The sequence below is a fragment of the Chenopodium quinoa genome, unplaced genomic scaffold (assembly GCF_001683475.1).
Source record: "Chenopodium quinoa cultivar QQ74 unplaced genomic scaffold, ASM168347v1, whole genome shotgun sequence".
NCBI classification, from domain to species: domain Eukaryota; kingdom Viridiplantae; phylum Streptophyta; class Magnoliopsida; order Caryophyllales; family Amaranthaceae; genus Chenopodium; species Chenopodium quinoa.
The window spans coordinates 2,083,980-2,154,448 of NW_018743669.1; the positions used below are offsets into that span (position 1 = coordinate 2,083,980).

Here is a 70,469-nt window from a genome sequence, read left to right on the forward strand (position 1 = left end):
GTCGCTGACTCGTGACCCTTAAATTAAAATTTAGCTTTATATATTAGTTATTTTTATATGATAATGATTACTGTTGTTGTTGTGATCTACAACCTCATGTACGTGATAAAGAGCAAAAGAGGGCGAATTGTTCCCACTTTTGACCCTAAGGCAAAAAAGCTAAAGTAATTAAGAAATCTTGGGCGACTTAAGGCAATTAAAAGTAAAGTTGAAATTTTTATTTCCACTTGGGATGCAAATTCGGAGCTTCCATTAGAGCTTGACCATTTCTTAAAGTTTGACTGTCGAAAAAGTGTAAGTAATATTTTAGTCTTTTGTTACATTTGAATTTAATTGTTCATAATCTTCATTTTCTAATTATGTCTTTTTATTATTAGGAGAAAACTCCCGGTCTTTCTTATGCATTGGATGCCCAACCATCCAGATATTTGGATTCTAAAGGAATGTATAATTTCCGTAATTAAACTTAAGGAGTATTTGAAAGCAAAAAGAATCTGTCAAACTTAAGGAGTAGAGTTCGTGATGCTTGATTATATAGGCCATCGAAAGCCTTGTTTTTCTAGGGCAGCAACGTATTCGAGGATCATGATGAGCTTAGTAAGGATGATGGTGAGCACTTTGGTGACTAGATGTTTTCTTTGTGTATTTTTTAAAAAAGTATTTTTCAAGTGATTTATCGTGGGAAAGTTTGATTTCAATGGAAAGTAAATTTGATCGAGAATAAAGGGATCTTTAATTTTAATTTTAGTTTCTCAACAGTTTGATGCTTAATTATTTCTCTAATTTTTGCACGTCCTAGTGTGTAGCTTGTAAAATTAGTGCATGGGTTTGTTTTTCGGAAGTTAGTTTCACTCTAGACTACCTATATATGTACCTAATCTTTGGGCTATTTTATAAGTGGTAGTTGATTCAAGCTCATAATTGATTAATTATATTGTATGAAGTATGTCAGATAGATACAAGTATTATTAAATGAGACATGTATCATGACCTATAATAACTTATTAAGGTATTATTGTTGGAAATAGTAATGCAATCGGATGACTCGCGTCCGATCGGGCGGCTCTAGCCCGATCGGGCGAAGGTGGTCAAGGAAAAAAAGGGAAACTCTCGCGCCCGATCGGGCGGCTTCGCCCGACCGGGCGACGGACAAGAGTTTTTCTACGAGATCTCTCGCGCTCGATCGGGCGGGCTTCGCCCGACCGGGCGGCGGACTCAAGGTTTTGACGAGCCCGATCGGGCGGCTTCGCCCGATGGCTCACCCGAAATGGGGATTTCAGATCGCCCGACCGGGCGCGAAGCTACGTCTAGAAAAATCTGATCTCGTGCCCGATCGGGCGGCAGCTCGCCCGATCGAGCCCGCCTTTTTTCCTAGGTCGGTTTGATTACGTGTTTCCTATTTCCAGGACTCATATAAATACGAGTCATACCTTTTTCATGATATTTTTCACTTTCTAGCAAAAAACACAAACCTACCTTTTGAGATCTGAACAGTTCTTGAGCAATTCCACTCTTCGAGTTCGGGTGCACGGATTACGGAGAGAGTTGCGTTAAACTTGGGGGGCGTGCGTCACTAGGAAACTTGTACCGATGGTGGCGTATTTCGCTTCTAAGGCAGTGGATTATTGTTCCACGGCGCGACTGTGAGTTTGGGATCTTCAATCTAGGAAAGTTCTAATCTTTTGTTTGTTATTGATTTCAACAGTTATTTTACCAACAATTTAGAAGCGAAATATTTTGATTTATTCTGTTGATATCATGACTAGCAATTCTCAAACTCGTCTATACCTAGATTTGTCTAAGTTTGAGTCTCTTGATGGAATTAATTATAAGAGATGGTCACAAAGGATGTTAATTGCTTTTGAACAAGTAGAAATTGATTATGTTTTGTTTAGGGATGCTCCAAAACCTATTGAGCAAACCAATACCATGATTGAAATTCCTAGTACTCCTGTTCCTGGGAATAAAGAACCTAGCTCTAATCAGATGACCACTACTGTTGTTGCTAATGAATCTGAAATCAAGAAATTTGATCGTGATAATAAATTTGTTAGAGGTCATCTTTTGAACAGCATGAAAAACAACATATTTGATTTGTATGTTAATATGAAATCTGCTAAGGAGATGTGGGAGTCCTTAGAGAAGAAATATGGTGTTGATGATGCTGGGAAAAAGAAGTGTGTGACTGGAAATTGGTTGAATTTTAAATTGGTTGATATTAAGCCTATCATGGACCAAGTCCATGTGTATGAAAATTATGTTGCTGAAATCCTTGCTCAGGGTATGAAGATGTGTGAAATCCTTCAGGCTAATGTCTTGATTGAAAAATTGCCTGATTCCTGGCCTGATTATAGAAATCACCTCAAGCATAAAAAGAGGGATCTAACCCTAGAAGAACTTGTGAGCCACATGAAGATTGAGGAAGCCAATAGGCTTAAGGATGTTTCCTCTAAGCCTAAAAATGTGTTAGCAATCAAGGCTAACCTTGTTGAATCTGGTGCTGACTCTGACAAGAAAGCAAGTGATAATCGTGCCAAGAAGGGAAATCTCCAAGCTAAGGGCAAGATTGGGAAGAAAGTCACTGGCAAGTGTTGGTCATGTGGTGGAGTGGGGCACTTTGCTTCACAATGCAAAAACAAGAAGAAGAAAAATATGAAATCTAGTGGAGGAAACAAGGATCATGCTCATCTGGTTAAGAATGAGGATGAAGATGTCATTGCTGCAGTTGTCTCTGAAGTCAATCTGATTGAGAACAACAGTGAATGGATTGTGGACACTGGTGCATCTAAACACTTCTGTGCTAACAAGGACCTGTTTGCCAGGATGGAAGATGCAAAGGAAGGTGAACAAGTCTACATGGGAAATTCAAGCAGCTCTGAGGTACTTGGAAAGGGCAAAGTGGTTCTGAAGCTGACTTCAGGGAAAACCTTGGCTCTTCACAATGTGTTGTATGTTCCTTCTCTTCGTAGAAATTTAATTTCTGGTTCTTTGTTGAACAAAGTAGGAGTTAAGTTAGTTTTTGATGCTAATAAACTTGTGTTAACCCGTAATGGGGAGTATGTTGGAAATGGTTACCTTAGTGGGGGCCTATTTGTTCTTGAAATTGTAATTGTCCCTTCAATGAATAAGATTTCTACTTCTGCTTATATTGTTGAGTCCTTTGAATTATGGCATAGTAGATTGGGTCATGTTGGTGCAACAAAATTGAAACAAATGAAAAGTTTAAATTTGCTCCCAAATATGTCATTAGATGAATTTGAAAAGTGTGAAGTGTGTGCGGAGTCTAAATTCGTGAAGAAACCCTATAAATCTGTCACGAAGAGAGAGACCACACCACTCGAGCTAATTCATTCAGATTTAGCAGACTTTAAGAACTTGGAAAGTACAGGCGGGAAACGCTACTATATCACCTTCGTTGATGATTGCTCTAGATATAGCAGGGTATATCTTCTGAGGACGAAGGATGAAGCCGAGTCCAAGTTCCTTGTGTATAAGGCAGAGGTAGAAAATCAGTTGGAGCGGAAAATAAAAAGAGTTCGCTCAGACAGGGGTGGAGAGTATGGCTCCGATTTCCTCAAGGACTTATGTGAAAGTGAGGGAATAATTCATGAAGTTTCGGCCCCGTATACTCCGCAACAAAATGGTGTGGCAGAGAGGAAAAATAGGACCTTGAAGGAAATGATGAATGCAATGCTCCTAAGTTCCGGGCTGCCAGATAATTTGTGGGGTGAAGCGGTACTATCAGCTAATTATGTACAAAACAGAGTAACTCACAAGAAGTTAGACAAGACTCCATATGAAATATGGAAGGGTTATGCTCCAAACTTGAATCACATGAAAGTATGGGGGTGTCTAGCTAAGGTGGGCTATCCATCGTTCAAGCGCTCAACTAAAGGTTCTAGGACCTATGATACAGTATTCATTGGCTACGCTGAGAATAGTGCCGCATACAGGTTTATGAGTCTGGAAGATCGCTCTATATTTGAATCTCGTGATGCAGAGTTCTTCGAACAGGTATTTCCTTTGAAGGAAAATTTAGTTACTGACGATGTTTCTTCAGTTCCTTCATCTGCAGGGCCAGAAGTTGCTTCCCCTAGGGTTGAAAGTGAGATTCAACCTAGGAGAAGTAAAAGGCAAAGAGTGGAGACAAGCTTTGGACCTGATTTCCTAACAGCCTTTATAGCAGAATGCGGAAATCTAGGTGAGTTCGAAGATGATCTAGATGAGATCATGCTGTGTCTTCAGGTTGTGGATGAAGATCCGAAATCGTTTAAAGAAGCTATGAGTTCAGTTGATGCAACCTTCTGGAAGGAAGCTGTAAACAGTGAGCTTGACTCAATCATGTCAAATGGTACCTGGGAGCTTGTGGATCTGCCCAAAGGGAGTAGAGATATTGGGTGCAAGTGGATTTTCAAGAGAAAGATGAGAACCGACGGCACCGTGGAGAGGTTCAAAGCTAGATTGGTGATAAGAGGATTCACTCAAAAATTTGGCCTTGATTATTTTTACACTTATTCTCCGGTGACTAAAATTGCCACTATTCGTGTTTTGTTTGCCTTAGCCTCATCTTACAATTTGATTGTGCATCAGATGGATGTTAAGACATCTTTTCTGAATGGCGATTTGGAGGAGGAGATCTACATGGAGCAACCTCCGGGTTTTGTAGTTCCTGGGATGGAGAATAAGGTGTGCAGACTAAAGAAATCCTTATATGGCTTGAAATAAGCTCCAAAGCAATGGTATGAAAAATTTCATAAAACTATTCTTAGTTTTGGTTTTGTTGTCAATGGTAGTGATGCATGTGTGTACTCTAAGATGTATGATACGCAATGTGTGATATTATGCCTGTATGTTGACGATATGCTCCTGTTTAGCACAAACATGTGTGTCATAAATGAAACTAAGAAATATTTAAATTCAAAGTTCGAGATGAAGGATTTGGGAGAGGTAGATGTGATCCTTGGTGTTAAAGTTACTAAAACCAAGAAGGGATATTTTCTGTCTCAGTCTCATTATGTGGAGAAAATTCTGAAGAACTTTAATTGTTTTGATTTGCCTCCTTTGAGAACTCCTTTTGATCCTTCTGGAGCTTTGGTGAAAAAATGTGGGGGACGGTGTGTCTCAAACTGAATATGCTAAGGTGCTTGGTAGTCTGATGTTTTTAATAAATTGCACTCGCCCTGATATTTCCTTTGCAGTTAGTAGACTTAGTCGCTATACTCATTGTCCTAGTGAGAAACATTGGGTTGCTTTGAGGCGTGTACTCAGATATCTATGTTGAACCATGTCTTGGGGATTGAATTTTGTTGGTCATCCCTTGGTTCTTGAAGGGTATTATGATGCAAATTGGGTAACGGATAGTGATGAAACAAGCTCTACAAGTGGCTATGTGTTTACCCTTAGTGGGGGTGCAGTTTCATGGAAGTCTGGTAAGAAGACGTGTATAGATAGATCAACTATGGAAGCTGAGTTCATCGCATTGGATCTGGCTACACAAGAGACAGATTGGATGAGAAATTTGCTTGTTGATATTCCTCTGTGGGGGAAGCCGTCACCACCTGTTTCTATGCATTGTGATTCACAAGCCGCTATATGTGTTGCTAAAAATAGTGTTTACAACGGCAAGAAAAGGCACATAAGAGTCAGACACGAGTCTGTGAGGCAGTTTATTGTGAATGGGGTTATTTCGTTGGACTATGCTCGAACAGAGAAAAACCTGGCAGACCCTTTTACTAAGGGTTTAAGTCGTAGACTAGTGGTGGAGTCATCAACTGGTATGGGTTTAGGACCTTTGTTGTAATGACTTGAAATGGTAGCTATTCTAGCTATGTGATATGATACATTGGTTATAATAAATTCAAGAACCTGTTTTGGTTATTTTGTTTCATTGAAATGAATCATGTGGATTTGTTGTATGTGTATCATGTATTTGAATCAATTACTCTATAAGAGTTGTAAGTTGATTCCGTTAGGATGATTTTATCTCTTAATGTCATTAGTCCAGTTGTTTTCTAAGCAGGGATAGATGGAGGTGCTTATATAGTTAAGACCTTTGTCCCGGTGGCTCTTAAAACAGGATAGATAATGACACCGAAAGTTGAAGGGTTGAACTTATGTTCTTAATGTTCTAGTTCCACTGCATGGATTTCTTAGGTTTGCAAGGTGCTTAAACACGTTTAAGCCTGCAGGGAAAGACCTTTGAATTTGCTGGGAACGTGTGTGAATAACACATAGGACGAACACCTACGTGAGTACGAGAGGTGGCCTCTCTCAAGGGAAGACTGGAGTATTGTTTTCCTGAAGTACTCATGAGAGCCCAAGTGTTGGCCAAGATTGGCGGAGTTGCTTAAGCTCTAAAGTCAAGGTATGTGTATTCAAGGTCCCTTCCTCGCTCCTAGGAGTTCAAATCTTAGGATACTCACTAGGGAAGTGTTGAAAACCTTGTGCACTAATGTGTTAGTTCAAACCTTTGGATACTAGCATTTAAGTACTAAGACTTTCATTTACTGTTCAGATTTCATGTTGAAGATCCGCTCGCATTAGTGGGGGATTGTTGGAAATAGTAATGCAATCGGATGACTCGCGCCCGATCGGGCGGCTCTCGCCCGATCGGGCGAAGGTGGTCAAGGAAAAAACGGGAACTCTCGCGCCCGATCGGGCGGCTTCGCCCGACCGGGCGACGGACAAGAGTTTTTCTACGAGATCTCTCGCGCCCGATCGGGCGAGCTTCGCCCGACCGGGCGGCGGACTCAAGGTTTTGACGAGCCCGATCGGGCGGCTTCGCCCGATGGCTCGCCCGAAATGGGGATTTCAGATCGCCCGATCGGGCGCGAAGCTACGTCTGGAAAAATCTGATCTCGCGCCCGATCGGGCGGCAGCTCGCCCGATCGGGCCCGCCTTTTTTCCTAGGTCGGTTTGATTACGTGTTTCCTATTTCCAGGACTCATATAAATACGAGTCATACCTTTTTCATGATATTTTTCACTTTCTAGCAAAAAACACAAACCTACCTTTTGAGATCTGAACAGTTCTTGAGCAATTCCACTCTTCGAGTTCGGGTGCACGGATTACGGAGAGAGTTGCGTTAAACTTGGGGGGCGTGCGTCACTAGGAAACTTGTACCGGTGGTGGCGTATTTCGCTTCTAAGGCAGTGGATTATTGTTCCACGGCGCGACTGTGAGTTTGGGATCTTCAATCCAGGAAAGTTCTAATCTTTTGTTTGTTATTGATTTCAACAATTATTTTACCAACAATTATTACAATTGATAATCAAGGTCTTGTCATTAATGCATGAGATGATAATCATGATATATATTATTGACCGTGTTTACCTTGATATTAACCAATCTAAATAGTTGGTTTAATTTGAAATGAAGCGATGCTATAGTGCTTTAATGATTTGAATTAGTTGTATGCCTATGATGTATGGTACAACAGATTCTTAATCAAAGATATACGGATATACCCTAGACCGATTATTGCTTTCAACAATACTAACTCAAGATTGAGGATCGGAACAACTTATCCATATGTGATTAACTTGGAAAATCAGTGTTTGCTTGCCCTGCTTAATTAAGCTATATGTGGTAGGTGTGGCTTTGCCACGGTTTGTACCCCCTAGTTTCTTTTTTCGTTTGTTTTCCCCTTTTCCGGGACCTAGCCCCTCGTTTGCACAGAAAAAAAAAAAAAAAGGCATATGCAGGTTACTTTATGCAAAAAAATTAATTAATTTACGCTAGCTAGTTATCTCCCCTTTCATTAATAGAGGATAAATGGCCGAATTTATTTTAAAGGTGATATTTAAAAACGGGTGGTTAGATCAAAAAGTGATGTTTTTAGGGGCGATAAAATACTTCGTACCCTGTTTAAATTTATTTACAGTGCTTTAAATGGAAATAGGACAGCAATAGTAGAGTACACAATCTCGAGCTGACCCCCATTCATCCTCAAGATAAACAAGATTGTTTATCATAGGGGCATATTGTAAATAAAGTGAACAGTGGTTGTTCCACATAGGTTGCGTAGTCATTCAACAATATGAGTAATAGGACACGTGGCCAATCAACGCCGTTAAGCCGTTAGTGAAGCTCCGTTAATTTAACTAATTGCCGTCAGCTTTGATTTTTTTTAATCAAAAGAACCATTTTCCTATTGGCGAGGAAATTCACACAAGCTCTGACATTAATATCGGGAAATCAACTAACTTTGCTATTGTAATCCAATTAATGCATAATTTAAATTAAACACAACATTAAGAACGGCAATTCGAATTACAACACATACTTTGCTATTAATTTGCAACTAATTGAACACATTTCAGAATTTCAATGCGATTAAGGAGCGGGAAAAAGAAGTGAACTACTGTCTACTGACTTTGCGGTTGACACAGAAATGGACCGAAGGTACCAGATGTAGCTACTGTGCGGATGGAGAATTGATTGATAAGAGAAAATCGAATTATTGAACCGCTGCAGCATTCAGAATTAGTTGAAACAAACCCCAGATCCAGTTCAAAAATTGGTTGTGTTGGTTTATGTAATGGTATTTTTGTTTTATGTAATGGTAATAATACTTTCAATTATGTTCTGTGGAACTTGAAGCTTAACAAAACCCTGACTATTGGTTTTCCTCAATTTGTAAATTTAAAATGTGGTTTTACACATTTGGTTTCGGGATACCTCAGCAAATGGTGATTTTAAGTTTGGTTGGGTTATCTACTACACCAATGAATCCATTGAAGTTAGATTAGGTAATGCTTATGTGTATTCCCTCAATTTGGGTTATTGGAGGGAAGTTGTTAGTGCTTCCCTTTGCTTTGGCACTAGAAGTTGTTCAATTTATCTTGATGGAGTGCATGTGAATGGTGTTATTCATTGGAATGGGATTCGTCTTCCTGGAGCCATAGACTTTGACCCGGAATTGTTCCATTGGATGAAGCTGATTACTGTTCCAAAGAATGGTAGGGAGTGTCTTGGGTATATACATGATAATCAGTCGCCATTCGGTTATCAATCTATGGGTCGTGGAGGAGGATGGGGTAGCCGAGTCTTGGAGAATGATTCTTTCTCTGAATCGAGATGATGGCTTTGAAAAATTGATTCATGTTAGAGCCAATGGTGCAATTGTAGTGGAACTAGAGGATGAATGTGCCTGCGCATTGCTTAGCTAATTTGTCTCAAATTTACTAATTAGTTTTTACACCAGCTGATTGAGCTGAATACCTTCTCTTGCCAATGCAGCAACACAACATTTTCTATCTCATCACAAGTTTGGAAACAAAGCCTTTTAAGTGACAATATCATATAGAAAAGGAGCTACCAGCAACTTTTGTTATCTTGGCTCCATGATTGCTGGAAACATGTAAGAATATCTAGTTATTTTGGAAACAACCTAATGTTTTAATCTTAATACTAATCAGATGAATGGTTTTATAGATGTCATGTACGTTCATATGCAATGGTTGATGATCTAGTTAACTACTACTTATATATATATATATATATTAGTCTGGCTTTTCTACTGTATTCTTCATTTCAGTCACCACTAATCCAAGTAATCCGACCTGAATGAATCTCAGTAACTTGCTCAAACCCAACAAGCCTATAATATTTCAGAATACATATTCTCTGCAGTTTCTGTGAATTTGTAGTTGTAACTCTAGCAGATCTTGTGTAATGTAATCATATATAGTTGTAACTCTAGCAGATCTTGTGTCATTTATAGTTTATACTACCCATATTTCTAGCAAATGTAGCTGGAGCAGCAACAAGAGCTACAACATTATTCTTCCTTTCTAGACATGATTTAGCAGCCAAAGCGCGGCCTTAACTTCATAGCCAGGCCATCTCCTTTTGAACATGTACAGTCTTTGTATATGTCGTCCATCCCCTCATCCCTGGAGCCAAGAACTATTATGACGATTGAGATTTTCTATGAATCCTTATATACAGTAGCATTGAAGCACAGTGATCTTCTACAAGTATTGAAGAAAACTCTTTGTTCTCACTAGTCAAGTGTTTCCTAATTGACCCTGTTTTATTCAGTTGAAGGAGTAAAGTACTTCAGAGCCTAAGTTGGGCCTAGTAAAATAGTGATAATGACATTTTACTAAAAAAAAAAAAAAAGACCTTTGGTACCAAGTAAAGGATCAGATAGTACATGTAACTTGTAAGAGTAATGATTCTAATGAATCTAGAACAATTTTGTAGGTTGCCATCAATAATTTAATATTACTCCATTATCCAAGTTTTTTCATGTGAATGAATGGTGGTTAATGTTGTTTCCCTTGGCCTTTTGAGCTTACTTAAGACATTTTACTAGGTACCACATTATGAAGGTAATACTTTGTACGACATTATTAGATTGATTAGGCTAATGTTAAAACTGAATAACTGATCATTTATAATTGAAGGTTTTACATAGGGATAAAAAACTAAGATACTGCATATGAATTTTGTTCATTTTGTGAAAATAAATAAATCATTTGAAATACTTTTGTATACTTGAAAATTTTTATGAACACCGTATATGTGGTACAGAGAATAAAATTATGTATAAATTATATTGATGGAGTTACAATGTAGAATTTATATACTGCACAAAGATGTCAATAAATCGATTGTATCTTACAACCGGGTATCATATACAAGACACAAAGTAATTATATTTAATATTTACTCACTTGCATGAATTTTTGCTCATTTGCACACTATTAACATTATTTTTTTCCAAATACGGAGTAAGCAATATTTTTTCCAATTCATTTGTACAACATGAGCAATTTATTACCAACCAAAAATCATAGGAATTTTAAATTTTCTTATTGCCAACCAAACAAGTTTAGAAAATTCATAGGAATATCAATAGGGAAATAACTTTCCACAAAACGCAATTTCTTACTAGAATTTAATCTCCATGTCAATCAAACGAGTTCAAAAAATACATTTCGATTTTTTCAATTAAAATTGTCCTACCATCTTACATAATTGGTCTTACTAAGACAGTGCTACGCAAATATTTATGGTAATTGAAACAGGGTGATTTCAATCAATTAAAATTGTCATACCGTCTTACAAAAATTGGTCTTATTAAGACAACGCTACACAAATATTTATGGTAATTGAAACAGGATAATTCCAATCAATTAAAATTATCATACCGTCCTATAAAATTGATCTTACTAAGATGGTACACAAATGTTTACGGGAATTGAAACGGGGTAATTCTAATACGGAGTAACTAGTGAGGGTTAAAAAGGAAAAGGTTAAAAAAAAATGGAAAGAGCAAGTAGGGGGCAAAAGGACAAGAAAGGAAAGTTATGATATCATCAATTTATCGTCTTTACTTCCTCCCTCCATTCCAATCTCTCTCATTTATTTTCTCCCTCCACCTTCCTCTTTCCTTTCTTCCTTCCAACTCTAAAACAAATCTTCCCTTTTTTTCCCAGAAAACCCAAACCAACCCCTCTTCTTTTTCTCTCTCTTCTTCATCTTTCACTCTCCTACTTCCACCAATCTTCAATTAACAAACAATCAAACAAACCCCACAAAAAAAAAATCGTAAATTGGTTCATCAATTTCCCCAATCTTCAATCAATTGAATTGAAGATTGATTGTCAAATTCACCAATGTTTTAATCAAATTAAATCCCCTTTTTCTCAAACCAAAAAACACCCAATAATTAGAAATGATCCGAATGTTGCAATCTCACTACATTTTGATCTTCTCTCTAATCTTATCTCTTCCAATGTTCTACTTCTTTGCTCCTCATTTTCTCTCTCCTCACCCTCGCCAACTCCCAATTCCTCGCCCAGATGAACTGGAAGATCTTTCCCTCTTCAATCGTGCAATTTCATCTTCATTCTCTTCGCCATCTTCGTCTTCAACTTTTTCGTTTTCCAGATTAGGGTCTCACAACCCAACTTTGAAGATCGCTTTCCTGTTCCTAACACACACTGATCTCTTCTTCTCTCCTTTGTGGGATCGTTTCTTCAATACTAGTTCACCTAAACTGTTCAACATCTATGTTCATGCTGACCCAGATTCTCATCTCAAAGACCCAGGTGGGTTTTTCGATGCTAGATTTATACCAAGTAAGCACACTGAACGATCTTCTGCTACTTTGATTTCTGCTGCTAAAAGATTAATGGCAACTGCTATATTAGATGATCCTTTGAATTTCTATTTTGCGTTGGTTTCTCAATCCTGTATACCTTTACATTCGTTTGATTATGTGTATAAGACCCTTTTAGGTGGGGGGAGTAAGGGGAATGCTTTTGGATTTCGACATGTTCGTCATAAGAGCTTTATTGAGATTCTAGACAATGAGACTATTCTTCCCTCGAGGTATGTTGCTCGAGGGAAGAATGTGATGATGCCTGAGGTACCTTTCGATCAATTTCGGGTCGGGTCACAGTTTTTTGTGTTGACTAAGAAGCATGCTTTGATGGTTTTGAAGGATAGGAAATTGTGGAGGAAGTTTAGGCTTCCTTGTTATAAGACTGAATCATGTTACCCTGAAGAGCATTATTTCCCTACATTGTTGAATATGAAAGATCCTAATGGTTGTACTCAATATACTCTTACAAGGGTTAATTGGACTGATAGTGTTAATGGACATCCTCATATGTACCGTCCGCCTGAGGTGTCGCCCGAGTTGATCTATACTCTTCGGCAGTCTAATTATACTCATGATTACTTGTTCGCGAGGAAGTTCTCACCCGATTGCTTGAAGCCTTTGATGGAGATGGCTGATACTGTTATCTTCAATGACTGAGCAATTTTGTTTGTGATGTCTGGTGAGTGAGCAATTTCTTTGCTTTTCTATACTTTCTAAGTTCTTTCATCTTGTCTATGATTTGATTTGATATAATTTACTTTGTGCCTTTCATCAAAATGAGATTTTTTGGACTTACATCATAATGTAGGATACTTATTAGTTTTTTTTTTTTTAGTATGAGTACAACTTAAGTACTCCAGATTTAAATGTGTATTGCTTATCAACAAAAACTAAAAACCAATGTGTCCTGTTTAGGATTAGGTTTCTGCTAATTGTGATTCTGCATCAGGAGATTTTATCTTCTAGATTTATGTCACTGGCTGGCGTGCTGTTCTAGTGTAGTTTGATGTTGAGTAGCTGTAAAATGTGAACATTTTGAGGAAGGCTTTAGGTCAGGGTCACTGCTTGTGTAGTTAGTGTTTAGAACCTTGGATATAAGGTTCTTTGCAAGTGAACTTGAAGGATTGTCTTGTGGAAGTACGGGATCTCTGCAGGGCTGCTTTAAATTTATGGCAACTTCTTTGGAAAATACTCGATAGCTCCACAGTAACCATGATAAAATGATATAATTAGAGCATTTGGAAATTCTTTTATAATGTCGGTGACCATAGAATTTGCATCTGCACAAATTTCAGCTAATTGCATTAGGTTGTATAGGCTGCTTGCTGTTGATTGTCGTCTTTCAGCGATTACCTATTGTAGTTTTTAGTCATAATTGACTACAAATTTAATACAACTGTAGAAAGAAAATTAAATGGAGCATGGTGGTCCATCAGATGTGAATTAGACGTGGCTTAATTGTTTTCCTCGCAAACTAACTGATAAATGACTAGTTCATTCCCCTTTCTTACCTGAGCTATCGTTCCTGGCCCCACTTTTTTCCGCTTTCACTATTATCTTCCCATAGGCGGCCCTCCTAGAGTTTTTGTACCTATTCTCAGCTTAAACTCACATGCTAAGTCTTTGGGTGTTAATTTTGATCAGTGTTGCTTTGAGGCAGTAGTTTCTTTTTTACTCGCATAGTAATTAGCAAATGATAATGTTTTGAGGAGTTCATCATTGAACTTCTTTGCATTAGATTGTGATTGTACAGGTTTCTTGTCATCTTTCAATTATTAGTCAAAATAGGGCTTTCTCACAAATGATGACAAATTAGCATAGCTGTAGAGAGAAAGTAGAGGGGGAACATAGTGGTCCATTAGATTGCTAACAAGACATGGATTTCCTGCTTTCCTGCAAGCTGACAGATATCTCATCTATTCATTTCTCTTTTCATTTGTGTGTAATATCGTTAGGAATAATGCTGACAATTTTCATGAACTTGCAATCCAATCCCTGAGTATGAAATTATGAAGAAAATCACATACTTGGAGTGAAATTGCATGACCACTTACCATATACATTGGAATAGAATTTTATCAGAAAATTACACTAACTCAATATCGTTATCACATCACTATACATCACAGCCATTATTTAATTAGTTTAATACATTACATGCTCTTGATCTTAAACCATTTGGTGTTCGTGTTTATCTGAGTTGCTCTGATTATGTTTTGGCCAATTCTTTTCAGGTCTTAAATTTTGTTTTCTTGAATGGGGAGAGGATCTGTTGTAGCAACACCTCTGATGCTTTCCCTTGAGCCATCAGTAATTATCTTGAAGCTGCTCAACTGGAAAATCAACTGCCAACAGCAAAATTACCCTGCTGGTATGTTGGTTCAGAAATGTCTTGAATTATACAATACCACGGCAATAAGAGCTAGCTTGACGCTCTTTGTTGTTAGAAGTGCTAGTTTTTTTCTGTACATAAATGGTAAAGAATGTGTTTGTACCATATCATATCAAGTAGCATGAATATTCGACGGGGGCGGGGCTATCGACCTTTGTTGATATGTAGTGGAATTCGCAAGTCCCTTGCTCTTAGCCTGTCTGCTCAATGTAGGCGTAGAGAGAACTCAAAATTCCGTATGGCTTTTTATAAGATATGCTCAATCAGTGTTAGAATGATGCCTCAAGGCCTCAATAGTAAGCTTCGTTTTGGTTTCTTTTTCTTTCTGTTCAATGTTCTCTTCTTTTGACCCCTATTTTTCTGGTCATTTCAACACTTTTGACTAATATCTGAGAATCTCATGTTGAATGATATAGCTTATTTTATTACAAGTTGATATTTTTTTGTAAGATGTTGAATGAAATCTCTTTTTTAAGTCAGCATTAGTTTCACCAAATATAGCTATCAGTCGACTAATTTATTAAATTCAAACATACCCTACATTTGGATGTTTGCTTTTTGTCAATTATTATTGTTGTTTTTGTATCTATCATCCTTAACTTATACAGAATAATCCGTAGTAGTTGATGTGAAAATTTAATATAATGATATAATGATGCTTAACATCACTTTTATACATCCCAAAATTGTGTTAGAATAATGTTTCCAGCCTTCCAGGTTTCTTTTAACTTTTATCATGTGTTTAGAATGTTTAGCTCTTGATTGTGAAGCACTTTAATCATACTAAATATGATGTGGTTTTGTTTTCTTAAAGTAATTGTAAATTGATTACACTCGCTTTCAAATTAGGGATGTTTATCGCTTTCGAAAGTCTTATCTCAGATGACAAATTATTAGTAGATTGATTCTTAGTAAAAGTTATTTTCTTAACATTTCTCTATATGTATTTGATGTTGAAAAGCAAAAACATCTTTTATGGAGTAGCATATAGGGCAAAGGTACTCGTAGTATGCTTAATAATACCTCCGTTACAGGTTATGTGCAACGATTAGACATTTTTCCTCTCTGCTTTATGTCAAATCGTTGCACATAGCCTGTAACGGAGATAGTAATATAAATAAAAACTCAATATAATAAGTTTTGAATTTCCCACACTAGACATATAAGAAGTACTTGGAGATCTATATATATCTTTCAAGTAAAATGTTGAAAAATTGGTCCATAACATTTCTAACTTGTAGATCTATAGTACTACATGTGAACCTAAATTAAAAGATGTTACACAAGGACGGAAAGTGGGGCTAACGACTATAATGAGGTTGACATATTTTTTGGTACTATAGTTTGGTGAGTTGATGACAACTGATGATAACAATAAGCCAACTACCCAATCTTTTAATTAATCATATAATTAACTAATATTTGTTTGAATTATTATCACTAATCAATCAAATATTGCGCTTTTATAGAGAACACCAATGCAAACAACCTCCTTTTAAATCATTTTCATACTATGAGAGAATATAGGGCCAACTGCCCCTAAGGTATTTGTTTTATCATGTTTCATCTTTGATTAGTTCATGCATGAAGTATTTCATTATCTCTTTTATTTGCTATTAATTATAACTTGGTTCAAATATGCTGCGTCATCTATATATTTGACTCTTGATCTATACTAATTACTAAGTAGTACTCCATCATCAATTTATTTTTTGAATTGGGAACTCGCGAAATTGATATAAAATGATAATTTTTGATCACCTACTTTTCCTTACGGTTTATTCTTCTACACCGTAGTTTCTTAAAAGAAAATGTCAAGGCTAATAAGTAGGAATTAGATTTACACCCTCTTCTTATTGATTAGTCTTCACTCGTTAAAATTCTACATGATTCATTTTATTACTATTACATAGAAGAGTTTAATGTGAAATCTTGTAACATATGATGTGTACACTCTGTATATTATCACTACTTATGCAGTAACCATAATACTACGAATGTATAATTTTCAAAGGTTTGAAACTATGATAATCTAAATTCTAGTGGGTGCTTGGACTTTCACATTAGCAGCATATATTCAATTCATTCACCAAAGTTAAGCAGCAAAGCATTTTGGGATATGACATCAATAATTTTTCTTTTCACAAGAATCAAATTGAAGCCCATTTGGAAATATACAAAGAGCATGGGCCTACTGGCCTATTGAGATTTCAGCCTTTGGTCTATGTCATCACTAAACTGCTTAAAAACATTGCCCCTTTGCCTTACTTTGACAATTGGTCAACAGCGATATTACACGGTACTTCATCCGTTTCAGAATAATTTGACATAATTTTATCTTTTTCTTTTTTCAAGTACTCACTTTGACTACAGTTTTTTTACTACGTGTCAGAAACAAATGCTAATATATCCATCGTAAAATGTTGCCAAATAGATGTTAATATAAAATTTCATACTCGTAAGTTTTAATACTTAATTATACAGTATTTATGGTCAAACTATGTTTGCAAGTTTGGAATATTCATTGATTTACATCAAGCAAGATATTCAATCCCTTCAATTAAAAATTTTCCAAGTTCTTTTCTTTTAACATAGTCAACACATACAAGAATATGCCATTGAGAAATTGGACTTTGTGAAGGAGTCCTTGCGAAAGAGAAAACGAAAACCAAAGACTCGTATCAATGGATTGAACACTTAGTTAATATCAAGTGTCTTCAATTGATGGTGAAAGCAAGTCTTGCATTTCAAGCCGCGGTCAATAATGTTCTTCATCATCAACATTTGTACATTGTAGGTGAAGATACCAGGGATTGTAAAGAATAATGAATCGTCGAGTAAATATCAGCTAAAAACTAATCAGGAAAGTCTTCATTGTGGTCTGCAAAGGAATTGCAAGAGTCATTTATGAAGATACATTGGTGATGTTGAAGTAGACAGTTTTCTGTTGGTAACTATTCATAGCATAATCAACTTGGAAGTGGCCAAATGGTGATTTGAAGCGTAAGCCATATCCTATCCCAACTCCGCTTCCTGGTTTGCCTTGTCGCAAGGCTGGATTTCCTGTCATATCCCAACCAAAAAAGTTGTAACTTAATTCCCAGCTAAGTCTAAATTTGCAGAGAAAAGTAATGCAGCTTCAAACAAAATCTTCGAATATATCTACATCAGAGAGATCAGAAAGCAAGCTCTGAAAAAGTATAGGTGAAATGCTTCAAAATAGATGGAACATACCAGGAACAAGCCGACCAGAACCCAGATCAGATCCGTAATCTAAGAAAATTGCACCTTCTAACATTTTGCTCTGGAGATAAGAGAAAGGAAAAATTCTAAGGGCTACATAGAACATGCCAACAAATCAAAACATAAATAAAATTGTCAGAACATGCAATTACTCCGAGATAGAGAGGAGACCTGGGGGGACAGTTTGAAGCAAATATAGTAACAAGTCAATAATCTATCATACATCTTGTTGCCACCAATTAAAAGTCCATGTAACATTGTATTAGGGAGGCTCATTCAATGACGGCTCATATAATCAAGCTAATTGGATGTTACCTTTTTTTTTAAAACTCATAATTGGATGTTACTTAGGAGTACTAGCTGATCTAGGATGATCCTAAACGTCATTAACCTACATGAAAACAGACAACAATTACAATATTCTGGAACTGTGGCTGTGTGTGGCACACATAAGGTCCAACCAAAGTACGAGAATGAAACATTAAGCCTAAGCAGAAGAGGGGAAAAAGGGTCAAATGACAAGAAGAAATTATCCAGGTGACACAGTTAATTGCAAAACTGCCAGGGAGTCAGCAACATGGTTTATAAAATAGCTACAGAAACACCTCATACGTAAATTTGCTAAGTGTGAAAGCAAATACTTACCAACGGGAACGTTAAATCACTGTTGGCAACCAAACATGATCTTCCAGTTCCAACAGCACCTTCACCATACCCTCTAACACTACCAAGACCACCAATAGCAAATGCTTGGTAAGGAGCCATATCCCCCACAATGGAACCTCCAGTAATACTGTTGAGAATTTCATGTAATTAAAGATGAGAAAATAATACCTACAACAAGCATCTATACATGCATTCGTGTTTCAGAAATGAACGCGGACTAAAACTCTAACAAACATGGGTGCAGAGATTATATTGTCCAATGTGATAATGATTCTGATGATTCAAATTGTGGAAAGGAGAATTACAATGTAACTGCAATTGAGTACAGACTAGTCTAGCTCAAACTTTATCAGAATTCAGGAAATAATCCTACGTCAGACTGTCAGAGCAAATATCGGAATCACAATGATGTTAAAGATGTGTATTATGCGAAGAAGCTTAACACCAGCTTGAATGAAATGTTCTAGATTTAGAGGGAGAAGACACTAATCAGTAATAGAGGGATTGTTAGAGCTCGGGCACTAATTGATAGCGCCAGTGTAGGACAAGAAAAATGAACAGGGGATAACTGCAACAAAAAAAGGAACAGGATCTAACTATTATTTTTATATTACAATTACCAAAAGGAATTAAATTTATCCAAGATTGCAAATATGTGAATTTTAAGCTGACTTCAATTCTTTACAGTCAAATAAGTTGATCAATCTCTAAAATCTATATTATTAAATTGCATCATTGAACTATGTCATCAAAATTCTTTTTTCAACCTCCAAACATAAATTACAACTCCATTAGTTCCTATCTCTCGGTGCTCACCTTGTCAATAAAATAGAAGGCCCAAGTTTGATACCCTTAGTGCCAACAAACTTGAATCGGTTAAAAACAAGCCATTTGGACAAAACTGGAACTCCTTGTTCTATCTGCAAGCTGAACTGAAATAAAAAAAAAAAAAAAAAAAAAAAAAAAAAAAAAAAACAAGAACAATTAAGTAATATGCAGCAGAAACTCATATCTCATTTCCTTAACACTTTGTTTGGATTGAAGGAAATAGAGGGAAAGGAAGGGAAGATAAATTGAGGGATATATAATTTCTCATTTGGATAGCAAATGAGGAAGGAAGAGAATTGGAGGGGAAAGAAATGGAGGGATAGAATTGCAAGAAATTGATCTCTTCAACAATGGAGAGATTTGGAAGGAAAACTCTTCATTCTTCCCTCCCCTCCCCTTCCCTTCCCACCCCTTCTCCTCCCTCCCCTTCTTTTCCTTCCCCCTAATCTATCCAAACACAATGTAAGTAATTTGTGGTAAGAAGTTCACATCTTAGATCATAAGTTGAGAATAATACACGACTAAAGAAATTGTCATTTGCCCTGGCGTAACGAGTTTCTTGTTTTAACACCACCATACTATCATGGGTGCCTCCGCTGTACACAGGACATTTCAAAGGGATAGGAAAAACAATTGTCAAAATTAGTGCCTTGGAAAGCATACCACTAGACAAGTTTAAATACAAACTGACGTGGATAATCTCAATAACCTGCAAGTCACCGGAAAACCATCAAGATCTCGGTTTATAGGGCGTCCTTCATCGCTCATAGGGCAAACATGCTGCACAGGATACCATAAATATTTGACAAAAAAATTCATATAAAAACTCGTACTTGAGTTCACAAATGACTCAATTTTTAATACACAAAGCAAAATTTTCAATTTGTGGCATGTTACCTCACCTCAAATTTTACACTGGTTGTACTGCTCCAATTGGAGCTAGCAGGCTCACTCAATTCTAAACCCACGGAGGAGCGACAGAGATTTACACCCCCACTCCCAGATTGTGAGAAGTTATCGACGGGCAAACCATGAACTCCAATCTCAGGTGAAATAGAATGCTGATTTTCCAGAGAAATATTTGCATAAGAAATTCCACCCAACAAATGCCCAAATGGTCTAAAAATGCTTAACAAAAGTAATTCGCTACTCGAGAATTTTAATAATCATCATCCAACTCGAAAACTATGATAAGCAGTGATCAAACCTGAACCACAACAGACTGCTGAGGAAGCCATTCAGGCCTAGGCCTCCTATAAGCCACCACAACATTTGTGTCATACAATCCTTTGTCCCAAAACACATCAAGCTTCTCACTTCCACCAAATAAATTAGGGTGCTTAATGCATAAACTGCCATAAAACACATATTAATTTCATAATTTTCCACAAATTTAAGCATATAATTATCAAAGCTTTTAACCTCCAATATTCCAAGTTTTATAATTTATTACCTCCCAATAACTAATGAAAGAGGACCTCCAGAATTCCTATTGCAGAAATTAAATAAAAATGCATATTAATAACATGATCAATTAATTAACAAGACTAAAAATTTGCTGGTATTAATATGAATTAAGAGATAAAGATGGAAACCTGAAAGGGGGCAGCATTAAAGCAGCGCATAGCTTGTGACTCAAATCTACATTGACATCAATTTTGGCTGACGAACAACAAAATTATAGAATATAATTACCAAATTGCAAATGCTGAATACCCAGTTCATTAATTGTCCATATTAATTTAGTAAAATTAAATTTTTTAAAAAAAAAATTGAGAATTGAAAGAGAAAAAAGAACTGACCTTTACCAGCATGGATGCTCTTCTGAGCTCCCATGAATAATGTCTGACAACAATCATGAAAAAATTGAACCCGAAAAAATTTGAAATGAAGGCAAGCAATTGCAGTGTAAAATTATAAAGGAGATGATAAAGAGAGAAGAAAGGTTGTGTTGGAGTAGCATATGGGTTAGAACTTAGAAGTTGTCTCTTTCTTTCTCCTTGGGCTTTCTAACTTCTTGAATTGTGCTCTTTTTTTTTTTCTTCTAAAATTTCAATTGCTTTTGCATAATTCATAATGGGGTGATTTGCCAAAACAATACAAGTATAATATTTCGTAACATAAACTAATTCCTTATAGGCTTATATACATTGATTTAAAAAGTTCTTCTCACAATACCATTTATTGACTCGATTTTAAGGTTTGACATTAATAAGTGTAAAACTGTTAATAATATTGACGGTTTTAACTAATTTAGAACCTTTATGGTAGTATTAGACTATTAGAGATTAACAGTTCTATATAATTTGGTTTTTACCATTACTAATATTATACTACGTATAATCAAGCAAGAGTGAAAAAGCTAAAGTAAATGATTTTTTATTTTTTTTTAATAGAGCTAAAGTAAATGATTGATATGAAGATTCTACCGATTAATTAATGATACTATGCAAAGATTATGCTTATCTCATTTTGTATCTAATTTTCTAATTTGTTATTACTCTCATTAAAGTTTGAAAGGGGTCACATTGAAAATATTTGAAAGAATTAGACTATGTTCTATTGGACTTATTTTTAGTCTTTTAATTTAGTTTAATTCACTTTAATTCAAATCCATTAGGTTCATAATTTTTCAATTTTTGAAATTCAAGTACGTTTATTATATAGTGTTGTATTTAATATTCTATATATTCAAAATTTGGGATTGTTTAAATTGTTTTTACTAAAAGTTCAAATTTTGCGATTGTTTAGATTTTTTACTAAATGTTCAAAAGTATAAGCGTGGTGTATTGCGAATTTGCGATTTTTTTTTACTAAATATTCAATTTTGTTGATGTTTAGATTCTTTACCAAATATTTAAAATTTACAATTGTTAATTTTTTTTTTTTTTACTACATGTTCAAAAGTAGTGGCATGGTGTAAAGAAGAGTCTATTATATATACGAGAAGTGAAGAGTCATTTGCTCATTTAATCAACAAATAAGTAATTATCCGGACGTATATAACAAATTCTACGCGTAGGGTGCGCTAGAATTTGCGCTATACACCCACAAATCACAATTCGCATTTAGCAAACCCCACAAAAGCATGAACTCAGCACATACGTGGGACTCAACCGAGCTAACTCGGAAGGCATAAACTCACTCTCATTTTTCTCCCAACTTCTATTCTATTCATCCACTACCGCTGAAACAGGCAGCCATTGCCATTTGCCAAAGCCCAAAGAAAGGCGCCTCCTTTTTGCATCCTTCTTCAATACAAGAAAAGATTTGGGAAGAAAAATTCAGACTTTTTTTATGGGTAAAGGAGAAAAAACAGGGCTTGGAAGAGCCCTAGTTAAGCACCATAATCATGTTGTTGAGCAAACCAAAGAAAAAGGTCGCTTTTACAAAACCCACAACAAGAAAGCCCTAATTTCTGTTACTGATGTTTCCGACATTGATGCTGTTCTTGAACAAGCTGATGAAGCTGACCGTGTCTTCACTGCCGACAACCCTGTTCCTCAATTACTCGTTGATTCGTATGTCCTTCCTCTCTTTATTAATTTAATTTTCCTGTTTTTATCATTATTGTTTTAATTTTGTGCTTTTCTCTTGTTAATTGTGTGATTAGTGGTTTGATTTGGGTTTAAGGGTTCTTGGGAAAGATAGAAATTTTTATGTTTATTGGGGATTTTCTGATATGGGTTTAAGGGTTTTAAGAAAGATAGAAATTTTGTTTATCGGGGATTTTTGGGATGTTAACTGCTGAACTTTATGTTTTTCTTGAACTCATTTGTATTGGTAAATAAAGTTTATGCCATTTCTGGTTTTAGATGGAAATGTTGTAAGTTTCATGAGGTAGGTTTGAAGTGCAGAAAGAACAATTTCTTTGTCTTTTAAATGCATATTAGGTCAGGTAGAAGATAAGCTCCTTATCAATTGATTTGGTGCTGTTCTCCTCTATGTTACATGATTGATATCTGTCATGCATAGGTGTTGTTTACTGGTAATGAAATGAATTGATTGTTGTTAGTGGTGACTTTTTACCTAGGACATTCACTTGGGACAATCCGTGTCAAAATATACACACAATCTGATCAATGAATGTCACTGCCTCCCGGATATGAGGCCTTATGGAAGTTATAGTATTCAGAAACAGGAACACTTGAGTTTTCAACTCTTGAAAATTTGCTATTAATTTTATTGATTTTTTCTACTGTCATTTCTAGTATGCTCACTACTACTGCTATTGTCTAGCATGTTAAGGTCAGCCTTGTGAAAAGCTGCTTTGCTGATCTATCTTTGAATTGCAATCATGTCGCACTTATATCTTTTGGTTCCAATGATGGATCATATTATTAATTCTGTATGTAGGGACTCTAGTTCAAGCATCGCTGCCTTGACACCTGATCAAAGGAGGAAGCAACAGAAGAAAGAGGAGGAATTGCATGCTGGCAGCCTTCGTGTCCCTCGAAGGTAACTACTGTCGCCTACCTCAGATTAAATTTTTTGTTCTTATTCTTGATTGAGTTTAAGTGAGCTGTGTTTTTTCTTCTGTAGACCGCCATGGACTGCCGAGATGACAGTAGATGAGCTTGATATCAATGAAAAGCAAGCCTTTTTAACATGGCGTAGAGGCCTTGCCAAGTAAGTTCCATTTTAGTATTTATTGTGCTTCTTTTTGAAGTCTGTTATTTGATCAGTAGATGTCATATTCCTATTGATAGTTTAAATTTCACCTAGAAAAAGAGGGGAATAATGTATTTTCCATATCTTTGAAAAATTTGCTCAGTACGTGTAATATATATTCTTCCACTGAACCATCTCTTGCATGATGTACTTTATTCAAACTAATCTGCCTCATATCAAATGTGCTTTACAGTCTAAAATGCATAGGAACTTTCATTTATCAAATTGCATAATTGATGACGAATTGAGTGTATCCAATATGCCTCGGATTCATATTATGTTCAGAAAATCATTCTCTTTGTTCACACTAGGCGGGTGAAGACCTCGTTGATATAAGCTTTAAGGTTGTCTTACAAAATGCTCTACATTTTGAACCAGTTTCCCTTTGCCTTGTTCACCGTATGCCCCTGAATTTTATCATATATCTTTTCCTTAAATTTTTAAGCCCTTCAATCCAATCCCTTCTAGATTGCATCATTGCTGGTGTCCTGGAGAGTGAAAGAGAGATGCCAGAGAAGAGGTTGAGTTTGGTGCTGGAATGAAGGAAGCTGGACTGATCACCAGGCAGCTCTTTCGCTCTATAGGGGTCAAAAGAGGAGCAAGTTTCGGGATGGGGAGTTAGGTGGGGAGGGTGTTAGGGTAAGAGGCATAAGTTGAGGCTGAGGAGCTGAATGCAGAAGGGAAGAGAAGTTGAGTGGGGGCTGGGGACTTAGAAGTGGAGGTTTCAAAGGGAAGAATAGGAAGAAGTTGGGGGTTGTGAGCAGTATGTTGTATAAGGGAAGCGAGGTTGGGGTTCGTGTGGGTTGGAAGAAAAGGTTAGATCGGAACATTAATGGTGAAGGTTTGGTTTGGGTTAAGGAGTTATGAGGGTTATTAGTGAATAAGGCATGTAAGGCCGTAAGGGTGACTTTCAACATGCAGTTAAGAGTTTAGGGGTGAGGCAAAGGTCAAGTAAGGGCAAGGTTGTATAAGGACATATATTATAAAGATAGGGGTTAAAATAAGGATTAGATAAAGCCACGAGTAGTTATGGGTGGTTTTGACTCCTTTTGAGTACGAACTACGAAGCACTCAATCCTTGGCTTTTTGTTGTTGGGGATATGAATGACATTATGAGTCAAACTATGCTGAGCAAGCTATTTAAATATAGAAGAATTTCTTAAGTTTATTTTCAGTGGACCATGTGTTTGTTCCTTAGATTCTGTTATATAAAGGATCTTCAGGGAGTATTCTATCAACAGTATAAATTATGGTCGTTTATTTTTATAGTTAAAGCCAACTTCTTGTCGCTGGAACATTTCTTGCTGCTCTGTGGTTGTACTTTGATTAAATTGGTGGAACATGTAACTAATATTTGTGGAAATAATGTTGTTGTAGACTTGAGGAGAATGAGAAGCTTGTCCTTACTCCATTTGAGAAGAATTTGGATATATGGAGGCAGCTTTGGCGAGTGGTTGAACGTAGTGATCTGGTAAGTGTGTTATTAAGTGTCAAAGCTTGCTTGAAAAAAAAAAGGAAAAAGATACGGTATTTCAATCTTCCTTATAGGATTATAATCTTTTTGTGGTCATATAATGTGGGTTTCTTTGTAATGTTTCATGGTTTATTTTTCAAAGTTATTTGACCTACAGATTTTTTAATTGCTCTCAGATTGTTATGGTCGTCGATGCAAGAAACCCTCTGTTTTACCGTTGTCCCGATCTTGAGGTATCATCCCTTCTATACTGAACTGTTTGTGTGAACTTATCATGAGCTATTTGTGCCCACTTTCTGTATTTTTATATTTTGCTTAATGTTTTTTTTTTTTTTTTTTTTTTTTTTTTTTTGCTTTAGGCATATGTACAGGAGGTTGATGAGCACAAAAGAACAATGCTGCTTATTAACAAGGCTGACCTTTTACCATATTCTATCAGGTTCTTACCTCATAAACTTTGGTGGGTTTTGTGCCCTTGCTGTATTTCTGATTATTAATGATCTCGTTATCATGTACAGGCTAAAATGGGCAAAATACTTCCATGATCATGGAATACTCTTTGTATTTTGGTCAGCTAAAGCTGCTTCTGCAGCTCTTGAAGGGAAGATGCTTAGCGTTCCAAAGCATATGCAAGAAGATACATTGCAAGAATCTGAAGATGTTGATACAAAGATCTATGGCAGGGATGAACTGTTGGACCGCTTACAGTTTGAGGCAGAGGAGATTATGAGATTGAGGAAATCAGGCCCTGAAGCTGCAAGTTCCTCTCATTTTCACTCCTCAGTTGGAAATGCCGGAGTACATTTAGCATCAAATGGTGTGACTGTGGGGTTTGTTGGCTACCCTAATGTAGGAAAGAGTTCAACCATCAATGCTTTGGTTGGAGCAAAGCGTGCAGGTGTCACCAATACTCCAGGGAAGACAAAACATTTTCAGACTTTGATAATATCTGACAAGCTTACTTTATGTGATTGCCCTGGACTTGTTTTCCCGTCCTTTACAAGCTCAAGATATGAGATGATTGCTTGTGGGGTTTTGCCTATAGATCGAATGACTGCACATCGAGATGCGGTACAGGTGGTTGCAGATAAAGTCCCAAGACATGTAATTGAAGAAGTTTATAAGATCACTTTGCCGAAACCCAAGCCTTATGAGCCTCAGTCTCGCCCTCCATTAGCAGCAGAGCTTCTAAGAGCTTACTGTGCTTCTCGGGGGTATACATCTTCAAGTGGGCTGCCCGATGAAACTCGGGCTTCTCGTCAAATGTTGAAGGACTATATTGATGGGAAGCTTATGCACTATGAGCTACCTCCTGGGGTATCAGACGAGAACAGAGAGAAACATATAGCTGCTGCTGCTGCTGCTGCTTCGAGCTTGTCAGACATCGAAGAATCTGAATCCTCTGATGCTGAAGATTCATCTGTTGAATTTGAAAATGGACCGAATCTTCAAGATGTAATGGATGATCTTCAATCCTTTGATCTTGCAAACGGCCTAGCCACAGATAAAGCTAATGGAAAGAAAAAAGCTCCAAAGGCACCACACAAGCTCCACAAAAAGCCACAGAGAAAAAAGGATCGATCTTGGAGGGTTACAAATGATGGTGGTGATGGGATGCCATTGGCAAGGGCCTTCCAGAAGCCAGTGAATACTGGCCCGCATACTTAATGCAGTGTAACTTTGAAAGCCTCGAATATAGTACAAGATCACTTTGGTTTTGAACTGCTTGTACGTGTTTGCTACCTACATCAGTCACTTAACGTGACAAATATGGACTTGTCGAGTTGTCGTGGTGGGATTGCTCAGGGTAATAGTTTACTGCGACAGTCTAAAATGGTGATACAGTGTGCTGTGGAAGTGTATGGTCTGTACGTAGTGTCAGCCTCGGATAACAGTGGTTATATTTTGTAGTTTTGACGCTCTTTCACACCTTAGAAATGATATAGTATTTCCTTGTTGCTTACTGGTCTTTAAAATTTTATTGTTCATGATTTATTTATGATTAGCTGCAATCTTGAAAGCCAAAGGTAGAAATCTCATGTCATGGTCCATTTCTTGGATTTTTTTTCCTAGCCAAAACTCTTATCACAGTTAAACAATTTACAGTCTAGGGAACATCTAAGTTTCATAAGATATCCCATTTTTAAGACTCCTCTTTTCTAGTAACTATTAACTTTATGTTCTGATCTACCATCACCAAGCCCCTTTACTCTCTTTGTTACTACAAACATCACATGATTATACAACCCTCACACAAGTCACAAACACTTGTATGAATGTTGCAAATTATTTTTTATCATATGTATCTTGCGACATTTGGCCCTAAAAATCTGCCCAAACTCGAGCAATTTTCAGGCCGGACTTCAAGTGATCCAATTTAATAGAAACCTCCTGCACAAATCACCGCAAAGCTTACCAACACAATCGATCCTCCAATAGGCAAACTCTCTTACCATCTTACAATGTTTATGACGAAATCTAAAATTTTTTGGAAAGACAAGACAGCGACAATATAGTAACAATAGCACTCCGTGTGCATTTGCTCAACATGAAAAATGTGGGCATTTCATGTGAAACTTCCATGTGGGGAAGCAGCAATGCATAACTCCACTTTGCAAACATACTTCCAAGTTTAGCTGGTAATATACTTTGTAAGTTCGTAGTTGAAGTAAATGTTAGGTATCTAACACTACTTAAATACAAAGACACCCTTGATTTAAGTTAAGGAAAGACTGAATCAACTTAGTTAACATAATGTTTCTGTAGATAAATGCAGCTAAACAGAATAGGCAAAATGTTAGTTCAGTTTCATTATCTTGATCTCTTTCAAAGTTCTTTTCTTCAAAGTTTTCTTTAATCTTCTGCTCAATTAAGTAGCTCGTCTTTCACAATTTGATAAGAGTGGAATGATTGTGAAACCAGGTAATTCCTGTTCGTTTAGTTCATTTCCCAAGATCAATCTTACATTAACATTCCCTACTTAAGTGTCTGACTAAATACAAAAACTTCACACAAAATTCCTCTTGCCATCATACAAATGCCAAGAATAAACCAAGCCCACAAGGTAATCTAATTCAAAAAAAAAAAAAACAAATTCAGTACAAAATCCTATGGCTTAGGTGAAACTAGGTAGGTTTCCTCATGTTACGCCCAGCACGAATTACTTCATCAACAAGCAGCAACTGAGATGCAATTACAGGCCTGCAATAACCAGATAAGCTATCAGCTAAAAAAATAAAAGCAAACAAAGACATGCTTTTCGATTAACAAAAAAGAAAAAAAGGAAAGAGAGATGGATATACCCTGAGTTTAAAATTTGGCGCTTCACAGAATAGTTATCAAATATACCCTCCATCTGTGGGTCAATGGGCTCCCCAGTATGCTGATTCAGTCCCACGACATTTCCTCGATCATGCTCTCCCTGTAATGAATGGGATTTTTGAGTCATCAACTTGTCATAAACTGACTAAAATAGCTGCAAGCAAACAAACATGAGGCTATGATACCTTAAGGGAAATAATCACATCTTGCGTATCAAGACCAGCATTTTCAGCGAGGGTCTTGGGGATCACCAGAAGAGCATCAGCAAATGCTTCCACTCCGAGTTGGGCACGCTGTACACAATAAAAATAATAAGATCAGATTTGGAAGACTTAGGGAAATTTAATCTACTCAAGATATTGTCAGCCTAATTATATTACCCCTTGTACAGTTTTCATAACTTCATTAACAAGATGTTGCCTTGCTGCAACCTCAAAAGCTCCAGCTCCCTGAAAGACAAGGAACCATATTATTCCAAGTAAGAAGTGTGGGGTGTAACGAGGATAAGAACCATGACTGCACAGAATCATATCACCAATGCTCAATACAAAGTTTCCAGGTAAAATGGGCATTGCTACTAAAAACATACCAATATGACAGACTCATCTTCAATGGTGTTTTTAACCCCCCTGAGACCATCACGAACAGCATCCTTTATCTGGGCAATGGTATGGTCATTGGGACCTGTTGGTGTGAAACAACAGGAAGAAAAAGTTGAAAGTTAAAACAACTTAATAACTAGTTCAAGAATCATGCAAAAACCAACAACATAAAAGCAGTAGTTTGTCCATAGGATAGAACAAAATCAATTGGATGGATGAAATGAAGGGATATCACAAACCTTTGATAAGAATTGTACAAGAATGAGGGTTCCTGACATTTTCAACAAATGTGTACTTCTCTTCTCCTAGCACATGTTCATACACCAATCCAGCCCATCCAAGGACATCTGGTGTCATATCATCAACTGAATTAACAGCATCCCCTCCACAAGCCAAGATCAGCCTTTCCATGTTTCTCCTCTTTGCTCTACGAAGGGCGATTATCTACCAAAATAAAAGTATGTAAGAAACATTCTACACAACCAGGCCACCTAGAAAACAGTGCGGTGGAAAAGAACTGAACACTGGCCTTGAAAGCCAGCAATGAAAGAAAACCAGGAATGAAAAGAAACCCCAAGGGGGGGAGGGGGGGATCATAATATTCTGCCTAACGAAGGTAATAAGTTCTTAAACACGAATCCTAATCAGTGAAAGTGGCCAGTAGAGGTCCTATGACATGCATAATCCTACAAAAGAGAAGTCTATGCATAGATTTGTCTTCTTCATCACCAATAAACAGTTTAATTGCCAGGGAACAACTTGAATAAAGGCAGCATTTTATAATGAATCTGATCCGTGTAGAGAGAAAACCTTGAGTTAGAACATTAGCCACAATCCTCACAAGATTCTATCTGATTTTACAGCTACAGCAAGTTTAGATTACAAGAAAAGAAACAAATAAGCAAATTCAAATGGTGAGGAAACTTACTCCTTCCCTTGCCAGCATATCCAGAGAAGGGGGGTCAATTCCTTTTTGATTAATGACTACGAAGTTATTCTCAGTTCCTGCACAAACCTACAATCAACAATAAATGTAAATTACATAACCAAATCCTTCATAAATGACAGCAAGAAAAAGCATCCAGGAGCCAGGATACTTCTTTTCTGCTAAAAAGGATGCCAGTGTGCCACCAAAGGCAACTTGCCATTAACAAGTGTAATTCAAAAAAAAAAAAGAAAAAAAAAAAGAAAGAAAGAAAGAAAAGCAGATTAGACATCAAGAGTATTACCTTATTCTTCAGTTCAATGATTTTCCTCACTCTTTCATCGACAGAGCGCCTTTCAGCAGCAACCATAGCCTCCCTCTGCTCTGCATTTGAGTAGAAGAAGCCTGCATTTACTTCACTGCATACAACACAATATTCATGTTACAATCTAAAACATACAATAAATTGCCTTTTCAACATAAACAAAAACAAAAATTTATAACATCTTCTGCTTGAATACATAGATAAAGGCAACTATTGCAATCACGTTAATTCGTAGTACAATACGTAGTATTAGTCAACCATTCAACCTAGAGCCTTAAGAAAACAACCAAAAAAATGCTTAGTACAGTATTAATCACCTTAGAGCCTTAAGAAAACGACCAAAAAAAAGACTTTTAGACGGTAGTACTTTTAAATGCACTGTGCAGAATGCTGGTGGCAACTTTTGGTATTTGGATTATAATAATTAGAACACAATGTCGAGCAAGATTGCCCACCATTTGCTCCTTGCTTTTGGAATAAGACTACTTGAACCTAGCAGTCCCCCAGGCCCTTCTTTTCTCTCACACACAATTTACAGGAAAAAGGGTTGGGTAGGCATCAATTAAGTAATCAAAATCCTCTGATATAGCCAAATTTCAGAGCAGCAATGAGCAAGGCACACTGTTCCCAAGTGACAGTTTTAGAGTCAAATTATATTGGCTTTCTAACAATAAATAATAACTTCAGGTAGATATACCCCTAAGAAAACATAGATCTTCAACCTTTAAGATAAAACCAGCCTATAGGTTTCATCTATATCAACTAGAACAAAAAAAAAAATTGCCAAAAAACGGATGTCAAAAATGCAAAAGTACATAGCTTACATTTAAAAAAAAAAATAGTACAACTACAACTCATAATCAGAAATCCTTCCAGCTTCAAGTATGAAATGTGCTCCACTGCCACACCATAGGTGCTATAGAAATTAAGACAAAACACTATTACTATGCTCTCTTAGAATGGAGGTATACCTTTTCTCATACTCCAGTGATACATTACAGGTCAATATGAAACAATTCTCTGCTCTTCGCTTCATATCAGGATGCCTCGAACCATGATCAAGGACAAGGCCCTCAACCTAAAAGGATGAACATAAGCCTCATAATATTCCAATAAAACATGTGCCAAACAAAAATATTTACACAATCAAATGGATTACACCACATGTTCAACTCAAAAAGAAAAAAAGCTATCTATTCCAGTAAATATATAGCAAACACCTACCAGGCTACCACCCCAAATTGAAAACACCCAAAGGTAGTCCCTAGCAACTAATTATGTCAGTAGAAGAATAGCTTGCTGAAATTTAATCAGCTACAAAGAAACAGTAGCACATTGAAATTTGGAAGGCATTCTATAGATTCAAATAGATATGGCAAGTTGAATAGAAGAGAAAGAGAGAGAGAGTACAAAAAGCATACCAATCTAGTGTCAACATCAAATTTATGGCGCATGTGCATTATCTCAACCATGAAGAGGTCAATTGGTTCCTCTGGCTTGCGAATGCAAAGCACCTACAAGAATCCATGCATTTAGAAACCCAAATACTAGTTTTCCAGTCACATAACTCAAGAGAATTCAATCTATTTAAAGAATGCATGCCATAGAGACTAACCGCATTTACAACGATTTCTGTCAACTGATCTGCTAGGGCTTCATATAGCTGTTAAGCTAGATATGTTAATTACCAATAGATTAAAATATCCAATCATAAACATATAGATAAAAAGCCATGAAAAGAACCTTGGTTCTAAGTGTTGTTCTTGCAACCATTTTAAGAATTTCTTTGTCAGGTTCATCTCCCATTACAACAGGAGTTTTAAACTTCTCGAGAAATTGGAGAGTAGCTCGTTTTGCAATCTCAAAGCCATCAACCATGACACGTGGATGCATTCCTAAGGAAACAAGAAGCAAATTATTTAGCGTGTAGTCATTGGTAGTCCAAATTGAAAAGTAAGCAGAATAAAAACCACCAATAAAAATGTAGGACGTAGAAAAAAAAAAAGGGCAAGTCTTTACACCACAACAATTTCAAGAAGTATTAGTAGTTTAAATACAGGAAAAGTAGTAAAAGGTAATGGAGAAGATAAGAGAGGAAATGAAGGCAGAAAGGCATTGGAAACCACATAGCAACAAAAAAAAAAAACACATACACACACTCAAGTGGTAGTACACAATCAAATCTTATCATTGATTTAGACCATTGTGTTCTATTTCTATGTAAGAACAAAAAAACTGGAACAAAAACACAAATATGTACTTCAAATTCAATATGCATACGTCACACACAAAGCTTTATAATAGACTTTAGAGCATTGTGTTCTACAATATATGTAGGAACAAACAAAAAACTGGAATAAAAATACAAATAGGTACTTCAAATTCAGTATTCATATGTCACACACAAAACTATACTTCGTATTATAGACAATTAGACATTAGACAACCTTCGTCAATGTAGCGATCAGCTTGCTTCATGAGCTCTCCAATAAAGATCACTGTGGAAGTTGTCCCATCTCCACTGATATCATCCTGCGCAACAGCTGTCCTTGCAATCATAATAGCTGTTGGGTTTTGGATTTGCTGCATTTGAAAGCATGTTAGTCAGCATAAAACTATAAGAATTCACAACTTCAGAGACGTAACTCTCCAAGTAGACACACAATGGAAGAAAAAATTTAAAACCAAACCTAATACTCTTAACATGAATAATATCAAATACAGAGGCAAATACTACAAGCTCCAACTCTTATAGGCTATAAGGCAGTTTAAAAGATATGAGTAACAGAGAGTTGATAAGAAATAACAAGAGAAAGGTTTAGAACAGTAACAAATAAAAAGTTGAAGGTAGACTGGTAGAGTAGATTAGAATCGTAATTAATATGTCACTATTAACAATTATTACTCATTGGATTAACTATTATAAATCTAAGAATACTGAGTAATATTAACACAAGTTGCGGGGAGTGACAATGCTCTAGCAATATTCCTTGATAAGAACATAGGCGACAAGAAGATTGACATAAAGAGTCAACAGCGAATTCTGATATAACAACGCGCTTTCTACAAGCTCCTATACTACTGTCAATCTCTAATTGCCTGAATCTTCGCCATTAAGCTCATAAAATCACTAACAATTATCACACAACCACTCAATGAGCTCAAAATTACCCATGTAGAAGCACCATAAGAGCTCACATCAAGCAACCAATACCTTCCCCGCAATTTTCGCATTGAATTATCAATGTGTTATACTCGTACCATAGACAACGCCAATGAACACTCCTACCAAGGAAGAATTTACAAAGACTGAAGCTTTGGATCTAAATCCCTAATCCCAATAGACTAATCGCATTGCAATGGCTACAATATAATTGCATCATAAACTCACACGGTCGTACCCACAAAATATGAATCCCAAGTAACTTTCAAATCCAATTACATAACGCTATATTAAATCTAAAACCCAGAAAACCCCATAACATTAAAAAATCAAATTCATATTGATCCATAAATCACAGAAATAAAAGTACCATTTCTCTCAATAGAGTGTTGCCATCTTTAGTGAGCTTAATATCACCAGAACCACCAACAAGCCTGAAAACGAAACACCATAAAAAATTCATCAGAACAAACAAAAAATCGAAATCAAATGAAGAAAGAAAGAAATAGGAAGATGTGAATACATTTTGATGGTGCCTTTAGGGCCAAGATTACTCTTGAGAACATCCTGTAAACCCTTGGAAGCATTGATATTCATACGAAGTGCTTCTGATTTGTTGAGCACTTCTGCATTAGGGTTTAGCACTCTCAACGACATCTTCGATTGTTTGTTTCCTTACAAAACCCTAATTCAACGAGGAGGAGAGAGAAAGTTGCAGGAGCAGGAAAATGGAGATTCAGTGAAGAAGACGAAGAAGAGAGAGAAAGAGTGAGTTTGAGTTTTGTAGAACACTCTTGATTTCACTGAAATGGGAGGGGGGGGGGGGGGAAGATGGAGGTTCAGAGTTGGGTTTTTTGGACTTAGGCTGTTTTAGGGCTTTTCTTAAGTCGGTTTAACATACGGGCCTTCTTTGTCCAACCGGATTTTCTTTTCGGAAATTTCACCAAATAACCCATAGTTATTTTTTTTATTCACTTAATACCTATCAAAACTTTCAAATTCACCAAATACTCTTAAGTTTAATAAAAATGTCACCAAATACCCTTAGTGACTAACGGCTAACACCGTTACTCAGTAATGACTAATATGCCACGTGGAAGCCTCTAATTGATTGTTGTAATATTAGTTAATTAATTATTAAAAAAAACTTTTAAAAATTAAAAAATAAATAAATAAAAAACCCAACCACCTAAGACCCACCCACCACCAGCCACCACCACCAGATCCCACCCCTCCCCCTGCGCCGGTGGTCCCTTTTCGCCGGCAAGGCCAGCCCATCCACCCTCCGACATCCCTCCCCTACCCCCAGCCCCAGCCCCTTCTCCCTCCGTTTCCCCTCCCCTTAAACCCCTGCCCAACCTCGAAACCCCCCTCCTTCGCGGTCGGCGTCCAAACCCCCTCTCCGGCGTCGGCAAACCTCTTTCGCTTCACCCCCCGCCATCCCCACCCCTAAACCACCACCCTAAAAAACTGAAAAACCCCCAAATTGAAACCCTAGATTTCGATTTGGGGTTTTTTCGATTAAGGGGTTTAGGCTGGTTTCAGAAGGTCGGAATCAAGCCGGCGTCGGCATAGGGATTCAGGTGGGATTTGCGCTGGCGTCGGTGCCGGTACGGGGTTCAAGGGAGGTGGCGGTAGAGGCGTAGGTGACATTAGTGGCTGGGTTTCGAATTTTGGGTTTTTAGGGTTACGATGCGGTGGTTTCTGCTAAGGAAGGACGCGGCGTAGTGGGGTAGGTGGTCTGGGCTGCCGGCGAAGTGGTTACAAGGTGGTGGCCTGGGTTTCGGCGATGGTGGAAAGGCGAAAAGTGGGTGGCGGTTGTGGGGAGTTGAGTGGCTGGTGGTTTTTTTTTTAAAAAAAAAATCAAGTTTTTTTTTAATAATTAATCAAATAATTTTAAAATAAAAAACCAATAAGACGCAACCACGTGTTAAATATTAGCCCTAATGACTAACGGAGTTAACGTCCGTTAGTCATTTGACATTTAGTGACATTTTTATCAAACTCAAGGGTATATAGTGAATTTGAAAGTTTTGATGGGTATTTGGTGAAAAAAAATAAGTCAGGGGCATTTGGTGAAATTTCCGTTTTTTTTTTAAGAGTTGCGATTTTTCTACTACGTATAAAGGTTGTATAATCACGTAGCGTAACTTATAACATCGTATGGGAAATCCTCTATTCTTCTATCATTGTACACCCCTTTTTATTTTGCGAGCGAGGGGAAAGAAAATAACAAATTGTAAAAATTTGGCCCCTTCTTACACTATATAACAAGAGCAAATTCAAGTTTATCAATATGAGAAACATGTGTCCATTCAAAAAATAAATAAATAATGAAGACATGTGATGTTTATCAAGGGATTTGGATGTACTTTCATCTGAAAAGTTAAGGGCAATACTAACATTTTGCATAGACAACAAATTTGACGATGTTAAGGCATAAACAGAACATTTGCTCTCTGTTCCTATAATTCTCAACATTTTCTCTCTCCTTCTTATATATTATCTCCTAAATCAGAGCACTCGGACTCCGTTGAAAGTGGGCAGTCACGAGTTGGGCAAGAGGACGCAACCCTTTTCTCAAATGGATTGTTTGGTTTGCACATGTAAACTAAACGGAATGGAATGAACAAAGAGAATGAAATGAAAAACCATTCCAAGTACAACGTTGTTTGTTTTACAAAAAACATAAGGAAACGACCCACAGTCAAACCACCACACCACCACCATAGAACCACCTATTTTCTTCACTTTGAAACCTTTTCAACCCAACCACCACCAGGCCTCACTCGCCGACCCTCGCTACACATCCCCCACCCTTCGCTGCCCATCCTCTTTCCCCATAATGCGCTCCCCCCTCCCCTAAAAACATTCACCCCGCTACGAAAACCCCTAAAAACCCCTTCCTCTCCTTGGATATTCTATATATATTAGTATGCTTAACAATGTTTATAATGTTGGGTAGTTATAGTTATGTTTGAGTTTAATTTAAGGACATATGATGGCCATGTTAAAAAAATAAAAAAACATGATGGCAAACATCTTTGATATTAGGGGTGAGCAAAAAATCAGGGTACCCTGATTAGGAACAGAAACACATTCGGAATTGTTGGTTTTGGAATCAAAAGTTATACTAGAGGTTTCGGTTCCTGGTAATGAAATGGAGAACCCGTTGCAATAGGTTACATTTAAGGATTTCAAATTTTTGGAACTGAATCCTGTAGGATACCATGTAACCTAATATAAGTACCACTTTATCATATATCAATTCAAGGCTAATTTTTACTAAAATAAAATAAAAATAATAGTTATAAATTTATGTATCAAATTTGCTAAACAACTATTTTTGATTTGTAGTAATTTCGAGTTATAAGACCATTCAACTTTAAAAAGTATAATAATAATAATAATAATAATAATAATAATAATAAATTTGCAAAAAGTACAAAGTATATAAAAAGCCGGATTAGTTTCGGTTCTGGTTCTCATTATTCAGGAACCTGTTCAACAGGTTCCGAGTGAACAGGTTCCGGTTTCAAGAATTTGAACAGGTAAATGTTTATGTTCACCCATTTAGATATCACGAGAGATTAGACCTAATGCATATATGTAATGTTTGAAATGCTGAGAGTGTTGAACTTGATTGAGTGCATTTGATGATGTTTATCATAATGTATTATAAATATGACGATGAGGATGTTGGATTGCGTGAGTTATTGGATGTGCAATTTTGTTTTGTTTTTTTTTTTTTTAGGATAATCGTTGGATTTGCATACACCAATCATGTCATATTATGGCTAAAACTGGCTATTTATAGGATTTTGTTATTGCAAAATGTTGGGTGTCAAAGTGATGTACAATATCTATGCATTACTCTTGGTACGAACTATCAAGTGAATGACAGAGTTAGTTCATAGCATAACATAAGTTGGAACCTCTTGATGATTTGTTAATCAGTTTTGTTAATGGTAATGTTAATTAGGAATATTTAAAATATTATATACTTAATAATTTACCAAATATATATAGATTTTTAGAGATCACAATCATACATCTGTTAGAGGCATCAAGATCAAAATTAATTGTGAAATAGATAATGTTACCTGAAGAGTGAAGACACTTTTGAGTTGCATTACACACCCTAACATTGATGATACCCACATGATTAAACACAGAAGACCACTTAAATTTAAAAAATATAGTAATGAAGTCACTAAGCATAATCACACATGACAGTATGCCACAACCAACCCAAAGTAGAAATGAGCGCGTGTATAAAAACGCGAGTGGTGAAACTTCCAAAAAATAACCCGTATAAGAAGGAAGAATAGCTAAACAAAACAACTCACGTTGTTCAATATCCAAACTCCCACGCTCATTTGACAAGGCGGTGACATTCACTCTCTCACGCTCCACTCACCTGACGCCGTCTCTCTCGTCGGCCGTCAAATTAGCCTCTCTCTCTCTCTTCTTGTGATTGGACAAAAATTCTTTTTCATTTTTTAAAAATCTAATAAACTTTGTATTTACAGAGAGAGAAAAACACAGAAACACCGGTAAAAAAAAGAAAAAATCCAGCGAAGAAGAGAGAGAAAAGATTTGTATTCACTTTCGACTTTCGTGGCTTTGTTAGAGATTAGAGAGAGAGAGAAGAGAGTGTGATAATATTACCAATTTTCTCTCTCCTCAATTTAGGAACTTCTTAATTTTGAATCGAAAGAGGGAACGATCTAGGGTTTCATTTCCTTTTCTTAATTTTAAATTCAGGTTTCAAATTAGGGATTTTAGTCATGTTTAATTATCTCAGCGATCTCAACAATTAGGTTTTCATTTTTTGAATTTTAATAATTTGTGTTTAATTTTTTTGGGTTTGAAATCGGGGAGAAGATGGAGGTAGATTCGTCTTCATCAATGGAGAACGATCAAGATCCTTCTTCAACTCAAACCAATAACAGTAACTCTCCATCTCCGCCACCTTCGTCTTCTTCTTCGGCTTCTGCTTCGGTTTCTCAAACGACGCCGTCTTCGTCTTCTCCAATGGAGAAAGATGGACAACAGCAACAGCAACAACAACAGCAAGTACAGGGACAAGGGCAGATAGTTGGGCCTCGGTGTGCGCCGAGTTACACGGTGGTGAATGCGATAATTGAAAAGAAAGAGGATGGGGCTGGTCCACGGTGCGGACATACTTTGACGGCGGTTCCGGCGGTTGGGGAAGAAGGTAGTCCAGGTTATATTGGGCCGAGGTTGATCCTTTTTGGTGGTGCTACTGCTCTTGAAGGAAATTCTGCTGCTGCTGGAACTCCTTCTTCTGCTGGAAGTGCTGGCATCAGTATGCTTCTTTCTTTCTTTCTATTTTTGCAAAATTTATTTTTATTTTTCCTTTCTTTTTTAATGTATTATAATTGTAGTATATGGTTTGCTTGGGTTATACTGTTAGATTAAAGTTAGGGTTGCTGCAAGCTAGCAGATGTGAACTTGTTGAGTTGTTAGTTATTCAACATTTCGACTTTACGCCTTTCCGGATATAGAAAAAATTAAAAGATTAAGTAGTGGTTAGGGGTTGATTCTCGGGTTATTCTGGTTTAAAGAAGTTGATTTGGATGTTGATGATTTAGAATTTATTGTAGATCATCATTTCTATCAATTTCTGAAGCCGAGGAGCCTGTAACAACCATTACACTGTTTTTCCTAATAATAGAACAATGATGGTGTTTAAAGTAGATAGGATTTCTAGACCATTGTTGTTTTTTTTTTTCAGGAATGGGTACTAGTTAAAGTCATTTTCCAGCACATACTGTTTTTGATCTTGGAATAGAAAGATTAAGAGGTTCAATTGGAAAATAGGACATCATCATTTTTTTGTGTCATTTGTTGTTTTACTTTCAAAAGTCGTGTTCTTGTGAGTCTATTGTGATTGAAACTATGCCTCTTTGCGTTGCAGGGCTGGCGGGAGCTACAGCGGATATTCATTGTTACGACGTGTTAACCAATAAATGGTCTAGGTAATAGGAGTTTTTCTTGGATTTTTAATCAAGAATGCAGTCTTATATTAATGTTTGGGTTAATTGTGACCAAATTATGGGATATTATGAAGTGATGAAAGAGCTCATACCTGAGCAAAATCTCACGTATTTGTGTGTTTTAACGTCCAGGATTACTCCCATTGGAGAGCCTCCTACACCTAGGGCAGCTCATGTTGCTACAGCTGTTGGCACAATGGTGGTTATACAGGTAGGTGATTATTTACACCTTGTACCTGTGGCCATGACATACTTTGTCCTTCTCATTATTGACTGCTGCCACCTATAATTTTGTGTAGGGTGGTATTGGTCCTGCTGGTTTATCTGCTGAGGACCTACATGTTCTTGATCTTACCCAACAAAGGCCACGTTGGCATAGGTTTGGTGTCTAAAATGACGACTTCATTTATTATTTAGTTTCTGTAGATTGTTTAGCTAAGGTATATCTGTGAGACTGTGACTAACTTAGAAGTTTTGACTAGGGTGGTGGTTCAAGGTCCTGGACCTGGGCCACGTTACGGACATGTCATGGCCCTTGTGGGACAAAGATATCTTATGTGCATTGGCGGGAATGATGGTGAGTGTTTTTTTTTTAATTTTTATTTCCCCCCTTTCCCCTCCCACGATCCTTTTTCTCAATATGACACTTTTATAGTGTTTTTTGTGCTCTTACCTGCCACTCATGCAACACAAAATATTGACTTGGTGTAGGGAAGCGACCATTGGCTGATGTGTGGGCATTAGATACTGCAGCAAAACCATACGAGTGGAGGAAATTGGAACCTGAAGGTGAAGGTCCACCTCCATGCATGTAAGATCAATCTTCTACCTACCCCCCCCCCCCCCCCCCTTTTTTTATGTCAAAGCTACTTAGCTTCTTTTACGAGGGTGTGACCCCCTTGATAACTATCAACAGGAACTAATTAGCATGGTTTGATTCTTTGTAATTGTACTCTGTTATATTTATACATAGTTTTGCTTGCAAGTTGACTTTTTTCCCTTCTCGTTTGGGTACTTGAGGGGGTGGGCTGGAAGGCAATATGTTTATCACCTATTCATTTCCTTTTTATTTGGGGGTAAGAGGATGAGTTTGGGATGAGTTTTGGTTTACAGAAGTCAGCGTAAACTGGCAATCTTCGTTAGAGTGAATAAGATAGTTTGGGAAGCTCAAACTAGAATCCTCTATGCCACTGTTAAAGTAATATAACCTTCTTAATCCTCCTGGAAGTGTAACCTTTCATTCATGATAGTAGAGATTATTAACATTTAACACCCATTCTATAATGAATCTGACACCAGGTGCTGCTTTTGGGATGGCAAAAGTTGCCTACAGCTGTTGTGCTGAAGCCAAAACACTTACATTTTCGCAATTTGATTTTTAGAAAAGTTATGGTATGTGGGCAGTGAGGGGTATGCTATTGCCTAGAAAAGAAAATACTATCCACATTGTCCTGTAATTAAGGCCTTGACTGCTTAAGCCAAAGATAATGCTTTGGGCCTGATTTTTCTGAAATGTTTAAGAAAGATACAGTGGTTCAATAATGAAGGATGGCAAGATCCGCTTGATGACTGACTGTCAACAAGAACTGGCCTCCGTTGCGGCAGTTGTTGATTCCTGACAAATGGGCTCTGTTATTGATATGGATAATGGTGCTTTGAAGATGATTCTCTTCTTTCTTTTGGTAACTTGATGAGGGGGTATGATGGTACTAACAATTCTGATGAGGGGGTATGATGGTATTTATATGCTTATCCCTAACCCTTAATTTAATTATATGGAGAAATGGGGGTAGTTAGCCACTTAGCCCTTAATACTCACAGTTTCCCGGAAGTTAGCAAATGAGATGGTTTGGGAACTGGGATGTTCAAACTGGAGTCCTGTATGTGTATGGTTGGTGCATCAGTCTCCCGCTAGTAACCTTCCTATCACTGTGTCAAAGACCATTTAAGTTTGTCCTTATCTTAGCAAAACCGGAATGTAGAGTAATTTGCAGTTGTGTTGGAGTTAGAATACTTGCAATTGTGTGAATTGATCTCCATAAGGGTTATGGGTGGATTTTCTAGGAAATCTTGCATTGTGAGGGTAAGAAGAAAGATGCTATCTATACCGTGCTGTATTTATGGGTTGAATTGTTCAGGCAAAGTGAATTTTTTAGGGCTGATTTTAAAAAGGTTGATGCCAGAGCACAGGTTACGACCTATCTATTAACAGACTATTTTGCCCAAAAAAAGTTAGTCTTTTTGCGTAACAATCATTAGTAGTAAAATTTATTGGGAATGAATTAGTATCTTTAGATGCACATAGTGAGCCTGTATCATTTGTATGGCTCGCATTGAATTTGTTTGAGAAGGTACACAAGGGTATGTTCTTGAGGCAAAAGACGAGAGCCGTACAAGTCAAATGCATTTTAGATTCGGCTTCAAGAGAGAGAGAGAGAGAGAGAGATGGGGGGGGGTAGTGAGTTTACTGGCAAATCTTATATGAAGATGCAACTAGCTGAAAATACTTACTTTAAGGTGCATTGGTTGAGCTCTTTAGATAACCTGAGGTGCAATTTCACAACCTGTTGACAATGACCAGCCCTTGGTGGATACTTTGATAAAGAATATGTGAAACAATTTTCTTTTCTCTTACGGTTCCGATTTGATGTCTTGCTTTTTAATATGATATCAAGTTGTACTAATCTATTGTTGTCTAGCAGTTAGGACCGTGCCTTCCATTTTGTCATTTTTGGGTTAGGTGTCACACTTAGAAAATTGAAAGAATGTGCATCCTGAGTCCACATGCATTGTGTTTTTAACAAATTGAGTCGGCTATTTTAAACTTGGGCGTGCTACAGATGCGGTGTACAATGCATAGCTGAAGCAAGCAATGTCTTCACTTCATCATTTATTTGAAATCACCACCTTTTGAATTTTATACAGAGTTTTTGAATGATGTTAGACTTAATATGTACTGTCTTGCCATTGCGTGATTTATCTATTAAGTCTTGCCAACTTTCCATCACGTCTTTGTCTGTGTTTCCGGGTTTACTTGCTTGACTTACTTCCTCTGTGCTATTGCTTAGGTATGCTACTGCCAGTGCACGTTCTGATGGTCTTCTTCTACTCTGTGGAGGGAGGGATGCGAACAGTGTGGTAAGTTTAAAATTTGAGTTTTAACTTTTTTTTCGTCTTGACTTTTCATAAATAGAAAAGAGTTTAAATATTGAATAGAAAGCAACCATTAGTATAAGGTATAACATTATAGTGAGAATGGTTCTTAAGTTGGCTAAATATATTTCATTAACCAAAGAGGACAATAAAATGGGGTAAACTGAAAAAGAAAAGTAAAAGGATTTTTTGTTGACAAATGATGCAATATTGGAAATGTACTTCTTGCTTATTACTTCATGTCCTTTACTGTTGTTTCTCTTGAACAATTTCAGCTGTATATATGGCAGATTTTTCTTCTCTCTCTCTCTCTCTCTCTCTCTCTCTCTCTCTCTCTCTCTCTTAAAACTACCCACATCATTTTGGGACTAAGGATTTGTTGTTGTTGTATACTCTGTACCTACGTAAATCAAAATTGGATTTTGGGAAGTTGTTCTTTCTCCATGACCTCACCTTCAACAATTTTGAAACTTTCACAACGTGGATGCATTCAAGAAGCTGTTAAGTATGGGATTGTTTGAGCCTGCATTCTAAACTGCTTATAGTTGCATGAATGTTCTGTCTGGTGGTAGAAAGAACTAGAAGTGCTGCAGTCTTGTTAAATTTAGAATGCCACTACTGCTGTTGTCACTCTTTCTGTTCTTTGGAATGCTTTGTGTCGTGACTTCTTTTACTTGTTAGGCAACTTGCAAAACCTTTTGATATATATGGCTACATTTTCATTTTTATGCTATAATTTTGTTGTGCTTGTTTTTTTTTTTTTGAAGCCGTTGGCAAGTGCATATGGACTTGCTAAGCATAGAGATGGTCGGTGGGAATGGGCAATTGCTCCTGGTGTTTCACCATCCCCTAGATATCAGCATGCTGCGGTGTGTTTCATTGCCATCTCATTTCAGATTTGTTGTCATCTTTAATTTTTATTTTTTATCGTTTATTTATTTTTGTATATTTTTTTAATCAAACAGCCACTAAAATTTATTGTACATATAGGTTTTTGTGAATGCACGACTGCATGTGTCTGGAGGTGCACTTGGTGGGGGGCGTATGGTGGAAGATTCATCCAGTGTGGCAGGTACATGTTATTTTATCTACTATTCTTGAGATTGCTTTGTTACTGCTGTGTGGGCCTTCGTTATTATTCTAGACCATACTCTGATTGTATATATTTAAGTTGGTCCTACAAGTTGATATTCTGATTTAAAGGGTAATATTGCAATACTGTTTCTACCCTAGGAGTAAATAAATATATTGTGTAATAATTTTTTAAGTTGACAACTGTGAATTGATCTATTTATCGACATATACATCTTGATATATATATATATATCCTTGACAGTTCTGCTCCTCCTTAAGTACTCTCTAGATTTTCTGCCATCTACATGGTACTGGATTTGTCTCGTTTCTTTTTCTTTGTAAATGTTGCTTCTTTGTCTCTCTTAACTTTTAGCCGCTATTGCAGTGTTGGATACAGCAGCAGGCGTTTGGTGTGATACAAAGTCAGTAGTTACTAGTCCAAGAACTGGTCGGTATAGTGCTGATGCAGCCGGTGGAGATGCTTCTGTTGAGTTAACAAGGCGGTGCAGGCATGCTGCTGCTGCAGTTGGTGACCTAATTTTTATTTATGGTGGTCTACGTGGTGGTATGATAGCTTAGTTTCTATGATGTTTTTTTTTTTACACTGCTGAAATTAGCACCAAATCAATTGTATTTGTATCCTTATGAGTTATGACTACTATAATTATGAAGTTTTCCTACTGGTTTCCATCTCTCTGTTTTCTTGTTTGATGTGTTATTTTCTTTGGTCAACTTTTAAATCTTGTATCTTTATAGGTTGAATGACGTAGTCCTATTTTTGTTTTAGGTGTGCTACTTGATGACTTACTTGTTGCTGAAGATCTTGCTGCTGCGGAAACCACAAGTGCTGCTTCACATGCTGCAGCTGCAGCTGCTGCTTCCAATTCACCACCAGGAAGATTACCTGGAAGGTATGGTTTTGCCGATGACAGATTACGGGAGAATGATCCTGAATCAGTGGCAGATGGTGCAGTTGTGCTGGGTAGTCCTGTTGCCCCCCCAGTAAATGGTGACATGTATACAGATATAAACCATGAAAATGCCATGTTGCAGGGAAGCCGGTGAGCTAATGTCAAATTTATAGACTGACTGGCTTGAGTTTAAGCTGTAAGATGGCCACTTAATATTTGTAAATTTAAGAGACTTACTGACACTAAGTATTTGCAGGAGGCTCAGCAAAGGAGTTGAGTATTTGGTTGAAGCTTCTGCAGCCGAAGCAGAGGCTATCAGTGCTACATTGGCTGCTGCTAAAGCACGTCAGGTTAATGGTGAAGTAGAACTCCCAGATAGGGGTGATCGTGGTGCTGAGGCGACACCTAGTGGAAAACCTATACCAACTATGATCAAGCCAGACTCTTCTGTACCAATTAGTACCCCTCCCCCAGGGGTCAGGCTCCATCATAGAGCTGTGAGTTTTTCATTCCCAATCTTGCTCAAGTGTTTCAATGGTTATTCATGGTTCTTTTTTCATGCTTAAAAGAGAAATTAATTACTTGATAATATCTCCTGTCTTTATGAAGATACTGATTTTGCTTTTCTGTAGATACCTTCCTTTGTTAGTTGTCAAATTTCCCATTCCCTATGGAACCTGAGTTTACAAATAATAGCTTATATAAGTAGGGCCATTTCTGTTTTTTTCCCTCCATCTAATTTAATTTGTGGCATTTCTGAAAATGTAAGCATAAACCATTGCTATGTTGTTAAATCTTTCATCTTTCTCGACATCCTGAATTAATATACGACTATTGGTTCTGGTTAGAAGGAGTATGTTTTGAACTGAGAAATGGTGCTTTAATGACCCTGAGCTTTCTGCTTGCAATATGCACGAATCAGTGCTGAATAACCTCTTTTTGTTTTTAGGTAGTTGTAGCTGCAGAGACTGGCGGTGCTTTGGGTGGCATGGTTAGACAGCTATCTATTGATCAGTTTGAGAATGAAGGCAGGCGTGTTAGCTATGGGACGCCAGAGAATGCTACTGCGGCAAGGAAATTACTTGATAGGCAAATGTCGATCAACAGTGTTCCAAAAAAGGTATATGAATTACTCTCTGTTCTAATTTCATAAAAATGCATATAAAATAAAGAGTTGATTTCTGAAAGTCCCACAGAGCCTGCAAGCTTTTTAATAAAGAAGCAGTGAAATCAGAGCAATTATTGAGTCCATGAGACTTTTTTTTTTTTTTTTTTTTTAAATCCCAGAACTTGTTTAAGTTTTAAATTCATGCATGCCCTGCTTACTTATGACATGCATTCATTTAGTAAATCCGGATCCATCTTAAACTGCTTTTATATAGTGTGATTAACGGAGTGCTCATTGTGTCTGAGTCTCTTTAGTAAGCTTTTATGAAATGCTAGACACATTTGTAGAATTAAGAGCAAGATGTGCAAGACACATTTGCTAGAAATAAGGAAAAGATGTGTTTTTAGTACATGAGTCCTTAACACATTCTGGCCTTTTAATCTCCATCATAACCCTGGTTTTTATATTTTGACTCCCATTTGACCTCACATGCAACACATTATATTTCTACTAATAAATTTTCACTGCTTCGTGTTTGCCTTCATATGTCAATACTATTCTTCCCTAGATGATACAAATATATTTTCATAGCACATGCCACTTTCAAAGGTAGTATTACGAGGCCATCAGGAGAATATATTGCTTTTATCTTAAAAACAATGTATATGATGTTTAGCCTATAAGGGATAAGCCATGAACCTTGTATTCTGTTGTAAGGTTTGTGATGTTTGTCTTGTTACACAAAAGATAAACAATAAGCATGTATATATTGTTTTTTGTGTGAGTCTGGCTTTGATTATGTGTATAGAAAATGCGAATTTAGCTTAAATGCTTCAGTAAGCCCAATTTTATTACTCCCTAGCTCCTATACCTAACTCCCTACGGCCATTAGTACTCTTTGGAATTGATTGTCATGTAGGTGTGTGCTGATTTTGTCTGATGTTAATTATGTTAGCCGAATTTCAGCTTTCTGGTTGTGTTCATTTTTCTTGATTTTATGGTCATCTGTCTGATCTCTCTTTCTTTCAGGTTGTAGCACATCTACTTAAACCTCGAGGGTGGAAACCTCCAGTCCGCCGACAGTTTTTCTTGGACTGCAATGACATAGCGGATCTATGTGACAGTGCAGAACGAATATTTGCTAGTGAACCGAGTGTCCTTCAACTTAGAGCTCCTATAAAAATCTTTGGTGATTTGCATGGACAGTTTGGGGATCTTATGCGACTTTTTGATGAATATGGTTCTCCATCAACAGCTGGGGATATAGCGTAAGTGTTAATGTTGTACTTCCTCCGTTTCTTTTTATATGCATAACTTTTTAAATAAGGAAGTTTCAAATTAGATGCATCACTTTCCTTTTTAGTTAATAAATTATCTCTATCTCTCACATATCACACGAGTCCCCTTTTTTCTTTCTCTCTCTCTCTCATCTCCAAAATTTGCCTAGGAGTTCGTGTTTATACAAATGATGCATCTAAAAAAAACGGAGGAAGTAGTTTATTTTCAATTTAGCTGAATAATCTGTATCTTAGTTTTATCTATGTTCGGCTGTTTAGCAGTCTAAAAGATGGAGTTTGAAAATGTGTTTGCAATATATCTTAGTCTTGAGTTTCTGAAAAAAACTTCTGTTTACTTCCTAATAGGCCAATCCTTTTATTTATTTATTTTTATATTTTTTTTATTGAAGTGGGATGTGGAGTGAGGGAGATGGAAGGTCCTTCAGAATTCTATGGTTGTGGTTGCTAAAGATCTTGTCTACAACATTCCTTTATTTCTTGCCATGCAATAACTGACTTCAGATTCAGTAGAGCTTTAGGGTTCGCATTTTTTTGCCTTATAATTGGTCTTAAAAAATGCTGATGCAAATGATGCATAGTTTTTATAGAAACTTGTTTGGTTTATAAACGAGAGGTTTGCTTTGAATCGTTGGTGTAGTTTATTGGTTTTGTATGTGATTTTTCTGTGTCATGTACTGGGATTTATCATTCATGTGCTGATTATGCTTCTTTATATAATGTCAGATACATAGATTATCTCTTCTTAGGTGACTACGTAGACCGGGGACAGCATAGCTTGGAAACTATTACACTCCTACTTTCATTGAAGGTGCAACCTCTTTCTCTCTCTCTTTTCCCCCTTTTGGTGGGGAACAGGGGACGAAAAATGTGTTTATCTAATATTTGCCGTCTTTTGTCATTATATTTATTAGGTTGAGTATCCTCAAAATGTATTTATCTAATATTTGCCGTCTTTTGTCATTATTTTTATTAGGTTGAGTATCCTCAAAATGTACATTTAATTCGAGGTAATCATGAAGCAGCTGATATCAATGCTCTTTTTGGCTTCAGAATTGAGTGCATTGAGCGCATGGTAAGCCCTTAGTGCATATGGAACATTAAAATTTTGTATAATGTCTATTTACTAGAATTTCAGGTTTTATAATATATACGTACGCATTGAATAGGGTGAAAGAGATGGTATCTGGGCATGGCATCGGTTCAACAGATTATTCAATTGGCTTCCTTTGGCAGCTCTTATTGAGAAGAAAATTATATGTATGCATGGTGGCATTGGACGATCAATTAATCATGTAGAACAGATTGAGAACATTCAACGCCCTATTACAATGGAAGCTGGTTCAATTGTTCTGATGGATTTGTTATGGTTAGGCGCACCTATCCAAGTAGATGATCAGTTTGATTCTTGGGTCTATGTTTAGCCAGGAATGATTATGATAAAATGAATTTTTGCAGGTCGGATCCAACAGAAAATGACAGCGTGGAGGGTTTGCGTCCGAATGCCAGAGGTCCTGGTCTAGTCACATTTGGGGTGAGTAATTTTGTGTAATCTGTTTGAGTAGATCTTCAATGTTGGTTAGCGAATTTTGTTGCTTGGTTCAATTCTTTTAACTTTAAAACAATACTCCCTCTACTTTATTCTGTCCTAGTCTCCTCATTTCATGTATATTGGTGGGAAAGGCATAGGGTGGTTACTTGTATTTAAAATTTTAAATGTGTCATAGCTGGTCAGGTGCACGGAAACATGCAGTTTTCTTTCCATTTTTAGATGCTGTCATTCAGAGTCATGGTCACATTGAATTTTGTTCCTATCTGTTAATGCTTTGATAGATATCTGCCTTTATCTTGTTAATTTTTTGCTGGTTTCCACCATGGATAGGTACTCAACATTAATAATCACCATTTCATCTTAACATATGGGATCACTCATGGTTGTTTAAATGTTTTTGCTGCATTAGCAGTTGTAAATGTTGAAACATATGTGCAGGTTTTGTAGTGAATTTAGCATTTATCGCAAAATAATTGGGTTAAATGAACAAGATTAGTGCTCATGTTAGTCTTATCATTTGTTTTTTTTTTCCTCGTATGTTAGATTTGTTTCCAGTGCATTTGAAGCATTGTGTTTGATGTAAGATTTTTGTCAATGGTTTTGTTAATTTTGATGATTACTTCCTCTGTCCCAATTTAATCCCTGTAATTTATCTTTGTCAATGGTTTTTTATTTTTATTTTTATTTTTTATTTTTTTCTCGTGTGAGAATAAAGCATCAGATCATGACATAAAATTCTATGATCTAAAAATTGTGGCTTTATCATGCTATTTTTTGCCTGATTATAGCTTGTCTGTGACCTTAGATCTGTACAGTGTTTGAGGTGTGGGTGTTCTCATTTTGCAGCCTGATCGTGTCATGGAATTTTGTAACAACAATGATCTTCAGTTGATTGTACGTGCACACGAATGTGTTATGGATGGTTTTGAGCGGTTTGCTCAAGGGCATTTAATTACTTTATTTTCAGCTACCAACTATTGTGGTAAGTTCAAGTCCCCACTTTTTCGCGTCATATTGTGAGCCTTGCTAAGTTTATTTTCTGACATTAAACTAGTCTGCTGAAAGCTTCATTTTTTTTTTCTCTTCTTAGGTACTGCAAATAACGCAGGAGCTATCTTGGTATTAGGAAGGGATCTAGTAGTGGTTCCAAAACTTATTCATCCCCTGCCTCCAGCAATTTCATCACCGGAGACATCTCCGGATCGACATATTGAGGATACTTGGATGCAGGTTTGGTGATTTTGTTCAATTTCCCGTTGTAGATATCTACAGTTAGTTTCTTCTCTTGGAATTCATTCTCATTTTTTGATGGCTGCAGGAGCTTAATGCTAACCGACCGCCGACACCAACTAGAGGCCGTCCTCAAGTTGCAAATGATCGGGGTTCTCTTGCTTGGATCTAATTGGAGTGTAATGGTTTGCCACTCATATTGGATCTTGCTTCCACCCGGGGGTTTTGGCATTTGGTATCGCAGGATGCTGTATATAGAATGTCCTGAACTCAATTTAAGCCATGAGAATTTTGAAGACCCTCTTGGGATAACCACACGTTCGGAGGTCTTCAATTGATGATGGATGTATGGATCTCAGTGCGAATGGGAGTTCACTCATCTCAGTGGGATGTGCTATAAGAATTGCCAGCATGGGTATCCTAGGGAGTTGGCCCGTGTACATTTTGATCAAAATATGCTGGTGGAAAGTCCAGAGTCTGGGTTATTTCTTTAGTCAGGTCGATAGTTTTGGGTATTCTTCTGATTAGTTTTCTATTTTTTTTTATTTTTTTTTTTTTTTTTGTTTTTTGGTCATCGATTAGGGTGTATTTGTCACACAAGTTGGGTGTATGCTATTGGTGAGGTAACATTATATCAAATCCATGGTGAGATGTCCTTGTATAATAGAGGTATTGTTTGTAATTTTGTGTTCATTTTTCTGTGTAACTTAAATTTTTTTTATCAAGAGGTATGAAAGTTTTTTGCCTAGCAAGTGCTCCATGCAAAAACAGATGTTGCCCTCTTATACATTTAAGGCATCCCTGTTGGCCCCAATTGTTTTTATAAGCTATTAAAAGAAAAAGAAATTCTTCCTCGAGAGTTGAGTCCATAACAATCATGTTTTAGGGTTGAAGAATTTAAGAATGACCAATGTAATTTATTTTGAAGCTCAGATTAGGGTAAAAAAAAAATAGTACTATCAGTTAAGGCAATCAATTCAGCCTTAAGCTGTAGGATTGATGCCAACAGGGATGTCAAGAATTTGATACCGGTAGACTTGCAGTAGCCGATAGCCCGATAGGATAAGCAGGTATGACATGCCAGTTTTGGAGCTTCGGAGTGGGGAAGAAATACAGACAGATACTTCTTATTCGGAGACGTGTGACCTCATCATTCTGTTTGAATTTTGCAATCTTATTAAGTTACAATGATTCTTTTTCCAAGCAAACAAAAAGTAATAATATATGCAATTATGTAATTACTCTGTACAAGGTTGCAAAGATCAAATAAATGGATAATCTAACTTGTGCTGCCATACATCAGTAACACATTGTATCATCGTAGATTCTCTGTTCCCTACAGAATAGGCGACAAATCACAACTACACTACTACGCTATACCTGGTCAGAGCTCAAACGAATCTACAGAACTGAGTTTAACTTAAACCATATCAATCATCTGCTCAACAGAAAGGAATGGATACTCTACAAAGCTCTACCAAGGGCATGGTGGGTGAATACAAATTATAGCCTATAAATCCTGTACTTAGAAAAGCCTTTCAGGAGAGTAACTTTCATCCCAAGCAAAGTAGCTTTCATTCCAGGTGACACATTAACCTCGTTTTACTGGCCTCTGAACATAAGATTTGTTTGGATCTTCTGTTTTAAGCTTTGGTGGCCGAATCTCACCCTTTTTTCCCTGCATAGCCAGTAATGTAAACATATTGCATATGTAAAAACATCCATCTCATACCACAGCTATAATAAATAATATAATTCGTAGATTATTGTTATTTATTTAAAATAACATTGTTTACCTTCTTTCCACTTTTCATAAAATCTCTCCAACTAGAAACCTGCAGAAGAAAGCAGAGAGGATAATCAATCATCAGCAGGTATGTCACACTTGACGTTTTCCAGGCCATCCCAAATATTATAGAAAACTAACAAGATAAAATCTTATCATCAACTGATTCAGTGAGAAGATAAAAATTTGAATATAATGGCATGTAGCAACCCAATCCAGTAAACTAGATTTGAAAAACAAAGAGCAGTTGATTTGGTGTGAATAATAATAGTGAACTCTAATTAGCTATAAATAATTGGCATGACATAGTAATTTGGTTTACAAGAACTATTGAAGATATCTAAACAAAACACAGAGATAGGAGAAAGGAAAATAGCCAAACCCTTGTTTCTCTTGTTCCTTCCCACTGCTCCTCATGCTCACGTTTCCTTTTCCAAACGTCCTTTTGTTCCTCTTCATCCTTCTTCAGCCTGCCCTCCTCCTCAGATATCTAGCAATGGCAGAGAGGGGATAAGCATGATAGTGTGAAGAACAAACAAGTTGAGACAATTAAAATAATTTTTGTTTGAAAATTACCCTCATAGCCATTTTTCTCCTCCTCCATTCTTGCTCAGTTAGAATCTCTCTTACTTTCAATTTCAGCTGTTGCTTAAACTCCTCTGACTGCTCGTATTCTTTATCAAATTTCTGTCAATATATAGCATATTTCTAAGTAGCTCAAACATTAAGAGTAAATGTAAAATATACAAAAACCAAATATAGAAAATTGTAGATATGGGCCCTATAAACCTTAGGTAAGGTGGCCAGACACCTATAAGTATTGTATACGTAGAAAAATCAATTATGAACAATATAAGACACTACCACTCAAGGTCCCTTCTCTTTGTGTACATTATCATACTTACCCCTAGTTCCATATTAATTATTAAATCAAGCAAAAACTGACAAAAAAAATCAGTGGACGTTTTCAACAAATAAGGCCTGAACACAAAGACTGGCATAATAACACCTCATATTTTTATCAACCCCCTATTTATGGCAATAACGGGTAGCGTGTTGGCTCACCTTCGGCCTAGGCCAAGACAAGGCAAGGCAAGGCAAGGCATCTTAACTTAAGAAATGATTGTGAGGTAAGGCAAAAGAGACGAGTTACATGGTTCCAGGAATCAAATAGGCCTCCCAAGGTCTTTTGGAAACCTTAGGAAAGTAGGAAACACCACAATGCCTAACCTTTCCAGATACGAAAATGTTCTCTGGTTGCTAAATTTGAAGACTACAATACACAATGTTAGACCATTTTTGGAAATTTTGGGACATGGTGTCGAAAATTCTAGTAATGGTAAGGGATATTTTCAGGGTCATAAGATATTGATCAAAACCATATATGGTAACTAGTTAGTCACATAAAGACCCATGGTGGCATTGGATTAGTGACTGAATGCATAGATAAATAGATAGCTAGAGGCAAACACCCAAAGTGGATGGTTCCATGGGAATCATCTTGCCCTACTTTTCCAACTTCAAAAAAGTCAAAGTTGTCCAAAAAGAAGGCATCCACGCTTTTTGACAAATTTTGGGAAATTTTTAAGGAGTTAAAATGGATGTGGAGGGTGTCCCCAAGGTATATAAAAAAGTTTAAAAACTTAACATGCATACCAATAAGTGTACAAAGACCTAAAAATGAGTTTGGTACAAATATGGATAAACGGAAATATGTTGTAATGAATAGTTCCAAGCACCCAAAATTGATCAATTATATGCACTTAAGAGACAAAGTGGAAGGTTTCAACCACCCAATTAAATTCCTAGGATCTTGTGAGGTCCATGGAAATCATCTCTTCTTCTTTCTTTACTGGGCACAGTAAAGAACAAAAAAAAAAATTTCTAAAACTGAAGGTTGTTTCCCACACTTTTAGACCAAAGTTTCAGGGATAAAAAAATCAATAATTGAAGGAGGAGGGGGGTTGTGGACTTGTGGTGGAGTGTCCCATGGGTTCTTAAAAGCTGATTTCAAACTACAATAGACCTACTAATAAGTCTAGAAAGTCTGTCAAATGAGAATGATATAATGAAATTGACTGAAGTGCGCCTCTTTGAGTGAGCGCCCCCCCCCCCCCCCCCAAAAAAAAAAAAAAAAAAAAAAAAAAAATTCCTAGCACCGCAGCTTTTTATCTACATGGCCATTTATACCCTATATTTATCATATTTCACTTTAACCAAAATAGATAAATTAAAAATCGTCAAAAATAATCTTAATACCAAATTGCAATAGTAAGATATGTTACTCCCACAGAGATAAGTGCCAAACACATCAGTCTATTATGATTAAGGGCGTGTTCGGCGCTAGCTTTTAGGTAGCTTTTAGTGGTTTGACCAAGTCAAACCACTACTCAACAAAAAATGTGAGTGTTTGGCAAAGTAATGGTTCCAGTAGCTTTTAGTGGTGGAGGTAGCTTTTATTAAAAGCTAGGATTATTAGCTTTTGAAGTTAGAGGTAGCTTTTGAAGTAACTTTTGAAAATTTAATGTATAGTTTTAAAAATAAAATATTGATTCTTAAATGTAACAGCTAGTCAACCACTACTTTACCGAACAATCATACCTAAATTATCTTTTTTCACAGCTAACAGCTTGTTGACAGCTAACAGCTATCTCCACAGCTCACAGCTATCTCCACAGCTACAGCTACCTTCACAGCTATATTTTGCCGAACATGCTCTAAGACAAATATCTAGTTGCCCTTAACAAAAGAGGCTAGCATATGGCAAACTATGTATAAGAATTGAATGGGGAAATAATGATTCGAAGCATCCAACAAGTGATCCTTACGTACGCTTGCAGAAGGGGACAAAAGAGAGAGAAGCTAGAAAAGGTGCAGCAGCAACAGACCACAGCAGTGGCACAACAACAAGTCACAGCAGACACCATAGTGGAGCAGGGAGAGCAACTGCCAGCTGAGCACTAAAAGCCAATCAAGAAGAATCACCTTTGGGAATTATAATATATAATGAAAAAGAGTAGGCAGGCAATGTTTTGAGTGTAAATTGGAGAGTTGTGAGCTAAACTCGCAGTGGAGGTTGATGGGCTGAACCTATCACTTGTGTAAACCCTTTGTTTGTTAATGAAAGCTTCAATCTTTCCCTCTCATTTCTGTTTATTTGCTAGCATATTTTTGTGTGTGTGCTTCTGTATTTTGATTGAATTTCAGGGGCTGTAAGAGTTGAGAAGGAAGATTATGTCATTGAAATATATGATCGCAGAGCATTCGCGATTTTTACTCTAAATCAATGATTTCTTCAATTCTGGTGGTTACTATTACAAGTTCGAGAGAGAGGGTGGTGTTAAGATGAAATCGAAACTACATCTCGCTAATGTGATGCATGCAAATTAGAAGCAATGTAGCACCATCTAAACAACAATAAGATGTATCAAGGCTAAGAAGAAGCAGCAATAATTGTTTGTCATCTAAAACCAGCAACAAAACAATAGCATGCATGCATATGTACTATCAAATGCAAATGAAAGGAATTGCGAAACAAAAACCATCAAGTGAATTAGAGAAAAATGCCTTCAACTAGAAAAGATCGTCGAAGGAAAAGTCAAGTTAAAATGGCAAGTGTATTTACCTCATCAACAATAAATTTTATTTTTGAAGCAGTTTCTTTCTTCAACTTTTTCTTTCTCACTGATAGAAGTTCCTCTGCAATTCCAATGGAACAATTCAATCATTTGATCTTGATGAATGCAAAAAGAAGTCTGAATATTGATATCTCAAAGGAGATATAATACAAAAGGTGTGATACAGAAAAAAGAGCAAAGAAACATGTAGAAAAGAAAAAAAAAATTGAAACGCAACAAATGATGAATTAAGAGCCATATACTAACTCCAAAATTAACTTTGGCAAAGAGTCGCCACAAAAGTAAAAGCCACTATGTTGATGTCATAAATAAGCTGTTTGCTGACCTTTTGCAGATTTGACTTGGCTAAGTACATACTCTCTTTCCTGTGAATCAAGAAGTTGCTGTTGGGCTTTCGCTAATGCTGCACAAGTCAAAAGTCTTCACAGTCAAGAGCAAAATCAATGCTCTAAAAAAAGAAAGACACGTATTAGATTATAAGCTTAAGCTGTACCAGGAAGAAAAGTGAAAAGCTTTCTCTATCCTTCCCCCCTGCACAACTCTCCCCCCCCCCCCCCTTTCCCCACCCTCTTGCCTTGAGCATTGTAAACATCCACTGATCCACAGTATAAGATGATTAACTAATAATCCTCACATATGTCCATTACATTCCCACAAGGAACTTATCATATATATATATATAAAACAGTACTATGTTATTTTGACAAACCTCCAAATGCCTCTTTCGCTTGTGGATGCTTGCATTTGTCAGGGTGAACCATCAATGATAACTGCACATGCATGTCACACAATGAATGAGCATCTAATTATGGAAAATACAAGATTAACTAATCACTGTATAAAATAGATATTCCTAGTCTGTATTCTAAGCAAACCTTTCTATATTGCCTTTTCACATCTTCTACTGATGAATCAAACGGTAGGTTTAGATGCTCAAATGGATTCAACTTGAAGCACGAGAGAATCCTGTAGCCTTAACAGTGTAAGTCATTAGAGAAAAAAGAAACTGCTAAACACTATTTTATAATTCTTCCTGCTAAAGAGTATAAATTTGCAACAAGATCGAACACCAAAATCACCCCAGGCCAGCCAGCACATACTCTACAATTTACAGTATCTTTCCAGTAAAAAAACTTGGTCAAAGAACTACAAGCTGTAAATAAAATTCCAATTGTCCATGAATTGATATCATATCCTTCAGACCTTCACTCCAATTCTCTCAATGTCTACGGAAATGACAATATGACAAACATTTAAAGGTAAAGAGCTCAATTTCAACATATAACACAGTGTTTAACTGCACCTTTTTCAATCAACTAAAATTACTCATTGCATAAAACTAATATCAATAATTTCACAAAATGAAACAAATTAAATAAAAATCCTGCAATCCCTAGTTTCGGACTAATCTGGGGTCCCTCCCTAATGAACAACTCTACATCACCGCAATAAAGATTGCATCAAAAATAAGGAAACAATCTGTACCTTCCAATTAGACAAGCAATTCACCTGTTTTCATAAGCTATCACATGTATGATAACATCTAACTCCTTAATTCATCATAACAACCTATCACAATACAAATTATCATCCTCGAAACTTCGAAAAATCATAGAGTTCTTCAATTTAATTCCCATTTGCACAAACAAGAGGCACAAAGGGGTTAAACCCTAATCAATTTAATTTTTGAGCACCCAAATTGACCAAATTTAACTACTTTAATTCGTTTTTCATTGTTAAGAACTGAATTTTCTTCATTTTAAAATTGAACATAAACAAACATCAAATCAATCACAAACAAACAACCTAATACAATTAAAATCAACTAAATTTAAGTAATTAAATGAAAATTAAAAACTTCAATATCGCAAAAAATATATAAATTGAAAAGTAAAGAAAAAAAAAAAAGGAACCTGACAACTTCGTTATCTCTTTCAACTTCACCAACTTCGGCGAAGAATTCTTTGAGAAGAGCATCTTCATCTAAAACAGTTTCTCCCATATTCACTTTCTCTCTCTAAAATTTGGTTGATCGATACAACGAACAACAAACAAACATTCCGATTATGGGTTAGAGAGGATCCGACTTGAATAATTACTAACCTGTTAGGCCCAATCTATGTTTCTAACCTGTTAGGCCGTGACCTTTTTATAAAGCCCATTCAAATTAAATTTGATTTAACTCTTATACAACTTTATCTTATTGAAAAAAAAATTATTTGAACTTTTTTTTCGAGGAATTATTTGAGAACTTGTTGATCATATGCTAAACTTATTTTTCCTGACATAAGTGGAGAAAAGGTGTAAAAAGTAGAGTTATCAATTCGGGTAAACAGGTCGGGTTTGGGTCAGGTAAGAGTGAGTCGGGTCAACTCGGGTCGGGTCAATTTGGATTAATTCCATAACCTATGCGGGTCGGGTTTGGGTTGGGTCATGCTTGAGTCGGGTCACGTCGGGCCATACTTCTTATCGGATTTAGGTCGGGTTAATAACAGTTCAGATTACATTCAAGTCGGGTGAACAATAGGCCGGGTTTAATTTGGGTTAGGGTAATTATCGGGTCAAGTCGGGTTCAGTTCAAGACAATAATTTGCGGGTTAGAATCAGTTCGGGTCATTCTCGGGTTTGAGTCGGGTCCGGTTCAAGTTAATAATTTTGCGGATTATAATCAGGTCGGGTCATTTTCAAGTCAGGTCATTCTCGAGATCTGTCGGGTTCGGTTCAAGTCAATAATTTGCGGGTTATAATCAGGTTGGGTTATTTCCAAGTCAAGTCATTCTCGTATTCAAGTCGGGTTATGTTGAAGTCAATAATTTGCAGGTTACAATTAGGTCGGGTCATTTCCAAGTCAGGTCATATTCGGATTCAACTAACTATAAATGGATATTTATCATTTTTATCAAGCTAATTATTTCCTTTGACTATAGTATATATGACAATATACTAGGTAACTATAGTCTATAATTTAGGAAGTAAATTAACTCCTTTGACCATACAACAAATATATACTATATTTAACTCTTAAATTTGAGTATGATGCTCCTTTCTTTTGCTGGCCTGGACCGACTTCGTCTTCCTAGACAAAATTCTTTGATCAATAATAATAAGGTAGTCTAAATTGCATATAATGTGATTTGAAATCGGGTCAGGAACAATTTGGGTTAAATTTAGGTCGGGTCAATAACAAGTCATGTTAATTTCGAGTCGGGTTAGTAACAAATCGGGTTGAATTTTTGGGTCGGGTAAATAATAGGTCAGGTAAAATTCGGGTCGAGTTAATAACAAGTCGGGTTGAATTTAGGTCAGGTCAATAACAAGTCGGGTTGATTTCAGGTAGGGTCTGTAACAAGTTGGGTTAAATTCGGGACGGGTTAGGAACGAGTTAGGTTGCATTCAGGTCAGGTTAGTAACAGGTCGGATTAAATTCTGGTTTTTGATGGATTACATTCAAGTCGGGTGAACAATAGGTCGGATTATAATCAGGTCGGGTTGAATTTGGGTCAATTTCGGTTCAAGTCGGGTTCGGTGCAAGTTAATTTAATTGGCCGTTGTAAACCGGTAAATCGGTGCAAGTTATAAATCGGTAAATTGGCCGTTTAAAAGCAAATTGGATGGTTCCACACACCTAATTGGACTCCCGGAGAGTATTAGGGGCCATGGTAAACATTTCGGAAATTTTTATTTCCGGGCGAAAAAAAGTCAAAAAATTCCAAAATTGAAGGCTAATATCCACGCTTTTTGGGAAATTTTGGAGGTTACGGGGCCCGATGTCGAAAAGTCTTGAAATTGTATGGGATACATCTCAGGGTCATATAATGTCGTTTGGAACCATATATGATCATTAATTGTTGTCATAAATGTTCTTGGTAGGCTTGAATTAAAGAAGTCGGTGCAAGTTGTAAACCGGTAAATTGGTCGTTTAAAGGCAAATTGGATGATTCCACCCACCCAATTGGACCTCCGGAGGTATTAGGGACCATGGTAAATATTTGGAAACTTTTATTTACGGGCGAAAAAAAAAGTCAAAAAATTCATAAATTGAAGGCCTAGTTAGAAAAGTCTTGATATGGTAAACATTTGGCAACTTTTATCCGCGTTTTTTGAAAAATTTTGAAGGTTTCGGGGCCTAGTGTAGAAAAGTATTGATATGTTAAGGGAAACATCTCATGGTCATATAATGCTGTTTGGAACCATATATGATCATTATATGGTTTCATATATGTTCGAAGTATGCTTAAGTTAATGAAATCCGTGCAAGTTGTAAACTGGTAAATTGGCCGTTTAAAGGCAAATTGGATGGTTGACAGGGTAAAGTCGTATCCCCTAATCAAAAATAAATACCTAAATCACTAACTAAAGTAGATAGGGAAGTAGGGTCGATCTCCACAGGGAAACAAGTCTTTTTACTTCCAATTAATTATTATAATCTAAATTATTTAAGTAACCAATATTTATAATTAAGTATGAGACTAAACTACAAAGAATAAGAGTAGGGAGAAAACAATATATAAAGAGATTTAGGGTATAGGTGCACCAATAAATAATACTCTAGGGTAAAACATAGTAACCAATCATTGACATTGCATAAATAACATGATTAACAGGCCCTCGCAATTTATTAATCAACATAGATCTAACAGGCTCTCGCAATTTACTAGATCTAAGTCTTCATTGAAAATAGCCTTTAATATCAAATTAACATCTGCTCGATTCATCAATTTAATATTGCTATACTTTTACAAGCCGCAATTGTAAAACATTAAAACAATCCAATAAGAAATTATCATGCAATACCAATAATCAATAACAGTCAATCATCAATGCATCAATTAACCAGATTGTAAAGGGCTCTCGCTACGTATCACAATCACACAATTAATTTACCGGTATTAAATCTCATCTCTCGAATCTTGACTTAACCATTTATAAATTAACTTGCCTATTGAAACTAGACCTAAACATTAATCCTCATCTCTCGATTCTTGAATCAATATTGTCAAACTCATGCGTAAAAGATCGGCCTAATCTAGTCACAGAGCATTAAATCAATCAATAGGAAATTAATCTAGCATTGATAATCAACATCAATAATTTACCCCTTCATATTATTTATTAGATCCCCATAAACCCTAGAAATTAAACTACTCACACATATTAAAAACTAAACTAATCAAAATAATAAAATAACTCATGATCAAAGGAATAAAATAAATAACTAAGATTAAGGGAAGAGAAATCGTTACCCAAAAAAAATCTGGAATTAAAAGAAAGAATTAAGAACAAAGGTTTAGAGAGAGTTTAAGAGAGAGAAAACTAAGTACAGAGAGAAAGTCTAAGAGAGAGGAGATAAGGGAAGAAGAGAGATAATAAAAAACGTATTACGGAGGAGTATTTCTATTCCGTCCAAAAATCCTACGCTAAAACAAATCAAAACTATGTTAATCATCTACTAAGAAAACACGCGCCCGATCGGGCGAAGGGCCGCCTGATCGGGCCCGCCTTTTTCACAACGCCTATACTAATGTGCCGCGCCCGATCGAGCCTACGCTCACCCGATCGGGCCCGGTCTTCTTCTTTGAGGCTTGGACTTCGATTGGGATAGATTTCTCGTCCCAATCCATATTTCCTCCCGGGTCTCGAATACATGGTCCAAATGCCTCGTGATCCCAATTACCGAGCCCTTAATTACCGGCTCCAAAAGTGGTCGTGTCCTTCTAGCTTCCGTAGTCGATCCAATAAAGCCCGGGAAAATGCTCCAAGAGTGCAATTTCCTGTAAAATACAACTAAAACTACGAAAACACTAGAACACACAAATTGTAATAAAAGTGGCCCGAAGGAGCCAAAAACACTACTAATAACGACCAAGGGACAGGGGTAAAACACTATATAAAATGGACACATCAATGGTTCCACCAACCTAATTGGACTTCCGGAGGATATAAGGGACCATAGTAAACATTTCGGCTACTTTTATTTCTAGGCGAAAAAAGTCAAAAAATTCCAAAATTGAAGACTAATATCCACGCTTTTTTAGAAAATTTAGAGGTTTCGGTGCCCGGTGTCGAAAAGTCTTGAAATTCTAAGGGACACATCTTGGGGTCATATAATGCCGTTTGGAACCATATATGATCATTATTTGTTGTCATAAATGTTCGTGGTAGTCTTGATTTGATGATATTGGTGCAAGTTATAAACTGGCAAATAGGCCGTTTAAAGGAAAATTGGATGGTTCCACCCACCCAATTGGACTCTCGGAGGATATTAGGGACTATGGTAAATATTTTGGAAATTTTTATTTCCGGGCGAAAAAAAGTCAAAAAATTCCAAAATTGAAGGCTATCCACGCTTTTTTAGAAAATTTGGAGGTTTCGGGTCCTGGTGTCGAAAAGTCTTTAAATTGTATGGGATATATCTCGGGGTCATATAATGCCGTTTGGAACCATATATGATCATTATTTGTTGTCATAAATGTTCATGGTAGGCTTGAATTAAAGAAGTCGGTGCAAGTTGTAAACCGGTAAATTGGTCGTTTAAAGGCAAATTGGATGATTCTCCCCACCCAATTGGACCCCGGGAGGTTATTAGGGACCATGGGAAACATTTCGGCAACGTTTATTTCCAGGTGAAAAGAAGTCAAAAAATTCATAAATTGAAGGCTAACATCCACATTTTTTGAAAAATTTTGGAGGTTTCAAGGCCTAGTGTAGAAAAGTCTTGATATATTAAGGGAAACACCTCATGGTCATATAATGTCGTTTGGAACCATATATGATCATTATATGGTTTCATGTATGTTCGAAGTATGCTTAAGTTAATGAATTCTGTGCAAGTTGTAAACCGGTAAATTGGTCGTTTAAAGGCAAATTGGATGGTTCCACCAACCCAATTGGACTTTCGGAGGATATAAGGTACCATAGTAAACATTTTGGTAACTTTTATTTCCGGGCAAAAAAAAGACAAAAAATTCTAAAATTAAAGACTAATATTCACGCTTTTTTAGAAATTTAGGAGGTTTCGGGGCCCGGTGTCGAAAAGTCTTGAAATTCAAGAAGATACATCTCGGGGTCATATAATGCCGTTTGGAACCATATATGATCATTATTTGTTGTCATAAATGTTCGTGGTAGGCTTGAATTAAGGAATCGGTGCAAGTTGTAAATAGGTCGTTAAAAGGCAAATTGGATGGTTCCACCCACCCAATTGGACTCCGAAAGGATATTAGGTACCATTGTAAAAATTTCGTCAATTATTATTTCTGGGCAAAAAAAGTCTAAAAATTCCAAAAATAAAGGCTAATACAAGTACAAGCTTTTTGAGAAATTTTGGAGGTTTTTGGGCCCGTTATCGAAAAGCCTTGAGATTCTAGGGAATACATCTCGGGGTCATATAATGTCGTTTGGAACCATATATGATCATTATGTGTTGTCATAAATGTTCGTGGTAGACTTGAATTAATGAAATCGCTGCAAGTAGTAAACCGGTAACCTGGTCGTTTAAAGGTAAATCAGATGGTTCCACCCACCCAATTGGACTACCGGTGGGTATTAGGGACCATGGTAAACATTTCAACAATTTTTATTTTGGAGCCGAAAAAAAAGTCAAAATTTTCCAAAATTAGAGGCTAATGTCCACATTTTTTGGGAAATTTTGGAGAATTTAAGGAATACATATGGGGGGTCATATAATGCCGTTTGGAACCATATATGATCATTATATATTGTCATATATGTTCGTGGTAAGCTTGAGTTAATGAAATCGGTGCAAGTGTTAAACCGGTAAATTGGCCATTCAAAGGCAAATTGAGCTGTTCACCACTTCACCCCACCCAATTGGACTCTTGGAGGGTATTAGGGACTATGGTAATTATTTCGTCAATTCTTCTTTTCAGGTGAAAAAGTCAAAAATTTCCAAAATTGAACGCTAAAATCACGATTTTTGAGAAATTTTGGAGGTTTTGGGGCCCGGTGTCAAAAAGCTTTAAATTTCTGGGGATATATCTCGGGGTCATATAATGTCCTTTGGAACCATTTATGATTATTATATTTGTCATAAATGTTCGTGGTAGGCTTTTTTTTAATTAAATTAGTGCAAGTTGTAAACCGGTAAATTAGCCTTTTTAAGGCAATTTGGATGGATACTCCCACCCAATTGGACTCCCGGAAGGTTTAGGGACCATGGTAAAAATTTCGGTAATTTTTATTTCCTGGTGAAAAAAAGTCAAAAATTCCAAAATTGAAGCCTAATATCTACCTTTTTGAGAAATTTTGGAGTCTTCGGAGCCCAGTAATTAAAATTCTTGAAATTTTAGGGAATACATCCTGGGGTAATATAATGTCGTTTGGAACCATACGTAATCATTATTTGTTGTTATAAATGTTCGTGGTAGACTTTTGTTAATGAAATCGGTGCAAATTGTAAACCGGTAAATTGGCCGTTTAAAGGAAAATTGGGTGGTTTCATCCACCCAATTGGGGTCATATAATTCCGTTTGAAACCACAAATGACCATTATATGTTGTCATAAATGTTCGTAGTAGGCTTGAGTTAATGAAATCAGTGCAAGTTGTAAACCGGAAAAATTGGTCATTTAAAGATAAATTGGATGGTTCCACCCAACCAATTGGACTCCCGGAGGGTATTAAGGACCATGGTAAACATTTCGTCAATTTTTATTTCCGTGCGAAAAAAGTCAAAAAATTCCAAAATTTAAGGCTAATATCCACGCTTTTTGAGAAATTTTGGAGGATTCGCGGCCCGGTGTCGAAAAGTCTTGAAATTCTATGGAATACATCTCTGGGTCATATAATGACGTTTGGAACCATGTATATATGCTTATTATTTGTTGTCATAAATGTTCGAGGTAGGCTTGAATGAATGAAATCGGTGCAAGTTGTAAACCGATAAATTGGTCGTTTAAAGGAAAATTGGATGATTCCACCCAGCCAATTGGACTCCCAGAGGGTATTAAAGAATAAGGATCATGGTAAACATTTCGGAAATTTTTATTTTCGGGTGAAAAAAAGTCAATTTTTTTTTTTAAAATTATGCCTAGTGCCTTTCTAGGGGTGTGCATAAATGAACCTGGACCGGAAAACCGACCGGGATTGGACCGGAATTGGACCGGACTGGCCAGGACCGGTTGATTCCGGTTCGGTCTTCGGTCCTCACAAAATTGGGGATTCCGGGTTTCCGGTCTGGTCCTGGTGAAAATCGGAATATTTCAGTCTGAACCAGAATGGACCGGAATGTGTGTTTTCGTAATTTGTTAGGTGAAAATTTTAAATTTTATTTTTAAATTTCTAAAAAATTTAGGTACAAAACTTATAATTTATAAATTCTAGGTGTAAAATAGGAAAACACGCAAACAAAAACAAGGTGTAAAAAATGTATGTATATATTAAGATACTAAAATGAAAAAGAAAAATTAAAAAAAAATGTAACCGGTCTATTCCGGTCTAAAACCGGATCGGACCGGAATAATCAGGTCTAGACCGAAACCGGACCGGTTGATTACAGTCCGGTCCCGGTCCCCAAAAAACTTCGATTCCAAGTTCCGGTCCATTTCGGTCCCGGTCCGGTCCAGTTTTGGACCGGTGTACAACCCTAATGCCTTCCATTTGAAGCTCAAGAATGAAGATGTTCAAGTTCCAAGTTCCTAAAGGCGTGCTTTCAAGCCGCGGGGGCACCATTCTTGGTGTTGAACCCACCATGGCGGTCCCTTGGAATCTGCCTTACTCCGTGTTTATCAAGCACACTAAGTGGAGCGCACGAAGAACATCATTATGAAGGGAAAGAGAGCTGCCTTGCTCCCAGGCGCAGGCGCGCGCGACAATGGCGCGGCCGCGCAAGCAAGTGGTGCGGCCGCGCGGTACTCTGGCGCGGGCGCGCTTGTTGCTCCCCCTGTTCCGTACCCATTTCTCCTAGGGCGTGGGATTCTTCCTTGGGCGTGGGGTTTGAGCTTTGGTGTAGGGCGTGGGGTTTTTTCCTAGGGCGTGGGGTTTTATCTTAGGTGTGGGGTTTCATCTTGGGCGTGGGGTATCAGGATAGGCGTGGGGTTCCACTTTGGGTGTGGGGTTCTTCTTTAGGCGTGGAGTTTCTTCATAGGGCATAGGGTTTAAGCTTAGGCGTGGGGTTTGCGTTCTGGGCGTAGGGTTTATACATTAGGCATGGGGTTTCCCCTAGGGCGTAGGGTTTCCTCCTTGGGCGTGGGGTTTGAGTTTTGGGCGTAGGGTTGATACATTAGGCGTGGGGTTTCTCCTAGGGAGTGGGGTTTCATGATGGACGTGGGGTTCTTCCTTGGGCGTGGGGTTTGAGCTTCGGCGTGGGGTTTCTTTTAGGGCGTGGGGTTTGATCTTAGGTGTGGGGTTTCATCTTGGGCGTGGGGCGTGGGGTTTCATCCTAGGGCGTGGGGTTTGATCTTAGGAGTGAGGTTTCATCTTGCCCACGCCTAAGGAAGAAACCCCACGCCCTAGGAGAAACCCCACGCCGAAGCTCAAACCCCACGCCCATCATGAAACCCCACGCCCTAGGAGAAACCCCACGCCGAAGCTCAAACCCCACGCCCAAGGAAGAACCTCACGCCCATCATGAAACCCCACGCCCTAGGAGAAACCCCACGCCTACTGTATCAACCCTACGCCCAAAACTCAAACCCAACGCCTACTGTATCAACCCCATGCCCAATGAAGAACCCCACGCCCTAGAAAGAAACCCCACGCCCAATGAAGAAACACCACACCCAAGGTCAAACCCCACGCCCAAGATGAAACCCCACGCCCTAGGAGAAACCCCACGCCGAAGATCAAACCCCACGCCCAAGGAAGAACCCCACTCCCATCATGAAACCCCACGCCCTAGGAGAAACCCCACGCCTAATGTATCAACCCTACGCCCAAAACTCAAACCCCACGCCGAAGCTCACCCCACGCCATAAGAAGAAACCCCACGACGAAGCTCAAACCCCACGCCTAAGGAAGAACCTCATGCCTATCATGAAACCCCACGCCCTAGGAGAAACCCTACGCCTACTGTATCAACCCCTACGCCCAAAACTCAAACCCCACGCCTACTATATCAACCCCACGCCCAATGAAGAATCCCACGCCCTAGAAAGAAACCCCACGCCCAATGAAGGAACTCCACGCCCAAGCTCAAACTCCACGCCCAAGCTCAAACCCCACGCCTAAGATGAAACCCCACGTCCAAGATGAAACCCCACGCCCAAACTCTAACCCCACGCCTAATCTCATACCCTACGCCCTAGGAAGAAACCCCACATCGTTATTCAAACCCCAAGCCTAAAGAGAGGACCCCACGCCCAAGGAAGAACCCCACGCCTAAGAGGGACCCCACGCCTAAACTCAAACCTCACGCCCAAGGAATAACCCCACGCCCATCCTGATACCCCACGCTTAATGTATCAACCCTACGCCCATCCTGAAACCCCAAACCTAAGATCAAAACCCGCGCTTAAATAGGGACCCCACAACCAAGGAAGAACCCCACTCCCAAGGAAGAAACCCCACGCCCATCTTGAAACCTCACACCCAAGGAAGAACCCCACGCCCAAGGAGAAACCCTAAACGAACCAACCCTACGCCCTAGGACCAACCCCACGCCCAACTAATAAGCCCCACGTTTTAGGGAGGACCCCATGCCCGAGGGACACCACACTTATATAGGGGCGGGGCCAACGCTCAAGGAAACCCCACGCTTATAGAGGGACCCCACGCTCATAGAGGGACCCTACGCAATACTTCTTTTGGGGTGCTCAAAGTTTCCGAGGATAGTAATCTTCATGCCCTAGATGAACTGAACAATATCTTTTGGTCATCAAATATATCTAATGATAAGGCAAATAATTCAGTAGCTCAGCTTTTAGATATTCTGCTTTCAAATGATATTGTGGGAGACAATCTAGCTGAGTTTGGAACATCCTTCACACAGCTTTTAGATATTCTGCTTTCAAATGCTATTGGGGAGACAATCTAGCAGAGTTTGGAACATCCTTCACACTCATTGTTGCCATCAATGCACGTTGATGTGCATAGTAGCTCAGCTTTTAGATATTGGAAATCTTATTCTTCTTTCAAATGCTACTGGGGAGACAATCTGGCAGAGTTTGGAACTTCATCTTAGGTACTCTTCCTCGAAACCTTCCTGAATTTTTCACTTTAGATGGTGATCCCATCTATAAGATCAAACTCAATTTTCCTCCAATGTGTCTGCAAATTCCTGACTGACTATAAAAGGTAATAACACGGGTTATTACCTTGTCTCTAACAAGGTGATTCCTTACTGATGGGAAAATCCTAAGTGGAATAGCCAGTTGTGACCCTATTGATAATTTTTTTTCTTCCTCAACTCTTTAATATCTTCCATTGTGCGATGTGCGTCGGATGACGAGGACGGACACAACTCGTGGTACGATGTTGCTCGTTGGGCCTCTCGAGGAGTGGGGAGGGGGGTTCGAGCGAGCCGGATGTTCCCGTAAGGGCGTTTTAGGGATAACGTTGGACAACAGGACTTGCTAAACCCTTTAAGTAAGTCATTTTTGTCGATGAATCTTTTCGGGTGTGCAGGTACTCGTTGAATGACGGAGACTCAGATTGGGCAAATGTCGAGGATAGGTGCTCGAGGATCCCTTGTGATCAACTAGCCTCAGTCCCTCAGTCCCGAGAGGGTGTCTTACATGTCAAACCCTCAGTCCCTTGTCGTTGGTTTTAGCAGCCATTCACGGAGTCCCGAACTTCTCGGTGCGGACCTCGCACTGCCGCTCGCCTGTCTGACACACTATAATATGACTGTCGCCACCCGCTCGTCAAAGTCTTCAACCCCATTATTGTAATATCCCGTATTTTTATGTATTTTTATAAAGTATTTAAGTACTAATAAAATGTATTGTTAAGGGCTCAAGTATTTTAATTAAATATTTTAAAGGGTAAAATATTTTAAATATAAGGTTTTATAAAAGTGAAATATATTTTGGGTCAAACGTTTATTAATTATTGGACAATGTAAATTATCCCTACATACTCTTATTGGAATAACCCATTCCAAAACCCATAACTTAAGCCTACATTTTTATAAGTCCAAATTTAACCCTACACTCTCTACTCTATAAATACCCCATGAATCCCCAAAATTTCCCACACAAAAAGGTTAGTCTTATTTTCTTTCTCCTTTATTTTATTAATTTGTGTAATTACAACTATTGATTTATGGGTTTTGATTTTATTGTTTGAAATTAATTTAATTAGTATCAAATTGTATTTTTGATGATTAAACTTTATAATTTTCAGATTTTGTAAATTTTATAACCTAGGGTTTTTAATTATTGAAAATCATGATTTTAGGGTTTTTATGAATAATTGATTTATTAGGGCTTTTATAATAATGATGTTTTGAAATTTTGGTGATTATAACTACTTATTAGTTTAACTTAATTCCAGATTATTTTGAACACGTAAATTCATGTTTGAATTATTAGATTTCCGTTCGTTAATATTAATCCCATTTTAATTCCGATCAGGTTCTGAACTCCTCCAATTTTGATTAAAAAAAAGTAGTGTTTTTCGTGTGTAAACAACGTTTTAAGAAAAACTCACTACCTTTGGTAGTGAGCACCACCCTCTCGTGGAAAATTCAGCCTCTAAATATGATCTTCGGGCAATTTTTGATTTTTAACGAAGTTTTTTTTATGCTTTAAATATTATCCTTGAGTTTAAAGGGTAAGAGATAATTTAATGTTTCTATGGATAATTTAAGTATAAAGATGTAATTTGATGAAGTTTTAAAGGATTTTTGATTATTTAAAATGTTGGAATTTTATTTAAAGTAGTATAATTGTGAGTTTTTATAAAAGGGTGTGATTACCCATTACAAAGGAGTTTAATTAGGGATTTTTAAACAATTTTCAGATTATTATAAGTTATTTAAAGTAAGTTTAAGTTGCTGAAAATTGTGTATACAAGGGTAATTAATATAGTATTATTGTCCCTTTATGTAGGAGACTTGGTTTGAGAATTGTTGTAGAGTACTCGGTTATTTTAAGAGCTTATTTGAGGTACGTTTGCGTAGTTAGCATATTTTGATGATGTAGAATCATGCTAGGCTTGATTTCAATCAATTACAAGTAGTATCATGCTAAGGTTTATGTATGAAATTGTGAAGTATTGGTCTTGGTGATTGAATTGTGAAGCATGAATTATTTGTGACGGTATATGGATTTGAAAATTAGATTTTGGCATGATTATATGGACTATACTTTTAATTATGGCATGTTAGAGTACATGTTTAATTAAACTACATGTTTAATTTGGCTTGGAATATTGTAAAGGAATTTTATTATGGTTCATATAATTTTTATTGATGCTTTAAGCATGAGGGAAGAGCTATATAAGTGACTACGAGGAATAATTTGTATGTTGGTGCCCTTGTGCACTTAAGGTGTTTTTAACACCGAGGGATTGAATTTTTTGACTTTTTATCGCCCGGAAAAAAAAATTGCCGAGATGTTTATCATGGTCCCTAATACCCTCTGTGAGTCCAATTAGATGGGTGGAACCTTCCAATTTGCCTTAAAACAGTCAATTTACCAATTCGCAACTTGCACCGATTTTGTGAACTCAAACCTACCATGGACATTTATGACATAATTTAATGGTCATCTATGGTTCCAAACGAAATTATATAATCCTAAAATGTATTCCCTAGAGTCTCAACACTTTTCGCCACCGGGCCCCGTAACCTTTAAAATTCCTCAAAAAGCGTGGATTGCCTTCAATTATGGAATTTTTTGACCTTTTTTTGCCCGGAAATAAAAATTGCCGAGATGTTTACCATGGTCCCTAATACCCTCCGGGAGTCCAATTAGGTGGGTGGAACCATCCGATTTGCCTTAAAACGGTCAATTTACTTATTCGCAACTTGCACCGATTTTGTGAAATCAAGCCTACCAAGGACATTTATG

General features: G+C 37.2%; 6 protein-coding genes across 6 annotated transcripts; 3 read left to right on the forward strand and 3 right to left on the reverse strand.

Moving 5' to 3' along the window:
- The first annotated feature begins 11,281 nt into the window (after positions 1-11,281).
- LOC110683558 lies at positions 11,282-14,921 on the forward strand. The gene is made up of 2 exons (XM_021859962.1): positions 11,282-12,797; positions 14,353-14,921. The coding sequence occupies exon 1, from the start codon at positions 11,687-11,689 to the stop codon at positions 12,773-12,775; it is 1,089 nt and encodes a 362-aa protein (XP_021715654.1). The 5' UTR covers positions 11,282-11,686; the 3' UTR covers positions 12,776-12,797; positions 14,353-14,921.
- A 2,310-nt stretch (positions 14,922-17,231) lies between these two features.
- Positions 17,232-21,877, reverse strand: LOC110683559 (outer envelope protein 80, chloroplastic-like). The gene is made up of 11 exons (XM_021859963.1): positions 21,050-21,877; positions 20,843-20,909; positions 20,701-20,736; positions 20,455-20,599; positions 20,150-20,308; positions 19,957-20,027; positions 19,765-19,843; positions 19,236-19,351; positions 18,399-18,546; positions 17,745-17,814; positions 17,232-17,573 (listed from the first exon to the last, which is right to left on the reverse strand). Exons 1-11 carry the CDS (start codon positions 21,081-21,083, stop codon positions 17,416-17,418), a joined length of 1,083 nt encoding a protein of 360 aa, XP_021715655.1. The 5' UTR covers positions 21,084-21,877; the 3' UTR covers positions 17,232-17,415.
- A 445-nt stretch (positions 21,878-22,322) lies between these two features.
- Positions 22,323-27,368, forward strand: LOC110683560 (GTPase LSG1-2-like). Its single transcript, XM_021859964.1, has 7 exons — positions 22,323-22,768; positions 23,604-23,705; positions 23,790-23,876; positions 25,296-25,389; positions 25,569-25,625; positions 25,752-25,831; positions 25,911-27,368. Exons 1-7 carry the CDS (start codon positions 22,545-22,547, stop codon positions 27,058-27,060), a joined length of 1,794 nt encoding a protein of 597 aa, XP_021715656.1. The 5' UTR covers positions 22,323-22,544; the 3' UTR covers positions 27,061-27,368.
- Positions 27,369-28,275: 907 nt separating this feature from the next.
- On the reverse strand, positions 28,276-34,578 carry LOC110683561 (T-complex protein 1 subunit zeta 1). Its single transcript, XM_021859965.1, has 15 exons — positions 34,252-34,578; positions 34,099-34,162; positions 33,013-33,148; positions 32,309-32,460; positions 32,181-32,228; positions 31,987-32,079; positions 31,537-31,643; positions 30,545-30,659; positions 30,244-30,330; positions 29,555-29,759; positions 29,303-29,397; positions 29,094-29,162; positions 28,899-29,006; positions 28,695-28,813; positions 28,276-28,593 (listed from the first exon to the last, which is right to left on the reverse strand). The coding sequence occupies exons 1-15, from the start codon at positions 34,383-34,385 to the stop codon at positions 28,518-28,520; spliced, it is 1,608 nt and encodes a 535-aa protein (XP_021715657.1). The 5' UTR covers positions 34,386-34,578; the 3' UTR covers positions 28,276-28,517.
- Positions 34,579-38,242: 3,664 nt separating this feature from the next.
- Positions 38,243-50,826, forward strand: LOC110683562 (serine/threonine-protein phosphatase BSL3). Its single transcript, XM_021859966.1, has 21 exons — positions 38,243-39,060; positions 39,673-39,733; positions 39,884-39,962; positions 40,051-40,130; positions 40,234-40,328; positions 40,463-40,562; positions 42,820-42,889; positions 43,672-43,773; positions 43,895-43,976; positions 44,364-44,543; positions 44,766-45,039; positions 45,146-45,386; positions 45,839-46,009; positions 47,027-47,265; positions 48,019-48,103; positions 48,269-48,367; positions 48,462-48,661; positions 48,751-48,826; positions 49,691-49,826; positions 49,935-50,074; positions 50,163-50,826. Exons 1-21 carry the CDS (start codon positions 38,616-38,618, stop codon positions 50,244-50,246), a joined length of 3,039 nt encoding a protein of 1,012 aa, XP_021715658.1. The 5' UTR covers positions 38,243-38,615; the 3' UTR covers positions 50,247-50,826.
- A 458-nt stretch (positions 50,827-51,284) lies between these two features.
- Positions 51,285-57,580, reverse strand: LOC110683563 (J domain-containing protein spf31-like). Its single transcript, XM_021859967.1, has 9 exons — positions 57,412-57,580; positions 56,374-56,464; positions 56,208-56,268; positions 55,824-55,901; positions 55,486-55,559; positions 52,437-52,547; positions 52,243-52,350; positions 51,871-51,909; positions 51,285-51,752 (listed from the first exon to the last, which is right to left on the reverse strand). The coding sequence occupies exons 1-9, from the start codon at positions 57,498-57,500 to the stop codon at positions 51,666-51,668; spliced, it is 738 nt and encodes a 245-aa protein (XP_021715659.1). The 5' UTR covers positions 57,501-57,580; the 3' UTR covers positions 51,285-51,665.
- Between the last annotated feature and the right edge of the window lie 12,889 nt (positions 57,581-70,469).

What these genes read in the sequence shown, in the direction of transcription:
- LOC110683562 (XM_021859966.1), top strand. Translation starts at nt 38,616, where the DNA reads ATGGAGGTAGATTCGTCTTCATCAATGGAGAACGATCAAGATCCTTCT. An exon ending in GAAGGTCCACCTCCATGCAT is followed by an intron (nt 40,563 to 42,819) that starts GTAAGATCAATC and finishes GCTATTGCTTAG; the next exon opens with GTATGCTACTGCCAGTGCAC. An exon ending in GGAGGGATGCGAACAGTGTG is followed by an intron (nt 42,890 to 43,671) that starts GTAAGTTTAAAA and finishes TTTTTTTTGAAG; the next exon opens with CCGTTGGCAAGTGCATATGG.
- LOC110683558 (XM_021859962.1), top strand. Translation starts at nt 11,687, where the DNA reads ATGATCCGAATGTTGCAATCTCACTACATTTTGATCTTCTCTCTAATC.
- LOC110683559 (XM_021859963.1), bottom strand. Translation starts at nt 21,083, where the DNA reads ATGGGAGCTCAGAAGAGCATCCATGCTGGTAAAG. An exon ending in AGCAGTCTGTTGTGGTTCAG is followed by an intron (nt 20,309 to 20,454) that starts GTTTGATCACTG and finishes CTGGAAAATCAG; the next exon opens with CATTCTATTTCACCTGAGAT. An exon ending in ATGACAATTTCTTTAGTCGT is followed by an intron (nt 19,352 to 19,764) that starts GTATTATTCTCA and finishes TTTTTATTTCAG; the next exon opens with TTCAGCTTGCAGATAGAACA.
- LOC110683563 (XM_021859967.1), bottom strand. Translation starts at nt 57,500, where the DNA reads ATGGGAGAAACTGTTTTAGATGAAGATGCTCTTCTCAAAGAATTCTTC. An exon ending in AGAGATAACGAAGTTGTCAG is followed by an intron (nt 56,465 to 57,411) that starts GTTCCTTTTTTT and finishes TTAAGGCTACAG; the next exon opens with GATTCTCTCGTGCTTCAAGT. An exon ending in TAAAATTTATTGTTGATGAG is followed by an intron (nt 52,548 to 55,485) that starts GTAAATACACTT and finishes ATATATTGACAG; the next exon opens with AAATTTGATAAAGAATACGA.
- LOC110683561 (XM_021859965.1), bottom strand. Translation starts at nt 34,385, where the DNA reads ATGTCGTTGAGAGTGCTAAACCCTAATGCAGAAGTGCTCAACAAATCA. An exon ending in ACACTCTATTGAGAGAAATG is followed by an intron (nt 33,149 to 34,098) that starts GTACTTTTATTT and finishes TTTCAAATGCAG; the next exon opens with CAAATCCAAAACCCAACAGC. An exon ending in CGCCAAATTTTAAACTCAGG is followed by an intron (nt 28,594 to 28,694) that starts GTATATCCATCT and finishes TGGTTATTGCAG; the next exon opens with GCCTGTAATTGCATCTCAGT.
- LOC110683560 (XM_021859964.1), top strand. Translation starts at nt 22,545, where the DNA reads ATGGGTAAAGGAGAAAAAACAGGGCTTGGAAGAGCCCTAGTTAAGCAC. An exon ending in CCTCAATTACTCGTTGATTC is followed by an intron (nt 22,769 to 23,603) that starts GTATGTCCTTCC and finishes TTCTGTATGTAG; the next exon opens with GGACTCTAGTTCAAGCATCG. An exon ending in CTTTTACCATATTCTATCAG is followed by an intron (nt 25,832 to 25,910) that starts GTTCTTACCTCA and finishes TATCATGTACAG; the next exon opens with GCTAAAATGGGCAAAATACT.